Raw genomic sequence first — 71642 nt, 5'->3', positions numbered from 1 at the left:
AGCTTTTCATAAGTTAAAAGTATGGGCCCACACTTCTGAATGTCACCGCAGAGAAGTTATGAAGGTATCTCTAAAGTTTAAATACAATCTGTACTGGCTACATTAGTTCTGCAACTTTTATAAATGAATGATGGAAGACAGAATTACCTAACACAGGAACCTGAGCATCAAAAATTAAATCTCTACTTTAAAATGGTTTATATGCGTGATTGCCCCCATTTGCAACAAGGATAATGTCTGTAGTTTCTTTGGCTGAGGCCATCATCTCTAAATAAGCCCCAGACAAAATGGGAAACATTTCCACTGCTGAGAAATAACCAAGGAGTATAGTTTGGTTAGAATGCCAAACACTATGGAACAATTCTATACTTATAGAAAAAAACATTAACTTTCTAAAGAGATGATTGTGAATCCACAACTGTCATATTTAATTTTAATGCATTTTATAAGTACCACAGTATTGACAAATCTTCATAAATATCATTATTTTTGAAATAAAAATGTCAAAAAAGCACAGAAAATTTTATTATTCTCACTGGAACAGCTTAAAGTTTCTACTTTAAATTTAGATTTTTGTTTCCAATATTATGTATAGATCATTTTTATCAATCCTATTCTCAGGGAAGTGGAGATAGTATCAGGATAGAGAATAGGCAATAAGGCTGAATTCTTTCTTCCCTGCCCAAATACCTCCAAAAGACCTTAAAAACTGTAGTTAATGAGAAATACCAGAATTCACCCACTCCACCCATGTCACCATTGCCTGTATAAAGCTGCAGTGTATTTTGTGTCTAACTTGGATAATAGCCACAAGGCTCCATCACACTGATTGATTTGGATTAGACTTCTATTTCCAGCTTCCTGACTTTCCAAATGCTGGGAACTGGAGAGAACAGACACCAACACTTCAGCTCCATAAATGGAGGATAAATGAATCAAGTGCTTCACCTCACTTGGCAATGGCCTACATCCACCTGAGGAGCAGCAAGGGCATTATTGACAAAGCACCTTCCTGAGAGATGCTGACTGCCACATGAGGTTTAAAGCCTTAACAAGCTGAGATGGAAAGTCCTTCGGCTCTTTGAACGTTTCAGATCCATCTCTTACAGAGAGTTCAACTGGAACTCCTTGGAGTCTCTGAGCAGGACTGAACATAAATTTGCATGCAGAAGACCTTAAACCATTTCAACGTCTTGGCCAGAAAAACCATGACATGCCTGGAAGCACCAGAGCAATGATTACAGAAGAAAAAAGATTTACGGCATTGTTGTCTAATATAGGTTTTCCAGATATGTGCTTGGAGTCTTTTGTTTGGTGGTTAACAACCATGCCAATTGTCTGGTCAAAACCTGGAAAAAGATAAAAACTTCATTTTACAAAGCCAACTGAGATGAAGAGACACTTAATAACCAAGTATGTACAGGTTCCTAAATTTATTTTACTATAACAGTGTTAAATCTCTGTAAGAAGACATCACCAGACTAAGCTAAATTACAGTTAGTTTAATTTGGTACCTTCAAAGAATGGGGTATAAATGCAGTATTTTACATTAGAAGTTACTTCTTTTGAGAAGTTACGCTTCTGGCAAGTCTTCTCTCTTTATGTAGTTTCACAGCAAAGAAAGGAATGAAACAAGTTAAGTTAGAAGAGGAAAAAGCTGCTCCATCACTCAAAAGCAAAGGATGCTGTTTTAAACAAAAACAACTTATTAGCAACAGGTTTTCTGGCAAGAAGACATGTTTGTTTAAAAAAAAAATACGGAAACACCATTATTACTTAATCTGATAGAAAACAAGCTCCTCACAAAGGCTAAATTTATAAATTCTATTTACACAGCAATTTTATACTACCAGCAGCTAGAGTTTTTTCTGTAGTACTTAGGTAATTTCTTGCTCTGCCTTTGTATTATCAATACTTTAATATTACTTCATTAGGTATTACTGTACAGACACCATTATCCTATGTTTTGTCCAGCTGCACCACTCTGTATGCTGATAAAATCACACCAATCTAGAATGCTTGATCTTAACTCACACTGTAGTGAAGTGTAACTGGGTACATGCACATGCAAGCTTTTAAGGTTGGAACATTCCAAATGAAATCAGTATATTTTATATTAATTTTTTTTCTTCTTAGATTTTACTTTCAACACTCACAACCTCTAAATTTCAAAGAAAGCTGCTACTTTATTAAAAAAAAATCTGCATCTCAGACAAAACTTAAAAAATCCCCCACTACAAACCTCCCTGGCAGGGATATAGTTGGTAATACTGTTTTGAAACATACATTTAAACCTGGCCCTAAATAATGCAAAACAGCTACGGAAAAATCAAACTTCAAAGTCTAATAGCTTAGCTCTCAACACTTGCTATGTTTTAAAGAGTAGTACTTTCTTTGAGGAAAACTGGAATTATTTTTTTCTAAATATATGCCTCAATTGTATATAAAGTGTATATTCCAATCATGAACAAGTAGGTAAAGTAACAGTCCTTTTGTTAGCTCTGTTATTTACAGAATAGGTACAGACTGATAACATGGGCAAATTTGAATCTTATTCTTCACAGCTATTCAAAGTTTTAATTAATAACTGTGCAGGCAGGAGTGGATTTTCTTTTAGAAACAGTGGGTATCACAGGCTATTAGATACACCACATCTAGGAATATCACCAATGGAAAAAACATTAACAAAAAGGATTAGCAGCATACTGTTTAAAAAAAAGAAACAATTCTTTATTCCCACTGCCATATTTATTGTTTTTCAAGATGCTGCAGAAACTAGAGTATTCCTTCTGAGTCCACACTGAAAAGGGAACAAAAAAGTGGGCTAAAGGAGAGACACAAATGAGCAGCTCAGTTCTGCCTGTATCACATCACATATATATCACAGCATGTACATGCACAACATGGTATACATATTCCAGCAATGCTTTTGAATTTGCAAAAGAAACTGTGTAACTTGCACGCTGTCCCTGCTGCAGCTAAAAAGGTAAGTTGCTGAGCATGGAAAGAATACACGAAATGAAGAAGAAATAGATGCTGATAAATGCAGGCATGCATTAGCTGGGTTCACTCCATTCTCTTAATGCATCTGCCTCTTTAGGAGCTGGCAACATTGTCTGAGTGCTTAAGTGTTTCTTGCTCAGGACAGAAATATCTAAAAATGTATCAAATAGTTAAACACTCCGTTGTATTTTGAACTTTAATGGAATTACAAAGAATAGAGCTGTATATAAATAAAAAATGCTGTATAGCCAAATCCAGAGCATCAACAAGAGTTGGTAGATTTCACTGTAAAGGCAGACCTAAAGGATTTGTGTCTCTGAGGCAGTTCATCTGCACATTCACACCTTGACTTCCAATTAATAAGTATACCAACAATGAAACCTGGAAACTTAAGTTCTCTCTGTAAACAAGCTGGTAAACACAACAGTGTCACATATGGTTTCTAAATAATTTTGAAACATAGGATAAGTTTACAGCTTAGCCTAAAGGTTGTCTGTAGTGTTTATTCACAGGCAATGAGTAAACATTGCAATAATTAAGAACCAGCCACTCAACATATTTTTTAAAAATGCGTATTTTCTTTTTATTTAAAGTCACAGCTAGTTTGTGATAAGCTTAACTTATAGGAAACAGTGCTCTGTATTACAGAGCTTCTACAGGAAGCAGAGAAAAAAACAGAAGGTAAACTATTGTTCACTTTTTCTTACTTAATTCTTACATTTAAGCCTATTGCCAAGACTTCAAAATTAGGAATGGAGCTTCTGCAGTGACAACTTAATCCAACTAAATGGATACTATTAAATTGACATTCTTTCTTATAAAATGTTACTATAATTAGACATATAGAAAAGGAGAGGGCAGCAATTGCTTCTCCCAAGGTAAGTTGTTGGGTATCTGTGCCTCTTTCCGTCATCAACGTGACAAGAAGCTTCAATGAACAAATCAAAATGTGGAAAAGGGCCAACCACCCTTACTCCTTTCCATTTCTATGTCCATTTGCTCCCTTTGTCCTTTATGCTGCTATTTTTTTAATCTTGTCATTCAAAAATCATATCCCCCAGCCCTTCTTGAAGGTCAAGTCAAATTTTAGGTTACACTGGGAGAAAGAAAAAAAAAAAAAAAAAAAAAAGAAGACTCTTACCACTGTATTGCATCGTAGCTCCCAAATACGAATCAACAATTGATCCCAGTAGGCCAGCTGCTGCACCAAACACTATGATGGGCCATTGTGGAGCAGATATTTCCAGATCACTCACAAAAAGGAGTTGAGTTATAAAGTAGGCTATACCTACTGTCATGCCTCCAAGCAAACTTGAGATCAGGCCCACTAAAGTAACTGCTCCATTAGTACCTAAACCAAATAAAGTATAGCTGATTTACAAACTGGTTTTTAAAGACTTGTGATAATTTAAACATTTTACATGAAATCCAAACTGCCCATAGTGAACTTCTCCCCTTACATCTACTGCAGCTTTTTACAATTCCCATTATGCTGTTGAGCAGCTTAGCCTGCACGATTACTGCCTGTTACTACTCCTTTCCCGTCTCTAGGGCTAGTCCTTTAGAAATATTCACCAGCATTAAATTAAATAAAACTAAACAACACACACCTCTCAATGTCACCTGGTATTTGCTTGCTCTAGGAGGTGGTGGGGTAACACAAGAAGAGATTTGCTCAAGAAAAACAAACCTTGAGATGTGCACATTAAAGCAATGCCCTCTTTCAGAAGTAGTATACTACAACATGTTTTACCAGCACATTTAAAAAGAAAAGAACTAAATCCATAAACAGAGATGTTTGAGAGCTCATTGAATAAAAATCTGAAGAGTGCATATAAAGAAAAAAAATTCCCATACATTTCACTTCTATCCAACAAAATCTGTGCCTCTGATCAATTTGTCAGCAAGACTCTAAAAAGGTATATTGCTTTACAGCAGCAATGACACCCACATGGAGACAACATTTGACAGACAGAAAGTTCACTTTATTCACCCTTGGTAGGATATTAAAGGAAATGAGTGATTTGGTTATGAAGTGAATTTTCTGTACTATCTCTGTTGAATATATATGTATATTACTGATTGAAATAATGCCTGAAAAATATCAGTTGATAACTTGCATTATTCATATTAGGAGTATAAACTCTTTTACTATTGTCAGAGATTAGAAGTGACAGCATTCAGAATGATTTTAGCTCCGTGGTTGCTATGCTCATGCATCTCCATCAATAAGATCGGAAGAAATACAGTTGACTATATTCCATTTCAGAGAATGCATTCCTAGTAACCTTTTCAAATCCCAGATTTCTAATATTTATTTTTCTATGTCTTTCTTGGAACTTTACAAGTTGGATGTATAATTCAAAACAGATTAACAAAATATTAAGAACATGTAGAAGAGGTAACACCTTACCTACTGGAACCTGTTCCCAGGTTGTTATCAATCTTGGTTTGCTTTTACTCATAACACTACCAATCTCTGAAGCCCATGTATCACCAGCAGAGCATGCCAAAGCTCCCAAAAGGGATAAGCACATCCATGATGCTGTGTATTCCTTTGAAAAGTCAATAGGAATTTCACCTGGTCCATTTTCTATCATATATAAGAGAGCCAGCTCAGTAGGAACACCACCATTACAGAATACCTGAACCCAATTCCTCTGGCCACCTAAAGTACAGAAACTGAATTTTAGTAATTTCAGGCAACAGCATGAGACAAAACCAAAATAACGCTTATCTAAAGTTAAATTTAAAAATACAAACATTAAAAACAGAAACTTTATGGAAATTTATTTAACAGAACAGAAGCAAAAGCAAAGTGGCTTGCTAATATTCACAGGGATAGGGTCAAAGGGAGTCTCAAGAGCGTTCCCTATTCTAGATGTTATATCTCATCTGACTCTTTGAAAGGAACAAGAAACATGCAGTATTTATTCTCTACAAGGGATCTAAAAGAATTAAAGTATTTTGGCTTACCTTCTTTGTATTCTGAATCTATTTGTTTCTTTATATCTTTTTTCCACTTGGTAAGTTTTGAAGAAGTTACAAAAAATACAAACAAAGAAGAGAAGAAACTATAATTTGCGACTGTAAGGATAAATCCAACCACCAGTCCTGTGAAGAAAAAAAGAAGCATATAAAGTTCCTTCATGTAACAAAGGTTGTTTTGCAAAGCAATTAAGTACTTCAAATTTTCTGAATATGAAGAGTATCTTCCTGATAAACCTAAGACAATCATACAATAAGGGATTCTGTTGAAAATTAGTAATTTTATTCTAACTGCTGAAGCATCTTATTTTTAAGACCTTTTGCCACAAATCAGTTATACTATGCAAAAATAAAAGAGAAGCAATAAAACCCCCAGAATCCAAAGAAAATATTATTGCAATTCAAGTACTCTGCCTGAAGAATATTATTACTTTTATAAGGAGCAAATATATATCTGTGGCTGTGCCTCTATCAGCAAGTTTATCATCAGTTTAGATATTGAATCCCACATCCAAGGTCTCCAAGATAACCTGTAAAACCCCTCTCCAAATCTTAGCAGATGCCATTTCTCTATTCTTTTCTTTGTTAGTTTCTGATTTTTATTACACCTCTTTATTTCTGTAATTTTTTAAAGAATTTGATCTCCTTGATGCAATTCACTTTTATGTTCCCTTTCACAGGGGAGGCCTAATTTCACTCCTCACCATGAGATTACAGTTCTAAAGGACTGAAAGAAAAATGGTTGCATTTAAGAGCAAATGCCAGTATAAATCGGCTGGCAGAGCTGTTAAGAGGTCGCAACATAAAAGTCAGAAAGATTTTTGTCAGTGTAGAAAATGCTTCCCTTAACTCTCACAGACAGAAGATTTGCAAAATGGGTGACAAGGGAAGGAAGGATTTGAGGCCCTGTTTTACTCCACTGAACATCAATTCAGGCAATGTCACAAGACAAGGGTGAATCACCTCACCCTGAAACGTTGCATCAGATTTCAATAAACGCTATTGTACACTACGCTGGGCTTTTCATCATGTGGTGTAGAAAAACTTTTCAGACACAGTCATTTGTTCTTATTGAAGTACAGATTTAATTTTCTTATTTTTGCCAGGCCAAAAAATGCCTAGAACTGCTTCTATTACAGAAAGGGGAAGCATACAGAAAAGAGAACTGATTTCCCTACAAGCAGGAAGGCTGCTGACATGATCAGTTTAGGGTCTTTCTTTACCACTACCTCTGCCGTTTCCTTGTTTCTCTGTGAATCCTTCTATAAGTTAAACCAAACCATGTGATTTAACTTCATACTGTACTGAAGTTTAAAAGAATCTTCAAGGTTTATATAACTATAATAGCATTAATCAAATCAATTATGAACAGTAGCACAGGGTTACTTGACTGTTTAAACAGGCGTGAGAAAAAAAAACCTGTATGAATCTGGGGTATGTATGCTTATATTTATATTTTATTACAATAGAACTATGTGAGGTCTTAAACTGCAAACAATAAAAAGGACCTTTAGTTTACCAAATGTTCAGCTTAAGTCTCAGAAAAAACATACCTCCCAATGCACCACTGTGATCCAGACTCTTCTTCTTAAACCCCTGTGTAGCAATAATTAGTGGAACCAAGACTGAAAAAAGCCAGCGCCATGGAGAAATGGGTCGTAAAGTACCTGATAAATCAAATAACAGGGATGGGTTACACATGATCCTCATAAAGCCTTTATGTCTTCATGTCTGAAAAGTCATTATTTCCTGATATGTACTTAAATTTTGATCTTAATAGAGATTCAAACTTTTTATTCTTCAGAAGAAAGATATTCATATGGACCGAAGGACAATATATCTGAAATTATCTACTCAATTTTTCCATTCAGCTATCAAAAGAAAATATATTTCATGAACTGAAATTAATTACCAAAAAATAGCAAAATGTGACAAGAAATAAATATGGTGATATTTTCCATTCTGAAAGGGATTTATGAAGCTCAAAAACTAACATCTGAATTTACTGTGACAAAATTCCACTACCAAAAAAAGGCAAGCAAGACAGTCTGCTAGGTGAAAGTAGTGTGACCACTTTATGAAACACCAGCCCTGTCAGTTCTTCTGAAAGATGATGTAAGGCCCTTAATGTAAGGCTCTTTAAAATATACTTTGAGCTGATTATTTTCTCAGCAAGATTTGAAGTGACAGTTTCAGTTTGAAACACACACAAACTTCTAAAAGCTAAAGCAAATAGTTAATGTAGGTTTTGAAAAAAAAAATCTTGAGAATCTATTATATCTCCTATACAAATACAAGACATTACAAATCTTGCACTCAAGTAAGTCTCAATCTTGTAAAAGAAAGATTTCACAGAGGCACAGAGGCTTCTCTTGCTGGAAAGATAAACATGATGGTTTTCAGCAAGAACTTTTGTGTCACCAGTACCCCAACCTCTGAACAAACACTGGCTCCCTGGTGCAAAGCAGGACACAAGCAAAACACACATTGCAATGTTAAAGATTCACAAGAAAAAATTCTCTTCTGTGTACTGAAAAGCCCCAAAGCCATAGTAGGTGAGCAAGGGGGGTCCTGCAGCCCAGGCTGAGTCAGAAATTCAAAAGATGAACACCAGCTGTGTACTAAGAGCCCTCCAGTGCTGTAGCCTGGTATTGCTTGTCACAAACCAAGGCAGCTCTTGGTGATGCAAATTTGAGTGTAAGTAGTACTGTAACACAAAGGGGTTCCTTTTCTTTGGCTAACAAACAGAATTTTCATTTCTTCAAGGTCATTTTTAAACAAAACCTTTAGGATTTGCTTGTAGGAGAGAAAAGTATTTGTATTAAATTACTACTAAGACCAAGCTAGGATCTATAATAAAACAATGAATATGCTCTTCAACATTTTGGCTTCACTAACATCTGGCCCACTGTTTGGAGCTTAAGAAATATTATAAACACTACATTAATAAAAGTATGTTTGCAGTATTTTTATATTTATATTACAGACTGTGAATTTTAGCACTTTTAAAGCCCATTAACTACTGTATGTTCCATTCACCTTCTTGAAAAGCCAAGGTCTTTCCAGTCTCAGGCAAATGAATGACAGAAGTTTTATGTCCTTCTTGTTCCATAACCATTCCCTACAGAAAGGACGATTTGTCCACAGTTTTTTCCTTTCTATCAGGCCCTGTCCTGATTTAGCTGGTAGCAGGTCTCTCCATGCTATACTGTAAATTTCCACTCACTTATAAGAACAAGGACTAGAATATACTAATTGTCAGAAAAGTTATAGCTTTGGAGAACAGACACAAATGAATGAAGTTGCATGTTTAAATTTCACTTGGGTAGTGACAAATGACACAAATGAAAGCTGGTTGTGCAGCCTGCTTCTGCATACCTTCTAGAAATCTGGCATCTCACTGCGAGCCAAACCAGAAGAACACAGACAACGTACTTAATTTCATTTATTTAATGCTGTACCAGAAGTAACCCATCCTAAATTTAATGCTGTTTAATTAAGTAACCCATTCTAAATCACTGAAAACACTGAGCAAAGACATGCAACTGCCTCTACGAAAGTCAGCTTATACTGGTGGGGTATTTATTGTCGTTTCTTCTGGACCCAGGGTGTTACTAGGCAGTTGAAGATGCTCATACTCTATCTCTACACACTTTCAGCAACACTGCAATGACACTGGAGCTCTTCCAGCATCAAACCAGCTGGCGTCTGAATGGTAAGTCTTTACCTGTCTCAGAAACACAGTTGAATTTTTCTAGGCATAAACTGATACTGCAGGCAGTATCAGCTGCTTTGCACACTGCTGTAAGAATGGCCCTAGAGCCAAAAAGAGAGATTACAGAGAGGACTTGTGTCCCTGCAACTGCACACAACTAAGCCACAACCAGCCTGAGCAGAACGCTGAGCTGACAATACACACCTCAGCCAGCCACTCCATCCATACATCCCTGTCTCCTCATAGCATTTCCCGTTTCTCTGTTCCTCGACTAAAGAAGTCTTCCTGCATGACCTGTTCTGCACGTTGCAGATGTTGCTGATTCCTAAAACAGTTTTGAAAGCTGGCACACTCTTCCCACGCTGCCAGGTACTTTCCGTGATGCAGAAAGACGTGTCAGCTCAGCTCTTCCTTTCACTTCTTAATTTTTATTTGCTTTCTTTTGGAGAAAGACATCACAAAGGACACCAACATTTTAAATTGTACACGATCCTTGGGCAGAGCTGCAAGTAAGCGGCTGTCAGCATCTTCTAAAGCACCATCACCTACTGTGAGAGCTGAGTTACCAGCTCTACTGACGAAGGAAGGAAGGGGCTGCGCACACCCCTCCTCCCATTTTTGTCCCCTGCCCAGAGGCCGGAGGGGAGGGTTCGCCCGTGGCCGTGCCATGTCAGCCTCTCCCCGGCCTTTGGACTCACCGTAGTACGTACTTGCAGTCATCGACACGATCCAGAACGCCAGCGAAATACAAATGAGCAAATTCAGGATGACCATATTCGCCATCATCTTGAGGTATTCTCTGAAGAAATCCTCCTGGTAATAGGACATGGGAATCAAGAAGGACAACACCTGATGGGAAAACACAAGGCGCAGGGCATCAGCGACACGGCCACCACCTCCTTCTTCTTTTCTTTCTCCTCCCGCCCGGCCGGAGCCGCGGCCGGGCCCGGCCCGCACAGCCCCCGGGGCGCTGCCGGGAGGCACCGAGGCGCTCATGGAGAGGCTGCTGCGGCCACCTCGGCCGGCCCACCCCGGGCTGCGCTGCGCGGCGCCGGGCGGCCGGACGCGCTCGCAGCGCCCGGCCCCGTCACCGACCTGCTCCCTGGGGCCGCGGGCGCCGCCGCCATCCCGCCCCGCGGCCTCCCCGCGCATGCTCCGCCGGCAGCCGCGCGGGCCCGCCCGCGCCTGCGCCGCAGCGAGGGGGCGCTGCAGCTGCGGCTGTGGCTGGGCCCGCGCCATGTGGAGCTCCCGCTGCCCTCGGGCGGGGATGGGGTCGCGCCCCTCCGACAGACGCTGCCAGTGGAGATCCAGTTTGCGAAATAAAACCAGGCACGACACGCCTGTGAAAGGCATGAAGTCTGTGGATAATTAGTGAGACCAATGAGTACCTGGATGAGGTTTGAAACTTGTTGGAGCACTTCGAAGTTCATTAACAGCAGAAGAAAGAGACTTGAAACGTTTCCTAAAGTTGACTTGGGATGAAAACATGCCAAACCTGCCTGGTGGCTTTTCTTGGGGCACGTCAGAATGCCTCCCAAAACACTCGAGTTGAAAACAAGCTGACATTAGCTACGGGACAGACTGCACAGCTCCCACTTCCACACATCACAGCTTTGTCAACAAAGCACAGTAAGAGGTGAAACTTCACAACTTCCCAAAAACCCATTGTTTTGAGGCAGCAACCTCAAAATAAATGATAAATAAATGAAATAAATAAGACCTCAGGCATCCCAGGAGATAATGTTGAAGAAGCATTTAAGCATTTAGCACTTGATCAGTGGAACATAGACCAAAACCTTCAAGTGGTACAAATGAGTGCCCTCATGAACATCAATAAATAACATCAGGTTCTTCTTTCCTATGGACTTGTAGCAGCAGCAGCACAACAGAATATTTATTTAAATATTCAGCAAGAGGCAGAGTAATACAAAAAAGGACAGGAAAATATCTTTGATACACAAGAGAAGCAGTTTTAAAGCTAGAAAATTCAAGTGAGCAATCTTGATTTAGGAGATGATAATTTCCTTACTGAATTTGGGAATAATTCTGGCATGTGGAACCCATTTATTTTTGAGGCATGTTCTCTTATTTTCCATTCAGTATCTGGAGTAGCTTTCTATCAAGGTGTGAACACAGTCCATGTGTTCTTTTTCTCTCAGAAAAAGAACATGATTCATTTCTCTCATAAACTTGGATATATTTTCATGTTGTTGTGAAGGAAATAGTTATGACTCAGAGCTGCTTCTTCAAATGTTGTCTAAACTAAGAAACTTACTCCTTAAAGATTTACCTGATTTTAGCTGAAGAAATAGGCCTATTCCAGAGGCTAAGTTAATACTTGGGTGTTTACAATGTATTTTCTCCAGGCAACTAGAGACAAAACTTGGATCAGGTGCCTTAGACAAGGCTTTATCTTATTTTCTGCTATATTTATTGGTAACAAGTACTGGTAACACCCATAATTATCTCAAGTAGAGATACCTAAAACAGTAATACTAATGTAGGAGTACTGATTTTGATATATCTAGTCTTCTCTCTTACCTCCCAAATTTTCATTAAACATCCAGGTCTGAGGTCTGAATTTGAGATCTAACAATCAGACACGCAGCAGCTGGGCTGCTTTGTAAGAACAGGACACCTTTTTAGAATAGCACTGATATGACATTGCTTAGGCTCTTCTGCAAAAATCTAACTAGTTGAGATTTTCAACCAGAACAAGATCAACTCTACTTAAACTGGTGGCTGAACAAGCAGCTGCTTGTTCTGGTACAATGAACTCCCATAAACGTACTCATTCAAATACATCCTTAACTGTAATAAGTTGTTTTATTTAATTTATTGCTTACTTTTTGTTTTCTAAACTCTAACAGACTGATACTGGAATTTCTGGTGGAGAAACAAATGTTCCTGAAGGAATCCTAGAGCCCTGGCTGTTATGTGTGGTTCTGTAAAACTGTGGGATTGTGATTAATGGTAACACACAGGCTGGTGTGAAGAGGGGGCAGGTTTGAGGAGCTCTAAAGGACTCTTCAGCTTCCTTCAAAAATCCCATCCCCATGTGAAGTAGCACTTGGCACTGATTTAGGGACATACCAGACTATTGTGCTGGTTTATCTACAGACCTTGTCTCTTGGCTTAAAGCACAAAGTGCTGCTGCTGCTGGAGTTTACCTGAGCAAGAACACCAAAAGGGACCACAGCTCTCCACTCCTGGTGTGAGAAAGGTGGTTCTGGTCAGGAAATGTCTAACAACCAGTGCATGAATAATGTTGGCTTTGACTCCTTTTTCAGCTCTGAGTCTTTTGTTAAATGTGGCTTCAAACATCTTTCTTCCAGTGTTTCTGATTGCCAACAAATTTTCCTGCAGTAGCTTGGTACACATTAAATGTTGCAAGTAGATTAGAAAACAAGGAAGAAAGGCACGCAACTTTCTACATTTGGAAGCTGAAAGAAGTAGCTACAGTTTTGAAAGTAATGTCTACAACAGCTCTGTAATTGCCCCATATATTGTGTTTAAAATATTCTTTTCTAGATGTTGCCCTTTTTTCACTAGGTCCTGTAATAATGGTAATAATAATAATAACAACAACAACAACAAAAACACTTTTAATTAGTAAAAGCTGGGTTTTTAAAAAATTTAAATTGCCATCTAGATGCTTACAATATTGTGAATACAGAATGAATGTATTTAAAAAGCCATCCTGAAACAGTCAGAAAATATTTAATATTTTCTGTATTATATTTAATACATGCAATACATTAATTTCATAGTCAGTTTTTACTTATAACCTTCCCCCCATTCCTTATTCACACCTAATAGTAGTGATAAGCTTGACAATTAAAAAAAAACCCAAGAAACAGTTGTTTACAACAAATAAATCTGAAAGCTTTTCCTCACACTTTCCCATCCAAATTCATATGAGGAATAAGAAAAATTTGAAAAGTTTGAATTTAAAAAATTGGAATTATAAGCTACCCAATATTTAGAAGAAGAGTTTCTTCTTACCTTTTGCCTAAATGTATAGGATGCCAAGCACTGCCAGTGCAATCTCTAGGAGAAAAAAAAAAAAGAAAAAAGTAAGATTTAATAAGAGGCAGGAATGTGAGATTATTAAAAGCAATGCAACAGAAAGATAAGAAGATGTTACTGTACACAGCATGCTAATAAGTCTTTTACACTCATTCTTTTCCTAGGAATTTAGTAGATTTGCCATAATACAGCATAACATTTCTAAACTTCTATGGCAATTTTAGAAGTAGATTTCGGACTTATTTTTTTGTATCTCGGAGATAGAACTTTCCAGTTGTCTTCACTGCTTAAAACATTATTCACACTTATGCTTGATAGAGTGCATTATGAATAATATAGCTTGAAAGTTAAATACTAATTTAAACATCTTTTATTCTCCTTTGTTAATCTTGTTTTCTTAATAGAACAACAACAAATAATCTTGTTTTCTCAATTGTTTCTTCTTTGATTGAAGACAAAATACTGTTCAATACATGAAATTAAAAATCTGTAAAAATTGTTAAGATTGTATTAAGTATAGCTGTTCACAAGGGCCTTGAATAATATTCACACTCTTAGAAAAGACAACATAGTAAGATTGTAAAATTTTATGCTGATAGTGTATTTAGATAGTTACAGAAAACAGAAGGGGAAAAGTTATACTGCAAATAAATATTCTTCTTAAGTAGAGCATTCATAATTAGTAGCCACCTGTGAAAATACCAACCAAATTGCAAACAGTCATTTTCACACTGAAGGAGTTGCTGTACAGATGAATTCCTAACATTTTTGAGGCACTTAAAAATGTCAGGGCTTAAGACTATAGCAAAACTATTCATACCAGGATTTGGATTGTGGACTACAAAGCAGCAAATGAAGAATAAATATCGAAATCGCTTACCAAAAAAGAACAGAACCTAGAATGAAGCTTTAAGTATTAAATGTATTAAATATGTGTGGATAGGCTTTTGCATTGTGTTAAATGAATGTATCCAAGGACAATGACACCAATTAAAATTATTCCTAGTAGCCTAATTGTCCTTTTTCCGGTCACTTATTACAAATGAGCCAGCTTTTTACTATGTGTTTATGCTGTGTTTTTCTACTTTATCAAGTAGATAAAGGCAAGAGCCAACATATTGAAAGTAGCATATTTTCAAGATTGTGATATCTCTAGTATATTTGCATTCTACAGAGAATGAAGTTAAAGAATTAAACTAGAGTGCAAAAATATGTTAATGGAAAAAAAAAGGGTTCAGCAGTGGGTAAATTCAGTAATGGGGAAGGGTAACAGTAAGCAAGGCAGGTAAAGATCTAAAAGAACTGTGCACAAGGAATGACCGTCTTCAGTCACAGACTTGCCAAGATGGTAAAGAGGCTTTAAAGTTGCCAGGGGAGGAGAGCCTCCTTTCATCCCACTCCCACTGGTTTGATGCCAGTGCCCCCACAAGAGATGCCCAGAACCTGGAGGAGGATCATAGTGATGCCTAAAGATTTTTAGCTTCTTTATGTATTTGTAGCTTTGTAGGTTTTAATATGTAACTGTATGGTTTCTAGCACTTTCTTACACTTTAGAACAGTAGTTACCCTTTCTCACACATTATGTCACCTTCTTGAAATGCAATTTGTTCTTATTTTCAAGGGAAAGGATTTCCAACAAGGACATAACAAGATGCAGGGCTAAGAACCCCTTGGAGTGACTCTAGTGGGGCAGGTCCAAGGGTGGGTTACCAGGACAACCAGTCTCCCATTGGATGTACTAGCTAGATATACAAATTAGTTAAACTTCTAAAAAAGTCTAAAAAAATTTGATGCTGCATGTGCACATAACCTTTCATTGAAAGACTGCTCTTTATGCTATCCATTCTAATATTGTTTGGAAAGTTTTTCTTCTGATTTTAGACAGCAATATGTTAGCAGGAGAGCACCTGAAGAGCAGCACAAAGGAATTCCAGCCACTCCAGCCAGTGAGTTGGTTTAATTGGGGGTCCCAACTTAAATGGCTCTATGAAAACACACACAGCATGGGGAATAAACAGCAAGGAGTTAGAGATGCACATGGCTGCAGGGCCACACTCTTACTGGAACCATGGAGACATGGTGGGATGGTGTTAGAATGAAGTCATACTAGAACGATGCATCTCTTCAGCAACAGATAGGAGCACCCTCATATTCACAAGCCCTCACCTTCCCAAGGGACTTCAACCATAACCATATCTATTGGAAGGACAACACAGCAGGCCATAAGCATTATAGGAGGTTCCTGAAGTGTGTTGATGATAACTTCCTTCTCCAAGTGACACAGAAGCCAACAAGGAGAGGTTCTTTCTCCGTTCTCAGCCTGTTGTCTCTGCCCGGTTAGGCGTACAATGGCCTTGGGACAGCCCGCCCTCCAAAGGATGAGTGCACTCTTCAGATTTTTTGGTCTTCAATATTGTTTATTAATTCTTATCTACAAAGTTGTCTCCCAGCCTGACAGAGGTCTGCCCAGCAAGACAGCCATGGGCACACTGACCTCCCACTGGGCGGTCATCTATTTTTATACTAAAAACTACGTATAAGATATTTACCTTTACCTTCCAATACCTTTTACCCTTATTAACAAGTGCAGATTTAATGTGAACCGATCCCAAAGTGCCAACATCACCATCAAAGATGGATGACAGGAAGAAGAGGAGAAGGACAAGACACGCCCTAATTCCTCCATCTTGTCTCCTAAAACCCCCCCTGTACCAAAATCCCAAAACCTGTGTTTTCACCCTGTGAATAATCAATTCCTTCACCACTTATCCCCAAATGATCCTCTTGTCCTCATACAGGTGGCACATCCCCTGCAGGGTCAAAATCCAACCACCAAGCACTTCTGGCAACATTCCAGGATTTCCGAGCCCCCCAGGGGTTATCTCGGCAACTCTGGACATCAGGAGTGATGTGCTGAGTTCCCACAGTTCTTTGCTGGGCCTCGTCTCGCCAACAAGGAGGGGCTGCAGCAGCACGTGATGCTCAAGGGCAGCTTTGGCTGTGAGTCACCATGGAATAGTGGCTTTCAAGATACTTAGGGCAGTGATGAAGGTGCAGAGCAAGCTCACTGCCCTGGTCTTCAAGAGAGGAAGCTGGTCTCCAAGGGTTGGTTTGGTAGAGTACCACTGACTGGCATCAGAGCTGCATCTCTGCTGTATGGTGTTAGTCATGTTATTGTCTGTGCAGAATTACAGCTATGCAGAGAACAGGACTGGCTGGATTTCAGATTGAGATAACTTCTAAATTATTCAGAATCATTATGTTATATACATTTTTATCCTGTGAAAACTCATGTCTTCCACATCTGTCACAGCAAGTAGGTGTAACTTGTCATACATAATGATTCAAATCAGCAGTTTTACTTGTTTAGGCAGACTGAGAAGCAGTGATGGACCTATGCACATATATATTTTTCCCACACTGGTCATAGTTAGATTTTAGGGTCTTGTTGGGGTTTAAACCCAGTTGGCAACTAAGAACCCCACAGTCACTCACTTACCTCCTCCCCACCCTGGTGGAATGGGGAGGAGAGTCAAAAGCAAAACCTGTAAATTGAGATAAGAACAGTTGAATAATTGAAATAAAAGAAAAAAATAATAATGACAGTAAAAAAGAAAACCAAGTGATGAACAAAGCAATTGCTCACCATCTGCTGACTGATGCCAGACACCATCCCTGGACCCCTGTTAGCCCCTCTTACAGGTAACTCCATCAGTTTATGTAACAGGGCAGGATGGTCTGCAGTGTGGAATATCCCTTTTGCCAGTTCACATAAGCTGCTCAAGCTATGCTCCCTCACAGTTGTTTTGGGTTTTCTTGATGTAATTGGTTTTTTTTGTTTGTTTGTTTGTTTGTGTTTTGTTTTTGTTTGGGTGGAGGGTTTTAGTTGTGGGTTTTTTGTCTGTTTATTTTTTTTTTTGTTTTGGTTTTGGGTTATTTTTTGTTTGTGTTTTTTTAGGCTTGTGTACCATCTCACTGTCAGAGCAAGAGATCAAGAAAGTCCTTGGATAAACACAGCTTAGCAACAACCAAAACACCAGGGTGTTATCAACATTATTCTCATACCGAATCCAAAACACAGCAAAGCACCACCACCAAGAAGAAATTAACTCTATCCCAGCCTAAACCAGGGCAGATCTTTGGCTCAAGAACTCTGTCATATGTACGTTTAGGTTCTTTAGCAGACAATTCTAGTAAATACTGCTAAAGATTTAAGATTACTAATTTTCATTGTGCTTAAAATAATTTGTAAGAGATACTGGGAGGTGAGGGGATCAACCAAAGCTACATCTATACATGGAACAAAATCTTAACAAAAAAATATTACCTCCAGATTGTTAGTGACCAGGCCTGGATACTGACAAGCTTGCCAAATATGTAAAAAATTTTTTTGTGTCTTCTTGTTATCAAGATTGAATGTAATGAGCTCAAAAAGAGATGTCTGAATGCAGACATGATAGTTTTATCAATGACTTGGAAATCACTAAGCGTGTAGATGACCAATGCCTACTAGTCTTGGCTTGCCAGAACTAAACAGAACAAAGATGGAAATTTGATTTACTATTTTTAACTGACTATTCCAACCAGCAGACTAATGGATTTCCTAGGGGATGTCTGTATTACAAGAGTTTTGTTTGTATTCTGTACTGACTTTAGAAGCTCTCCAACAAAAAAACCCAAACAAACAAAAAATGCATAACAAACAAAAATAAGCAAACAAACAAAACAAAACAATCAGATACAACTGGCATGTTTTGATACTACCTCAGCAGCACTTAGCAAAAGGAAAAAAATAATTGTAATATTCCTAAACATTTCCTAATAAAGAAACCACATGAACATGCTATCAAGTCCAACTATTTGTGAATTTATATTTATATTTTATTGTGAATTTTTACTTATAGTTCAAAGCGTAGACCACACTGAGCCAGGTGAGCCACTGGAAGATGAAGAGCAATGGAAATGTGTGGCTCATTTCAAAAATAATCTCCTTAATGGGATGGTAAATTACCCTTTCTTTGAACAATGGCTCAAGTACCCAGATGCTGTGTCTATGTGAATAGTTTCTGTCTGAGACTTTCCAAGCAGTTGCTCAAAATGTCATTATCTGTATCTGAAATAAAAGGGCACTAAACCACACAATGGCTGTCTGAAGGGCAAACTCTGGCACTGTAATCAATAGGTGATAGTGTTTCATCTGTTGGGTCTCCAGTCAGGACATACTTTCTATCTTCCCCACTGCCTTTTCCTAACATTGTTTTCAGTTGCTCTAGGCCATAGTGAGTCCAGCTCTCTGCCTTTTCCATGTGAAGAGAGTGGGATGCTTTTGTAACAAAACAGACTTCCTGCATTCTGGAGTGGCTGTGTGATGCTGCAAGGCCATGCAAGTCAGGGAAGATGTGGTGATACAATGAGAAGACTGACCCAAAAACTCAAGGGAGATTATATCAACACCATCAAATGGATGAAACCATATAATGAATACTGATGGGGGAAATACAGTAACATCACTTCATCCACAACTGAATGTAGTCCTCATTTATATCTATTTCAGTTGATTAATACTAGAGGCACAGCAGATGTTACTGCATATGTACTTAATTCAGTTCTGACTAGGGAAGTATAAAAAAATATTTGCTATACCTCTTTTCTGCAGTTATATTTCTTAGTTTACATTTATAATCCATTATATGCAATCTACTAAGGCATGTAAATGCCTCTTAAATCACTTTCAACTTTATTTAATCTTTTTATGTTACTAAAAGCATGGAATAGTTGAAAGTGAAGTATCAAAATTAATATGAATACTAAAACTGAATAAAGGCACTATTAGTGTCTTTATTACTATAAGGTGTTATATACAGATGAGAGGCACAAGCATCAGCTATGAAGACACAGCTTAAATACTGAGGATATTGTGTCTCTCTGAATCAGCAACAAGTGCTTTATGTTTCTATAGCAGTTAATCATAAGAAGTTAAAAATCTTCACAAATTTTTGAAATTTTGAAGTTTAAGGAAGGGAAGTAATATCGGTCAATGCCTTGTTCCAGATCACATGAAAAACTTAACAACAACCTAAAACCAGATGATCTGCCATTTTTTTATACACAGTGAAACATTTTATTGAAGATTTTATTAAATGTTTGTAAAAATTGCCTTCAGTCCTAAGCAGAATCTCTGGATCCTATAATAAGATAAATTATAAAATAATTTTTCTATTGTTACTCATTTAACAACTATAAGGAAAATTCATGAGGGAAATATTCAGCTGTGGATTGAATGCAAATTCAAATCCACAGCATAATGGGACCTTCCTCATTTATTACAATGTAGAAATCTTGTACTGATTTGGTCTTGTACCAAAAAAGACCCTACACTTTAGTAGTAGCCTATTAAAAACTACTATGGACAGCAGTGGAGTATTATGTTTTTGAAGAGAATTATTTTTCTTACTTACACTGCAGCAATTATGATGAAGTTTTATATTATAAAACTCATAATTCTTAGATTTACTGCAGATTGTAAATTTGTATTTGTAAGGTTGTATCCGAAAAATTATATATTGTGTCTTACCTGGGCAAATGTTCAGTTTTTTGTAAAACCAGATAATTATTACTTCCTTAGAGAGACAAATATTGGAGGATAATGCACTTGCCAAGTGCACTACAGATTTAGCTGTATTTTGCAGATAGACAAAAGCAGCAAGTACTCTGTGATCAATAAACTGGATTTTGGGAAATCTACTTTGTAATAAAGAATGAGCTTTTTATCTTTGAATATTTATTAAAAAAATAAGTCATGTAAATACAATATTTTGACTTTGGCAGTAGAGAATTTTGGTCCTGGTTCACGGAGGGCAAATACCCACACATCCAACTTCAAACACTGCTATGGAACTGAAGACTTTTTCAGTTCAGAAACTGGAAAATTTAGTATGAAACATGAAAATATCCTGGAAAACTAAAACTACAGAATAAGGAAGAATAAGTTTTACTGAAAAGAGGTGGCTCTAACAACACATGTTCAAAAGTTAAGCAGAAATATCCCTTACCGTTTTCTCTTCAGTCCAGATTCAGCAGACTGGTGCAGAAAAAGTAATTCAAAGCTAACATGAGTTTAAGTCCTATGATAAAGAGTTGCAGATTCCCAATGTTTTCAGCAACTGAAGTTTCTCATCAGAAAGACTATTGCACTGCTTATTCTGCCTCTTTGCTGTGATAATTTATTCTGATTCTTTGAGTCAACAACAGTAAAGTGATGCCACAGGAAACCATTCCGTCCTGAAGCAGATTAAAAATGGAGAAGTCAAGACACTGACAAACAGGGCGGAGCCCAATCCACCCTTCTCATGCCAAAACAGTGCCAATTAAAGATTTATTTTCTTGTTCTCCTGACTTCAGAGATCCACCCAGTGTCAGAAATTGGTATTGAAGTCCCAGAACATCCTGTCACTGTACACAACACTCTAAGGTAGCACTGGTTTTAATCTCTGAAAACAAAGTTTTGACAAGCTGGGGGTGGGTGGGGGGATTTGTGGGAGTGTGTGTGTGGAAGTATCTTCTTCATCTGTGAAAGGAATCTGCATTTATGCATTATTTATGCCTTTCTCATAACAAACATAAACAAAACTTGGTGCTCTGCTTTTCAAGATACTAAACTCTTCAGTTCTGTGAACTCTAGAACATCACTATAACAACAGGAGGTTATCTCCCAGCTGCCAAGTCTTGCAAGTCATTTATTTTTTCTTGATGACATGGACATTTGATAATATAGATGCAGAAATGAGAATGACTAGGATTCAAACAAAATCTTCTCAGAAGAAATCTCAATAAATAAATAAAAAGTGAACATTTTAAACATTCATTATTATTTTAGTAGAATGGCTCATGACTTTTTCAAAATATATTTTGCAGACTTTTGGCTTGAGACTTTACCAGCCTGCTTTTATGTTAATTATTTGAGACTTCCACCTGTAAATATGTCCAACTATCTGGAATTCATCTTATATGTTTAATTTCTCTTATGTCAGACACTGATTTAGGTGTCAGCCTTAGGTACACTGGAGCTGGTTTTTTTTCCCCTTCCCCTAAAGATTCAAACCCAAAAGAACATTTGTCAAAGACTGTGAAAACAAGAAACTCAAGAACTCTTCCAGAGTCAGAACAGAGAGATTCTGAATTTGTTATTCTTCTTTCCTGAAAACTGATCTTACAGTTTTACTAGAAAAGGCTCACATGCAAATATAGCTAGTAATGAAAAATTTTCTGTACAATAGTCAGGCCACTAATAGCTGCTGGCTGACAGAAGGTACTGAAACTTTTACAGAAATGGCTCATGACATGATGTTCAAGAATTGCCTTAGGACATTTGCATATATACAGTCAATTTGAGCCTATGGATGTCACTCTCCTCCTACTAATTAACAGAAGGAGATTCCTGCAATGTATCACCCCTCTGAAGTCTGTTACCTCAGGGGAACTGAAACAACCAGCAAATAAACTTTTCTTTCTGCATTAACTAAGCGAGAAGACTTTGATTATATATTTATACTGCTAAATGAAAAAAATAAAATACCAGCTGCATGCAGCTGAAACACTGACCTCTCAGTAATTGACACTGCTTAACTGTACAGCTACTCTGCAGATGTATTTGGACTGCTCTGAGGAGATGATTCCAGGAAGTCCCTAGAGAGTGGGCTAGTCCTAAGCACCAGCTGCTCTTGAAGGATTGAATCTGCGTCCACCTATTTAGCAAAACAAAGTCAAATATCAACCCTCTGTGCCTTTGTGACTACCGTCCCTTTCAACTTGTTTCCTTGCCAAGTTAAGCTTCCTGAATTTTCCTGAAAATAGTGTAAAGGAAAGTTGTTTTGAACTGGAAAAAACATTTAAAATTCTGTAATTTTCTTACATATTCATAGTTCAGATTACATTTAAAAATAACAGTGAAGTGCTTCAAGAAAAGCTGAGAAATTGTCTTGGCATTGAGGGTCATGCCACACCTCTTTATTTATCAGTTTAATTCTCTGGGCCTGCAGTCCCAACACTTCACAGCTACCAACTGAGAAGTAATATGCATACTCCTTTTTTGTAATATCACTTTTATTAGCCATTCATCTTTTAAAGTCTGGCTCCTTTGTTGGAATGTTTAATAGTATAAATAATCAGGCAACCTGGTGGCACAGTCCAATGGGATGTCTTTTTCAGCTGGTATGAAAAGACATTGAATGGAAAAAAACTAAATAAAATCTAAACAAAAGAAATTATGAAAAGTCATTGCAGCTGGTTTTTAATTTAAAAAAACTCCCACCCTGATACTCTCGTTCTAGGATATCCCCTAACTGTTGCTTTTCCCCATCCTGTTGCAGCCCTTTTATAAAGGGAGAACTCTGCATATTTCCAACTAGCACAGACACATTTTCCAACAAAAACTCCTGCCAACAGCCAGGACTCTTGCTGTTCTGTCCTTAATCCTGTAGCATTACATCGTGGCCCTGCCTGTGGAGATTGCCATGACTTCCCTGCTGCCATAGAACTCCCTTAGCATCCTTCCATGACATCAGAGATTTTCTCCTACAGAAGCCAGACATGATCCCTCTTATAGATGGCTCCCTGTGGCTCCACAGGCCATCCATGGAGTCATAGAATGGTCTGTGTTGGAAGCGACCTTAAAGACCATCTATTTCCAACCAACCTACCATGGGCAGAGACACTTTCCACTCAATCAGGTTGCCCAGAGCCCCCTCCAACCTGGCCTTGAACACTTCCAGGGATAGGGCATCCATGAATTCCCTGGGCAACCTGTTCCAGTGCCTCTCCACCCTCACACTAAAATATCTCTTCCTAGTATTGCTTCTAAACCTACCCTCTTCTAGTTTTAAAGCCATCTCCCCTTTTCCTATCATTACACACCCTTTAAAAAGTCCCTCTCCAGCTCTCTTGTCAGCCCCTTTAGGTACTGGAAGGTGGTAAAAGGTCTCCCTGTACCTTCTCTTCTCCAGGCTGAACTGACACAACTCTCTCAGCCTTTCTTCATAGGAGAAAGCCCTCTGATGCAGCTCCAGGATGTGATGTCTGTACTTCTACCAAAGGAGTGGAAGCTTATTATTGCTCTCCAGTACAAACTGCAGGACTTGCTGTCCTGATTAGCACTTCTGTACTTGCACAAGAGCCATGGGCTTTCCTTAGCCATGTGTTACACCAATTCCTGATATACCTTTGGGGCTATGCACAGTTGTGGATAGCTTTGAAAGCAACTCAGCTTCTTAACATCCCTTTGCACTCCAATGCAAGTACCTTGCTGCTATGTTGAAGCTCTTCTGCAAGCATTAGTACTGCCTGCTCTTAGCAATAGTAAAATACTACACTCATGTTTTTCCTTATGACGATTCCAAACAAGAAATGGCCTTAATTGATCAATCAGCAACGACAGTGGGTCTTTCTGGCTGGCACACTCCTGTAAATGCTCTCATCAGCCTTTCCACACAGCAGTCACCATTTGCTTCTCTTTCAGAACTGTTTTTGCAGGACTCAGCCCTAGAAGATGAAAACATTGCCTGACTGTGCCAGGTGTGCCAGTTACACTTTGAGTCCTTATGGCTGTCCCCAGATGACCACCTTGTTGCACCTCAGCTCCTCCTCACCTTGCTGGTGTGACTCACCTGATGGCTCACCCTGGCAAGGGGGTGTGATTGCATCAGTACAAGCTTGGTTTGCCCTAAATTTTCTGTAAGAGCACAGCAGTACTGCAGCACTTGTCCAATTTGTTTGGTCCATAACATCAGATGAAGGGTCAAAGCCAAAGATGCAGCACACCTAGACACATGGGTTTCCTTTGTAAATTTGCAAGTGGATTTTATGCAGATGTCCAAACAACACAACCACAAATACACTTATTTAATCATAAACTTTTTCTCAGGATGGGTAGAGGTCTGTCCATGTAGAAATGCTGATGCTACTATTGTCACTAAGAAACTTTTCAGACAATGCACCATTTTGGAATACTCACTGTACCACATAGTGACCAGGAGACTCATTTCACAGGACCTGTTGTCCAGAGGACCTGTCAAGCCCTAGGAACCCAAGGGCATCTAGACTTTGAAGGGGCTGAAAGGAAGAAATCTGTTTAAGAATTATACTGGCCAAACTTTGTGAATAACCAGCCTAAAAGGCACAAATGCTTTCTCTTTGGCCATAATATACATCAAGATCACTATGAACAAAAACACACACATGGGAACTTGCAACAGGTAAGCCCATAAGGTTGCTGCAGAGCTCACCTAATGCACCACATACATCCAAGCTACAGGTGAGCTCTAATAGTGGCAAGACTATTCACTCACAGGTTGAAAAAAAAAATCCTTCCAGAACTTGCCTCTGAATGTACCACCATTGTGGACCCCAGACCTGAGTCTACACAAAAGTGACACACACAGGACTCAATATCAACAGCATCAGATCCATACACACACTCTGCCCCCAAACAGTTGAAAATTTTTGTATCTTTACATAACCTATTAAAATATCTTTCTTCAGTTGGCCTACCATTATGCTAAAGACTTAAATATTTCAAAATGCTGGGTGTGTTTCAATATCCCTCTTCACTCTAGTGAAGGTGTCATCATGCTTCCCATGGCATGTAATTTGTCAGTAAAACAACCAATCTGGAAAACCCTGAAGGCAGAAATTCCTTGTCCAAGGCCACAGATGGGAACTGATCCAAGTAGATCCAATAGAGATATGCATGAAGCTCCAACTCCTACCCATCACCTGGGATTAGCTGCACCTGGGAACACTTGTTATTTGAAAGCAAATGCATCATGGCAAGTGGGATAGCGCAATTCTCAAAATTGCAGGACATTATAGGATATTGTTTCTATATGTTTCTACAGTATTTTTAACAAAAAGAAAGGTATCATAGCTTCCATACATAGATGACAATGCTACATTATAATTTCAGAAAAAAAATCCCAGGAAATTATTGTGAAGTTTATTTCTTCACTTCTTTCTCCCTCCATCATTCTCTGTGGAACCAAATCCATTGCAGTATTTACCTGCCAAATAGAAAAGTTACAATTGTTTATATTATTTTGAGTCATGCTAATTTGAGCTTTTAGTTTCAGAGTTTATGTTTTGAGGAATATCAGAAGTATTTAAAAATCACTGAGGAGAACACCAAAATAGTGGAAAGTGCTGCATGTAATCTATTATGTATGTACTTGCATATCTATCCAAGCATAAAAAATTACCACAGACACTTGATCTGTTAAATACCTCTAACTTGGCTGTAGCATCTGCATTCTACAAATAACACTATAAATAACTATGATCAACCCTGTCTGTACACAATTTGAAGAATTAAGGAACAACAAAGATGCCATCAAAGGGCAAAAAAACCAAAACATTACACACTCACGACAGTCTTTGGGGTTAATCATGGGTTAGGTGTCCAATACAAGTACAAACTCAACAGAAAAAGCCCAAAGTCTTCTTTGCCCTAAAGAGGACATGAGTTCTGTGGTTCAGTTTCTGACCTTGCTTGCACACTTCTCTTCAACATATTGCGCACTTGCAGGAGTCCTTGCTCAAAAGCTTGTGTAGGTCTCAAGTAGCAATGCAGGATCCTCAGTTGAAAACCTCTGAGGATACAGGAAAGGGTGCTGAGGTTCCTGAGAGGAAATTTCCATTCTTTTAGCAACATCTAGCAGGAGGGAGTTAACTGCTACTTGAGTGTGTTTCATCTGAAGTTATCTGCAGTGATTATTTTATGTTCCTAAAAATAAAATCTCTTGCAAAAGAAAAAAGCTTCTTGTGTGCAAGAGTTCTGTCTTTTGGGAAAATAGAACTCTTAGAATCAGCTCTTCCATCAGACTATTAATACCTGAGGTGAAAACCTAAAATTGCATTTTGACATCTTCCAGATTTTAAAAACATCTTTTTTAGTAACTGATAGGTATTGAATAATTGCAGTCATAAAAAGATTTTTCTCATCACCAAGTGCATGTCCGAGAACATAACAATAGGATTGATTTATATTTTACCATTAATTCACCATAAATACCAAAATAAAAATTACAGACTATTTTTTTTATTTTAAAAGCTTTTATGAATAGTCTTCTGTAAAATAGAAATATCTCATACTTTTACGTCATCCAAGGGAAGATTCCTTTAGGTATTTAATATAATTTGCTCAGATATATTTCTTGGTAAAATATTAATTAATTTTAAGCATGTCATGAGGTGAGCATTTAATTCTATCATTATGCAGCTCTGTGCTGCTATTTGAATGTGATTCTTTGTTCTTTTTTCAATCTTACAGTCTCCTCTAATTTTTACTTGTTTTTACTTTCATATATATTTTGAAGGCATTTTGTTCAAGACATTTTGAAGGCATTGTGTTCAGACTATGTTCAGTAAGAAATTACCTACACTTACTGCTTATTTTGAAGTTGGATGTTCCTAATTGGATAGAAACTTTCTTCTTTGGAAGATTTCACCAAACTTTCTGTTAAAAAAAAACAGAAACAAAAATAAAAATAATCCAGAAGAAATGAGTTAAGAAACAGAACAACAAAATTATGTCAAATTGTGCAACAGTGTCAAATTGTGGATTAACTGGACATTGTGTCAGCTGGCACAGGCAGAACACAGGAAAAACTACAAAACTGTGGAAGAAATGCTAAGAATATATTTATCTTTGTTACCTCACCAACTAGGGGATCTACCCTGAACCTATGATAGTAATTAACACTTGCAAAGCAAGAAGAGTAAAATTAATTTTAGCCTAAGCCAAATATTATAGTACCAAAAAATACTGAATGTCTTACATGTCTGAAATCTGACCAAGTTCTTGTAACTCAGACTGTGCTTCTGCAAAAACAAAATCCACTTTACTTTTTATCACTGAATTTAATTTATATGGTAAACATGTAACTAATTTCGTGCCTCAAACTTTGAAACAAGTTAAATTCTGTGCTCCTGTACTAAAATGTACTATCTTCTGTATTTTAAATTATTTGTCCTTTACTGAAAATATATTCACTATTTAATAATTTTTTTTTCTCCAGCAGCAATATAATCTGTTACACAGGCATGAAGTCAAATGCAGCTAAAATAAAATTTCTTTCTTTTTTCTCTTATGTTCACACATTTCAATGAAATCTCACAAAAAAATTCTTTATCTATTACTTATGTCATAAGCAAGGAAGTTTCTTCATGTTTTCTACTTGAATGGCAGCTCCCTTGCAGTTTTCAAATGTTTATGGCCTTTGTTCAAATGTGTAGGTAGCAAAACCATCAGAAAAACACATTCTTTTTACACGTGCCTTTTTATTCCCTTTACAGAAAAGAACTTAACACTATCAATTTCTCTATTTAATAACTGTGGTGAATCTGCTTGTTTCTGAAAATTTAAAATTACTCATGTGATAACCCTAGATGATAGCAAAAAGCTAGGAATATCAGATGACTGAAATGAAAGAAGGGACATTTGATACCACAGGATATACAAAACTGCTGGAAGATTCTCAGGGTATTCTTTTACAGATGATTAAGTACAGATGGTTAAGTTTTCTCTTAGACATTTATAATACAGATTATATAGCATTTTTTAATAAATTCAGCACGCATGTTGGATGAACAGTAAGCAAACATGCAATAAAAATCAATAGAGTGGGAATACCCGTCAGGGTAATTTCCCATAAAAGAGCTGATGTTTTGCCAGTATTTGACAGTTCTAGAAATGTTTTCCTTTTCTGTCTAAAAGATACTGATAGTAATTTCCTACTGGTTCATGAACACACTTAAAAATCAGGGTAACTGTTCAAATGCAGCTGGAATGAGATACGTGCAAAGCCCTGGGATGCCCAAGTAAGGACATGTGCTGGGAGGGAAATTTCTGCAGCTTACATGTAGTGATACTGAAACTGCTTTGTAACTACAGGGGGTTAGATTTCAGACATGGACATAGGCACCTAGCAATGTTTAAAAACCTGCTTGGCCTCCAGCTGCTACTTGAGAAAGTTTTCAGTATGTCCTATGTAATATTTGCATGTTTTTAGTCCTGTGGGATGTGTAAAATAATGCAAGCATGATTCCTAGAGACACCAACAATTTGAGTAGAAGTACTGACACAAAGAGCATACTAATGTAGAATGATGTATACATGGGCTGGGGAGGGGGGGGGAAACAGCAAGCCTTTAACTTGCTTCCCTGTAAATATCTTCAAAGAATGCATATTGTTTTAAACAGAAAAAAAAATTGAGAAATTTCGGATATGATATACATCTTCCATTACTCTATCCTGTTTTGTATGAAGTCACTGCAATGCTATCTATTTTGACTCAGTTTGTCCTGTTAGATCAAAAAAAAGAGGGTGAAAAGTGTTTTGAACAAAGAAAAGGAAGCTTGTTTGGCACAACATTTTGGATTTTACAAAGCATACGCTTTATCCACTCTCTCTATTCTTGCTGGATTTAAACAAAGTCCAGAAAGGAAGGCAAGGGGAAATAAATAGCAACACGATACTGAGTTTTATTTTGGTGCTTGTGATTTCATAGCACATTACTCACTAAAAAATACCCTACAAAACATCTTAATAATTCACTCTCAGGGAAAGCATGAAGAAGCAGCCATCCTTCTCCAAGTTTGAAAACCATGGCAAATCTGCAAAGACATTTAGCATGCATAATTCAAAGGAACCTCTCAGGTTTCTCAGTTTTCAAAGTCAGGCTTTGTGAGTTTTACAGGAGACACCAATCTGACTTAGAAAGTTTTACTTAAAATTAGTTTTTTTCTGCACAAGCAAGTCATTACTGCTCTCCAGTCAGCAGTCTTGGTAGGATGCTGTGTCCCTCAACAACCAACCAGGTAGCAACAGAATGCTACTTAGAGATACCAAAATAAAACAAATTATTTGTTTATGAAGTTTTACATTCTCTGATACTCACTTAGCACTTTTTCACTGAAGGCATTAGGACATTTCACTTACAGGCAATTACAGCTCTGGAAGGCTTTGCAGAAACCTCCTTCTTAAAGATTTTAACATTAGTTTAGCTACTAGGAGAGTTCTGGGGGTTAATGCTTGAACACTTGCTGCTTTCCCTTCTCTAGCAGCCTGTGCACGGTTGGGGAGAGCAGCAGGGCACAGGCCGCACCAACAGAGAAATGGCACCCAGCACCCAGGAGGCACAAGCTCCTGCAGCCTGGACGGCGCTAAAGGGAGCTGCCACTGATCATCCTGCGCCGGAGGGCAGGGCAGGACAGGACAGGGCAGGACAGGGCAGCCCGCCGCCATGCCACCGCTCCGTTCCCACGCAACGCCATGCCCTTCGATAAGATGGCGGCCTCCTCCTCCCCACCCGCTCCCCTACCAACATGGAGGGCCCCGCGCCCATTGGCGCTCGCCCTCCGCCGCCGCTGCGCGATTGGCTGAGGGGCCGGCGTCCCCCGGCCGTGCTTTGCACGGTCTCGCCCCGAGCGAAGAACTACATTACCCAGGATACCCCGCAATAGGGGCGTCGCCCGGAGCCGTTTCTTCTCTTGCGCATCTCGGCTCTGTCTCCTCCCAGGCAGGAGGGACGGGGCGTGGTCTCGCGAGAGTCCGCGCGGGCCAGCCGAGGGGCCGCAGGGCGCGCCGAGACCGTTGTCGTGGGCCCATGGCGGCCGCGGAGGCGGCGGCCGCGCCCGACCCCAGCGGGCTCTCCCCGAAGGAGGAAGGGGAGCTGGAGGATGGCGAGATCAGCGACGATGACAACAACGGCTTCGGGCCCTATGGCGGCGGCTCCGAGCATGCCGGCGGCCTCGGTAGCGGCGGTAGCAGCAGCAGCAGTAGCAGGCCGTACTCGAGGCGCCGGCCGCCCCCCGGGCTCCACGGAAGCGGCTCCATGTCCTCCCCCGGGCGGCCCTTCCCGCGCTCGCGGCACCAGCCTCCGCCCGACACGGGACACGTGCACGGCCACGGCGGCTACCGGCCTAAGGACTCGTTCCGCTCCCACCCGCCGGCGCCGCGGATGCCGCCGGGCTCGCACTCCGACACGGGCCCCCGGCTCTCCTTCTGGGAGCGCAGCCACAACGCCCTGGATCGGTTCCGCTTCCGAGGCCGGCCCTACCGGGGCGGTGGGCGCTGGGGCCGGAGCCGAGGCTGCAGCGATCGGCCGGGCAACCCTCCCGGGAGGCCGCCCGGAGGGGGAGGCGGCGCCGGGTTCAGCAGCAGCCAGGGCTGGAGGGAGCCCTCGCCTCGGAAATGTATCCTTGAGACGTGAGCGGGGCGGGGGGCCCGTGCTGCTGCGGTGGGCCTGGGTGTGGCCGTGCCGCGCTACGTGGCCGAAAGCCGTGGGAAGGGACGCGTTTCCCTCCGCGCTGGCAGCGGGATTCCCGCAGCGCTAACGGAGAGGGAAGCTCCAAAGCTAATCCTGGGGATTGGCCGGGGCAGCCGGCCCTGCTTAAGGAGAGGCTGCTGGGAAGTCGGATTACAGCCGTGGCCTAGCTGGCGGCTTGGCCGGTCCTTCGGGTGTAGGGAAAAAGGAAAAGCATAGCCTGAAAGGAAGGTTTTGTCGGTTGGATTCGGGCGGCTGCTTTTCTAGTCCTAAGTGCGAATATTGTGAAGTGGGGTCAGTCTTTGGTGCGGCAATTTTAATATGTATAATTAGTGTCACAATTGTAAAGATAGAACCCTAAGCTTGTTAATTTACCGTATTGGGCAATAAAGGATCTAGTGTTTTTTTCATTTTCACTTTCATCCCTTCAGAGGCTATTACACATAGGTTTATCTTTAGTCAGTTTTAGCTAAGCTGGAGTGGATCTGCACACACAAATTGTAGTTTGTGTGGGCATTCAGATAAAAGCCATACCCACCATTTCTGGTAGGATGTTCTCCACTGATTGCTCTTAAGAGTTTAGGTGATTCATTACAAGAATTCCGATATTTTGTGCTTTTCGGAGCAGAAATGGCAAAAGTGGTGGGAAAAGCTTGCCTAATTTTTCTTTTCTGCTAGAGGAAGTAAAGAACTGATGCTGAGTGTAGCTTGGGGCACCTCGGTTACTTGATGTGACTGCATTGTTGCCTTACTGAAAATGTAGATGAGTGTAAAAGCAGTGAGCAAGAGAGATAGTGGTTAAATCCTATTCTCCAGAATTTTACAGTGTTCTATTGTCCTTCATGTCAATAGTCAAAGGATGTGTTTTTGCTAGAACCAACTGCATGGGTTGATTTCTTGGGTCTCTTGAATCTTGTTTTAGATACAAGATTATTATTTATGTAATTAATATTTATTTGTTTAAATATAGATGGAATGTGTAAATTAGCCATAGAGATTATTTTATTTATGGCAAAATTATGGCATTATTGAAGGCTTCATTGGAGCCTTTCATTGAAGGGTTTTATCCTGACAGGCAAGTGAAGATATGATTTGCCTAAGGTTTCACAGTAAGACAATTCTAATGCTGAAAACAGATTTCAAGTCTCTTTGTAGTGTTGCTCTGACTACCTGGAGGTTGTTCCTTTCTGTATAAGGAGTTTAGCAGGACAAATGTGGAGATTGTCCAAAACAGAACTTGTAATGTTTCTTAGTGAGACTGATGCAGTCTCCTTCTCTCTTTTAATTAAAAGAGATTCCGAAATGAATAATTCCATTTTCAAATCAAAAGTAGAAAATGAAGATGTTGGAAGTGTTCTTGTTCTTGGCACTTAAGATTTAAACATCTGTTGAAACGTGGTAGATGGCGGATATTATGTTACTCTTGCTCTTTAGTAAGTGACCATTCAATTGTTTATGGATCATATAGTTAAGGAAGGTCCATGATTTTCCCTCAATATGAGTTACTTTCTGTTTTTTAAACTTCCTTGCCACCTAATACAGTCAATTTTAGAGAATTAATCAATACTAAGATACCTTCATGTTGGTAACATTAGTGGAGTACCACTGTAGTTCAGTGACTTCAGAGGAGACTTTCATATCAACTGGTACAAGGAGGCTTGTGGAAGTTCCCTCTGGAAAATGTTTCAAGTGTCTTGAGTCCTGATTTTGGCCTTCTTAGTAGCGGTACAGGGCAGTGTTTTGGGTGTAATGTGAGAATAATGTTGATAATACACTGAGAAGTTTGTTAGGCTGAGAAGTGCCTACACTGAGTCATGGACTTGCAGTGTCCCATGCTGTGCCGGTGAGGAGGTGCCCAAGAAGCTGGTAGTGTGCAAAACAGACCCAAACTTGGCCAAAGTGGTGTTGCATCCCACAGAATGCCATGTCCAGTGTATGGACTGTGGGGAGCTGGCTGAGAGCCCCTGGTTGCTGCCTGGGGCTGGGCTGGGCATCTCTCAGTGGGTAGTGAGCAATTGTGTTGTGTATCACTCTCCTTCCTTGGGCGTTATTCTACTCTTTTTGTTATCTCCATTTTCATTATTATTACTATTTTACTTGATTTTTATTGTTCTTTTATCAGTCCATGTTCCCTCAACCCACATTTCCCTTTTCCAAGTTCTTTCCCCATCCCACCATGGAAGGGAGGGAGGAGTGAGAGTGTGAGGTAATAAGTTGCTGAGGGGGGTAAACCATGACAGTCTGGTAAGACAGGGATTGTTTACTTGATTTATCCTTGGAACTTGTGCTTTGCACCATGTTTTATAGGAATATATATTTAAGTGGAATAAGGGACATTCTTTAAGATAGAGCACTTAAATAATTCCTGTTACTCTTTTTGGATGTTAGCTTTTAGGCTTTTCTCTTTCAATTCTTGGCAACTTTAATGTTAAGCTGTTATATAGTAATTCTCCAGGAGTTCTTGCATAGCGAATTGTGGAATTTGAGTCTGAAATACAGAACCATTATGGAACTTCCTGTTTCCATTGAATTCTGAACTCTTTGCAGTGTACATTTTTCTTCATTTCTAACTCCCAGTTTCTTCTTTTTGGTTCTTGGATGACGTTTCTCTTGAGTTGGTTGTAGCGCAGTTGTTTCAAAATGTACATGCTTGTCTGCCTTTCACAGCACTTAATGGAGTCTTGCGTTCTATGTGTAGAAGCACTAAAAAAATTTTTGTACATATCTGAACCACAGAATTTCTTGGTGGGAGCTTCTAGCAATTGTATTATCCTGAGCACAAAAAAAAATCTCAAAACTGTCTTGTTATCCATCTCCAGATGACTTTGGAAGCTATTTAAGTATTCCAATAGCAAATAGCAGTTAGACTTATTAGCTTCAAAATTCCTTGTGACTTACGAAATTACGAACGTAGCTGGCTCTTTGGAAGTAGATATGTGTTGGAAGGGAATTCAGCAGATATTCTTATTGCATAATTTGGTGTTTTACTGCATTCAGCTTTTAGCATTTTAAACATATTTATAGACTGTTTTGATTGCTTTTTGGATTTTATGTAGTTTATCTTTGCTGGTTTCTGCTTTTTGTGCTGACACTTGAGAAAGCACTGTAAAGCAGAACATTTCCTGCTATTACGGAAGTAGCTTTTGCAGGATACTTACAGAGATTCTTCATACTAATGTTAGAACTTAACGCATAGAAACATCCAAGTAGTCAGTGCTTGTTGAGAGCAGAAGACAAGTATGTTTTCCTTTGGATTCAGTATGTCTGCATTCAGAGGACACCTATTTTATCCTCTAGTTTTACTCTGCGTATTGTTTTAAGAGATGATGTTGTTCAAAAAGCGTTTTGTGTAACTGAGTGTGTGAGTCAGCTGTTATCACAGTGGGGTTGATACTGTGAGTCAAATGAGTAAAACCTGACTTGGTATCCTGAAAGATTTCCCCTTGAGCCTGATTATTTTACATGATCATTTTCGAGGGTCAGCTTAAGGTGAGAGGAGTTGATAGTGACAAAATAGTGGCGACTTTTGCTATGGATGGCGGTGCCTAAGAATATTTCCACTGTTTGCCTTGAACATTCATTGGTAAACTTTTCTGAGTAATTAGTAATTGTCAGTTGTCTTCAGCATTTCTGAATGTTTTGGTTTCAAGTCTTTGTTACTTTTTTTATTCCCTTCAGTTGTTCATTGATTCTTCTTTGCCTTACCTGATTTGCTGAACTGTATTTACTGCAGTGTGTAATTGTGCTATGGCCTGACTTAGTATTGGCTAGATGTGGCATTTTATGGAAGTCTAAAATGAGTAAGAAAGAATTTAACCTGTCTTTTTCAGAATGTGAGATGGCAAGTCAGTACTATGAATTCTGGAATTTTGACTTTCCATGATAGAGAACCATGTCAACATTATAGCTGTTGTTTCCAGGAGGGTGGTGTGAGTAAGAGATGAGACTTCTTAGCAATTCATGAGCTTCTTGTCATAAGTAGGATATTTGAAATTGTCAGTTTGAGAAAATGTTTGTCAGTATGTAATAATGGCTACAGCTTTTGCATGCTGGTTGTATTTATTCAGAATATTTTTCAAACTAGCGTTAAGGTAAAATATATGAGAATGGTCATAAGTTACATTTGTCTTAATTGGTCTTCAGTGGTAATATTGATACTGTTTTAAGATTATACAAGTTCTTGTCTTGAATTTCTTAACCCGTATTTCAGCTAAAACTTTTGGAAGGTCCCCATCTAGAAAGCAGAACCACTCTTCTAAAAATGAAAGCTCTGTGGAAGAAAGTTTTGAGGATCTGCTCTTGAAGTATAAGCAGATACAATTAGAACTTGAACACATTAATAAAGATGAAAGACTGGCTTTGAGCAACAGGGAAGAAAATGAAAAACAAGATGGTGAAAAAACAGTGGACACTGAGGACCAAAAAAGTGTAGAAAATGACAGTATTAAAACGGACTCTGTAAAAGAAGGACCTCCTGAGGAGAAAAATCCGGTTATGGGCTTTCAGGCATTTGAACTGAAACCTCTCAGACAAAAACTGCCTACTCCAGCTGAGAGGAGCAGATTGAAAAAAGGCAAAGAAGGAATGAAGCAGTCCTCGCAAAAATCTGAAGCAACAGAATCTGGCCAAGGTAAAGAAATACTTGTAAAGTTATTTTAGCTGTTGATGCCTTGTGAGGCTACCTAGAACAGAGGCTAGACAGTATTAAAGGAATAAAGTAGGTATTTATTAAAAAGGCCTTCAAAGGGTGCACTTTAGGCAGTACAAGAGCCTGGCTGTGGCTCCACCTAAGATGGACGCTTGGTCCCGAGTGTTAACAGTTTTATTTTTGGTCCATTTATGAATTGGGGTTAATTGTCCAATTACAGGTTCAGATTTTGAAGTCCCATCCTCGTAGATTGCTCTCCTCAATTTGCTGTTGCTCACACTTTTTGGGCCTGAAGCTGCAATGGTGTCCTTGGGTCTCAAGCTGGAAAAGGATTGTTTTGTCTAACTGAAATGTGAAGAGAACTTGATAACACTTCATATGAAGTTCACAGTTGCACACTAAGGCAGTACAGAATCTGAAAAATATGAAAGCTAAAACTTAAGGCATCAGTGTTACCTATTGTATTTATTAGGTGTTGGGGAAAACTTTTTAATTAAAATGTTAGAAGTTACAAGTGAAAGATTTAATGTACTTATCTCTTGTGTTTTTTAATTCATTGAATTACATAAACATGTTTTGAAGCATGCTTTTGCTTTGGATTTGTATTTTAAACAATGTGTTTGATTGATTAGCAAAAAGCATGAGGACAAGACTTGAAGGTTTTAATTGCTGCTCACAGCAGTAATCATTGACTGTCTACTGAAAGTTTTACTTCTGCTTTTGCCTTGTTTCTTTTCTGCAGAAGTAAAATGTGGGTTTTTTAGCTGAAAAGAGAACATTCAGAGACCCCTTTTTCTGCATTTCACCTTTTTGTGTTAGCTTAAGTGTAAGATGAGGATCATGGAGTATTCTGAGTTGGAGGGCAAGGATCGTCAAGTCTGACTCTTAAAAGTTGATGTCCCACACAGGGATCAAACCCACAACCTTGGTTGTTATTAACACCATAAGATATTTTCACAAGAATTACTTTGATCATTGTTGGTATTCATGAGTAGTCAAGAAATCATAGGCCAGAAATGGAAAGGATTTGTAGACAAAATGAAGCTCAAGAGTAGAATATGAATGCCTTGTCTAAGATAGTTCTGGGCTGCTGACTGAAAAGGGTAATTGCTGAGATGCCTTACCCCTGAGTTACTGAAAAACAAGTGATCATGTCCACCTGGCCTGTACTAAGAGCCCTTGAGCTGACTTCTGAGTCTGCAGCAAAATAAGGCAGCCGACATAAGCTTCCTACTCTGAAGGCAGCATGTCGTTCTAAGAAGTGATTGCTGTGGTTGAGGGTGGTGCCTGGGGCTATCACTTGTCATCTGGTGTTCACTAATTTGCCAGTGTGTGTAAACTGTCAATTTGAGTGGGAAGAGACAAAGTAGTTAATGGATTGAATAAGAATGCAGGTGAGTAATTGGCAGGAATATGGAATATGAAGAAAGGTAGGACTAGAGCACTAAAAGTCAGAATGATTTATGTATGACTTCAGAAACAAGACAGGTCTTGTAAAGAAAACAAAAGAGAAAACTGATAATTATTGGTCAAACCACCTCATTCTGGGTAGTTTCTCCCCCTTGTGTGTTTCCCATTAATAATAGGTTTTTTTTGGTGTTCTTTAAGAGGTCATACAGGTTTTATTGACACATTCTTTTATTACCCACATTTTGGTAATAAAAGAAAAACTAGTAGTCTGTGGATGAGTACATAGCCTGACAGGAGTAAAACAGCTGTGTAAAAAGCAAAATAGTCTCAAAAATCCAGTTTCCAAACTTAAAAAGCACTGAAGTTGATAATACAGTTGATATAATAGTGAGAAATAGATGCTGTAATATGCGTATTAAAAGCATTTAATTTTTTCATGATATTCAAATCTATGATATATGAATGATATGAAAGCAGACAGGTTATGTATGAGTGAATGTTTATGACAACAAGGCAGGCTTCCAAAGAAAAATTCAGCTAATTGGAGTTATTGCAGATTCATATGTTTTAAGTGAATATATGCTACATTAATCTCTTTACTGTCACAATACCTGCTACATGTGTTGGGAAATAAGCAAAATTTGGTTTTCACATTTTATGTTTTTTTAAATACTGTGCTAGGTGTTTCTGCAGGCTTGCAAAAGTTGAGGAAATTGTCTTAAAACTTACAAAAGTTTCAGTCTGTCATATTAATTCTCTGTGATTCTCTGAACCTTGTGGTTCAGGTGCTCTGACAGGCTTGACCGTATTCTCTACTTTACTTCCTGTGTTGTGCTTTAGTCTGTTGTGTCCGTGTTGTCCCCTTCTGGTTTGAAAGAGCATTTGTACTTGTATAGAATGTCCCTTCGTGTGCTTGCATAAAAAAACCTACTGTACTATCTGTCTTCCCGCTTTCATCCTGTGAAGTGGATAGTTAGGAACTTCACATAACTATACTAACTTCTTAAAAGTTTTTCTATAGTTCATATGGGTATTAGATATTACTCTTCTTTTTTTTTTTTGGAAGTGCATTTTTAAAAAATGCATGCTTGTGCAAAGAGGAAGACCACCTGCATTTTTTAAGTTTCATTTTTGTTTACGTATAAGATATTGCTGTACTTTAAACAGTGCCTTTCTGAATGTAATTTTTATGAAATGCTAGGAAAGGTTAAAGCTGTACAGAATTGGAATTTATTTTTCACCAGTTTGAGTAATGGGAAGGAATCTTCCTTTGAAGAAAGAAAATTTAGAGAAGCTTGGAGTTCTTTTGCTGTATTGCTCTTCCTCTGAAGTTTTTCCTTTGTCTGATGCTTATAAGCATGGATGGTTATATAAAAATGCATAACTTTTTTCAGCCAATTATATTACTGACTATTTGCTATAATAAATTATGTAATACTGCAATATGTACAGCATTTTGTATACATGTATACATAATATAATGTATATATATATGTATATATATACATATTATATATATATAATATAGTATGTCAATATATGTGTTTATATGTACATTATGAAAATTGGATATATTTTGTGACGTCTAAGAAATTAATATTTTAGCACCTAAATATTTATGGAAAAACAGTGCTGTACTATTCATTTCCACTATTCATTCCACAATATCTTTTTTCTGTTTGCCTTTGCTGGGAAATGGAGTAAGTGTGTTCTTACTGCAGCTTTGGGCCTTCATATTTAATTCTGCAAAAGAATGACCAGTTACTCAAAATAGCTGCCAGGGAAATATGAGATGCTCAGGACAGCAGCTAATATGAGATGGGGTATAAAACACATGACAAGAAGTCTTCTTTTCCCCTTGTTTGCAAATTTGTTTTTCTGTTTCTTGACAAAGTACATGTGAACCTTAAGATAGATTTACTAAGAAATGACAAGTCTTGCCTTAGGCTTATGGAGTCATGATTTTATCAGACATGCCAAATTTATATGAATGTTTGTTCATGTGATCTTGCATGTACCACTGCTATTGTTTTATACTGTGTATCAGTGATACTGATAAAATATGGTTGTATGTAGATTAAAATTCATGTATCATTTTAATGTAGCTCTGTCTGAGGAGAAAGAGCTTGTTCAAAAATATGGTATTTTTCTCTTGGAAGGTACAGAAGACAAAGAGCAAACATCAGTGCGAAAGCTTAGCAGTTCAGATGTTGCATCCGAAAAGGTAAGAAAATATTCCTCCATAGATGAGGCATGATTGCATTATTGTACTTGATAGCTTTTTCCAAATGGCAGTCCAGAAGCATTCCAGTAATAGGAACTGTCAGTTTTTAATAAATTACACTATTTTGAGCTTTCTTTTAGTAAAAATATTGGGGAAAGATTTCAAAAGACCTTGCAAAGAAAAAGTTGCTGAATTATGTTTCTTGACTTTTTGTCTTGTCCTTTCTTCTGTTTTCTTCTCAAGAAACTGCTTGATGATGAGGAGGAGATGTCTGAATTGCAACTTAGGCTTCTTGCACTTCAGTCTGCTAGTAAAAAATGGCAGCAAAAAGAACAACAGGTGATGAAGGAGAGCAAGGAAAAATTAACAAAAACGAAAAGTGTAACACAGAAAATCAAAACCAGTACAAAAGCACATTCAACAAAAAAACCTAGTACTACAGGTAATAAGTTTGATGTTACTGAAATGGCTGTCAATGGCATAGCCTAAAAAAAAAAAGCAAATGTGAGCAATGAGCCTTTAGTCGTTCTAAACTCTCACATTTACTCAAAGCTCTTGAAGAATTTAGGATTAGGTGGAACCAATTAGGTAAGATGGTGTTAATCACAAACTTCTTTATTTAAAGGCAAGCAAACTTTGAGGAAGCAACAGACAAAGACCTCAAAGAAGATACAGCAGCAAAAGGAACTAGACAGGCGGCAGAAGGAGGAAGACCAGAGGAAACAAGAAGAAGAGGAGGAGAGAAGAAAGAGAGAAGAAGAAATAAGAAAAATTAGGGACCTCTCAAATCAAGAAGAGCAGTACAATCGATTTATGAAGCTAGTTGGAGGAAAGAGGAGATCAAGAAGCAGGGTAAGAAATTTCTTATGTGATGTTCTGGTGTTACATTTAGGATTCATGAATGATTTGTCTTGCTTCACCTGGTTTTGTGTCACCATCCTTTCTGAATCCCCCTGTTCTTCTCCCTGCTTCCCCCACCCCTAGAATAATCAAAATATAGCAATGAAAGAAAAGCTCAATGTACTGCAGTGTTTACAGTCCATGCTGGAGAAGCATTCCTCTTGGATTTGGAAAATCAGTTTTTCTATGAGTTGTACCTTTGCAAGTCAATGATAAAGCATTTTTTTCCAAAGACATTTTGAATATAGTGATCAAAGAGCAGCCTGTAATTTAACAATAACCAATTAGTGAAACTTTTAGACTTTTTCTGTGTATACAACTTCAGTGAGTTGCTTATTTCAAAATGTCAATGTTGTTTTGTAGTATTTTTTCAATGTAGTATTTAATCTATTTTGTTGAGACATAAGATACGCTGAGACAAAAGATAATTAGTTTTACTTTATGTTGTGTCAAATTGATGAAGTGATAGAGTTAGTGCAGTGGTCATCACGCTGTCATCGTGGCCGTTCTTGTTCTCTCCTATTGAGCAAAAGGCACTTGAGTAACTAATGCCTGTCTCTAAAACATTGGTACATTACAGAAAAAAATTACTGTTACTATAGCATTCTTTCGTTCAGCCTGGAAGCAATACAGCCACTGGAGCTGCTGCGTGCTTCAAGTGCTTGGAGCCACTAATGCTGTGAGAAGAAACAGCATCTAAGGGAATTGAGGCTCCCTGTTTGAGGTCATGTTGTAAAAGAGTCATAGTTATATTAATACTGAGTGGAAAATGGAGACTAAAGATGTTTGACTGCAAACAGTTGATATTCTAGAAGCTACCAAAATGTCTTCTGTATGCCTGTGAAAGATACAAGTTAAGGAGTCTGAGAAGTCGTACGCATGTTTTCAGTCCTGAGTGTTGATTGGTATCCATGCAGTGTTAGGAGATCTTAAAACAATCTGATTTATGATTGCCTCTGGGTTTTTCTCAGTGTGGCATGTGGCTCCTTCTGGTACAATAAAAAGATTCTTCACCTGAGAGTTGTTTCTGGCAAGGGTAGTTCAAGCATTCTTGCTAGCCATCATGGCAGACTACCAGAAGTAATAAAGCATTTAATTCACTTGCAATCTTCAGAAATATATAACCGTGTCCATTTACCAGATATATAATAACCTAAAAGGTATTTAAAAATTTTTTCTATGTATCATAACACCCCCCACCCCATCATCCTGGAAGAGATAGAGTTTTAAAACTGCCTGTGGATTTGTCTAGTTGCTACTTGCAGCGGATTTGATTAAAAAGTAATATTCAGTTTCTTTTTCTTGTACAAGATAAGTAAATTGTATTTATAAATCAATTAGAAGAAAAAATTCTAAGGACTTTCTTTCAGAATTCATTTCTTAGTAGTTTACTCTGAAATAATGATGTAAGACCAGGTAAATAAAATACATTTTTGTGTGTTTAGTCATCAGATACAGACTTGAGATGGTCTTTGGATAAGCAATCTACAGAGAGTGCAGGAGGCATATATCAGTATGATAATTACGATGAAGTTGCTATGGATACAGACAGTGAAACTAACTCACCAGGTAAGACTTACAGTTTTCTTATATGGTGGTTGGTAAAAATAGGTAAAATGTAGGAAATAAGTCGCTGTTCTAGAAAGAAAGTGTTTTAAGCTGTCTGCATTATAGAACTAACATTTTAAGGTGAGCTCATTGTGTTAACACTGACTCTTTCCATCTCTGCTGTAGTGGGATTTTGAAGGTCTTCAGTGTATATTTTTCTCATGGCAGTACTGTAGGTTTATGCTTGTATCTTCCCAATCAGCTGTGCAGGGTGTTGACTGGACAGACAGCAGCTTTGCAGAAAAAGGGCCTGGGGATCCCAGTGGACACTGAGTGACAAATGGGTTGGCAGTATGGCTTTGGGTGACAGGCAAGCCATAGCTTGGGTTGTGACACTGCGACTGTTGTGGGTCACTGTCTGGAGGGGCCTGTGAATCACTGATGAGATTGCCAGTTTTCTGGTTTCACAGTAGGAGAGAGTGACATTCTACAATGAGCCTAGCAAAAGACCTTTTTGACTAAGGAAAACTATTTCAGGCTTGTTTTTGATAAAGTTCATCAAGACACTGGAGCACTTGGCTTACAGAAAGAGACTGAGAAAGCTGCATTTGTGTTGAGAAGGCTAAGGAAGGATTTTGCTCTTGTCTTCAACTACTTAGTGGGTAGTTGCAGACAGGACAGAGCCAAACTCATCTGTCAAATGGCAGCAGAAGGACAGGTAGCAACACTTAAATTGCAACAAAACAAATTCTGCTTAGAGAGAAGATAGTCAAACACTACTAGCACAGGCTTAAATGTTTCGCAATCTCCGTGGTCAAATATACCTGGAACTTGACAACCTGATTTTGGGGGCAGCCCTGCTTTGGGCACTTGTGCTGGGTCATACACCTTCCAGAAGTCTCTTCCAGCCTAAATGATTAGTTGACTCTTGAGTCTGAGGTGCATTTAAGGTAGTTGGGTTTCTGTGTTCCATGTTACGGAGAGTTGAGAAAACTTCATTAAGCACAGTACTTGATTGGATACTTTTTTCTCTTGCTTTTCATCTTAAGCATAAAGCATGACTTGTTGTTTAATAAATACCTGTCAGTTATCTTACATTCAGTATTTTAATTACAGCTTCTTCCCCAGTTCAACCTCCTTTCTTTGAGTGTCCAATAGGAGGATATTATCCACCTCCAGTACCACCAATTTCCTTGCCGCTACCTCCTCCAATTCCGGTAAGTAACCTTGATAATTCTCATTTTGTATCCAATTTCTAATGCTAAAGCTAGGATTAAATTTAGATTCTGGTTTGGGTACTATACTCTGTTTAATGATTCTCTTGAACTATCTCTTAGACTTGTGGTTGCTTTTTAAAAAGTCTTTATTTCAACTGACCCTTGGCTGATGCAATTGAAATTCACTTCATTGCTAGAGCTGTGCTTTTTCATACAAAAACAAAAATTTGTCTGAAGCACATAAGAAAAAAGAATGAATTGGAACTATTAGCACAAGGCAACTTTGCCCCTTATCTCTAGGCCACGTAGGTAGGTAGATAGGCTTGATCTCTGACTTGTTACCTAGAGGACGGAAAAGCCAAGACATACAGCTCATCAGTCATTCCAACTTACATTCCAACTAGACTCTGTTTTCTGTTTTCTCACCTGAGAGTCCACATGAAGTTCAATTAGTGCAGAGTTTTTTTCATTGCCCTTTTTTTTCAGTGAATGATTGTTACTCTTGTCAGAAAAGCGATAGAAAGGTACCATTTCTTCTCATGACAGCTTCTGAACTTTCGACTAAGGGAAATTGTAATTGTGTTAGCTAAGACACTTCCATAAAACTGTTTAAAGAGTGCTGGTCAACTATATTTCTCTGGCTAAATGACCTCTGGTTCAGAGTCTCTCTTACATTTAGTTTGTATTTCTCCACAGCTTCCGCTATCTAAATCTAAGTTTATTGCTTCCATTAACCTCTGTGAGAAATAACTTACTGTTCAATCACAGCCTTTGACAGGGATGTAAATGTAGTTTGAATGTTAATTAAAAGGACACAGTTTAAATTATTTGTAAATCGTGGAATGATCTCAGTCTCAACCTCTGCTAAGTAATCATAAAGTAGTAATTTCCACATTTCAAACCTTTGTTTTATTTTCTTTTCTCAGCCCGTACCATCTTTGAGCCATCTTTACATGGAGGGTATTCCTTGTGTTTCTCTTGAGCCACCTCCACCTCTTCCCCCTCTTCCCCCTGAAGAGCCGGAGCAGCCACCAAAACCTCCCTTTGCTGATGAGGAAGAGGAGGAGGAGATGCTCTTAAGAGAAGAGTTACTCAAGTCTCTAGCCAACAAGCGTGCTTTCAGAGCTGAGGTACTCTATTGTTTTTTGAATGTAAGCCTCTAGATGGCAGTCCTGACCAAAATTTCAGTGTGACCTGCTGTAAGTGAGGCTTATCAGGGGTATTACGCTGCATTTCTAGAGGCTTAACAATCAACAAGAACCATTCTGGAATTGTAAATTGCACCTTTTTGTTATTTCTGAAGGAATTATAAAACTTCAAGGTACTGAAAATGGATTAAGTCAAAGGAATGGGGGTTTTCTGCCAGAAAATGTTTATTACTTTTGAACTTTTCATTTAGAAAGTAAGACAAGTAACTTTGTTTCAGCCTCTTAGGAAAAGATGTTGGAAGAGGTTCACTAGTTTTTGTTGTTATTTTGAGGGTTTCTCTTGGAGTGAGAAGCTAAGCTTGTGGTTTTGGAAAAAATGTATTAGTTTTGACCTTTCTTAAAGGGTCTTTGGCAGTTGACCTGTGAATAACTGGCCTACTCTTGTGTGCCTTTTTGATATTACTGCAGAATTGCAACATTTGTCTAGTACATTTCAGTAGTCTGGCTAAATCACATTTTCATGTTCCAAGACATGTATGAAACAGTCACATTTATACTGATGCTTTTAAAAGCAGCTATGTATAATGTGCATTTTTAAGACCATATTTTGTTCTCTTTTTTAGGAAACATCAAGTAACAGCGGTCCACCTTCCCCTCCTGTTCCAGACAACTTGCAGCCTGTGCCAAGAAGTAATCTGTCTGCTGTCAGTATTAATACTGTGTCTCAGCCACGGGTGCAAAGTACAAAGTTTGTTAGAGTACCGAGGCTTCCACGAGCAGTGATCACAGTAAGGAAATACTGGTGCTTCCTACTAATAAGGCTATGAGTTGAAACTGAGCTCAGTTTAAGTGAAGAGCAGACTTAGATTTTCTAGGGATACAGCAGAGAAGTGTGAAGCTTCAGTTAAGCATTTGAATTATTAGTCACCTTGACAATCCATATGCTCTTCTAGAAAGATTTTGAGGCAAGAATTTATAACTAAAGAGAGCGTCAAGATATGCCATCATACAGTGAACTGAGAGATTGTAAATCTAGTTCAATTATTTTCTTATCCAGACTAGCACAGGCACCACTGCCAAAAGAGAGGCAGTCTTGCTTTTCCTCCTGCACTTGGCCAGTTGGTGTCTTTCTTCCTTTAAAGGGGGTCTGGAGCATCAGTCCCATTGCTGAACATACTTAACATGCTAAATTGGTTAGAAAACTAACTTCTGTGGGGAAAAAGTAATTTTCCTTCTAGGAGTTGTTGAATTTTTTCAGTGAATAGTGTGTACATCAGTTAACATGTCTGTGAGTGTGGCTGGAAGAGAGTGTTTGTGAGGAGTGTTTATGCACCAACATGAACTGGAACTTCACCTGCCTATCCTGTTGTGGTGAGAAATTGATGCAACTGGAGTATGTTCAGCAGTAGTAGATAAAACCCATATCTTGAGAATTGCCCAGAGTATCAAAAAGAACTGGTTGTGGAAATTTGAGTATTTTTCATTTTAAAAAATGGTGGCTTTTTAATGGGGTTAATGCTTTAAAAGACACCTAGAGTTTTGACAAGGTTCTGTTCTGAGATGAAGGGTAATGTGTAGCTGTAGGTGTCCAGATCTACAGTGGGAGATCAGAAGAGCAGTCCTGGAAATGTGAAAAAAGTTACTTTTTTCTAAGCTGTAACTCCAGAGCATTTGAGGTTAATCTTGGTTGCCTGCTAGTTTCTGCATTTTCCTTTGTGCTGGAATTGGCAGTCACCTGATCTTCATTGAGCTTTTTAAATTTGTGTTGGCAAAAGGTGGTTAATCATGATTTCATCTATTCATTACGTTCTGTTGGTGTTCTCCAATTAAACTGCCTGAGCAGCTCACTGCAAGACCAGCTTAGTACAGCTGTGGGACAGGAGACATCTCAACTGTGTAGCAGAAAGATGAGGGAGTTTTGGCCTGTCTGCCACACCAATTCTAATGCAGATTTGATTGGCTGTTACCTCTCAGTTACTTAAAAAAATTCCTTGCAAATGACAGATGATAATTTTAATTGCAATTAAATGAATTAATCAAGTATAGTAGTTAGATGTTGGAGATCTGTATTCTCTGACCATGGACCAATAAATGTGCTGCAGATGCTTGGGAGTAGGTTGAAAATGTTGGAGTAACTTTCATGTTACAATATCAAGACTATGTGTAATATTATGGTCTTGTGGAGATGTACAAATACTTATTTTTTTCTTACAATGTGGGATTGATGTGTGTGGTAACAAAAGGAGTTAACCTTCTTTTTCTCTTCTTGTAAGTATGTCTTCTGTTATACCTGTGTCTCTAACTTTGTTTTCCTACTGTAAAACTTTTTGCATTCTCACCCCAGCTTCCAAAACACAAGTCCGTTGTCGTTACATTAAATGACTCAGATGACAGTGAGTCTGATGGAGAGCCCTCTAACTCAACTAGCAGTGTGTTTGGAGGACTAGAATCTATGATAAAAGAAGCAAGGAGAAATGTTGAGGTAAATGCTGTCAAAATTTTTAAAACTTTAATTATTTTTCTTTGTATATGGAATTTAAACTTTAGAATTCAGTCAAGAAATACTGAATTGCATCAGAAGGGAATAAGAGTCCCATCTGGAGAACTACATTGTAATTTGGACTGCACAAGCTAATAAAATTTTTTTTGTTGAAGATGCCATCCTGAGGATAGAACTTGGAATATATTTTGGTTTGATTTTTTTCAATTAAAATTCAATGTATTGTTAGGCAAAAACATAGTGGCTTGAAAGATCTTACTAGCCTTGAACAACTGTGTTAGTGCTGAAATAATTCCTCTTATAAATACTATTTGATAGCTGTATTTTAATCTAGTATGACTGGTACTGACTTGAGTCTAATTGTAACAGGCATCAAAAATCAAAGCCCCTCCAAAATCAGAAAAAGAGAATGATCCAATGAGAACTCCAGAGGCTCTGCCAGAAGATAAGAAAATAGAATACAGACTTCTGAAAGAAGAGATTGCCAGGTAATCTTAGTTTAATTGTTAATGTAAAATGTGTTTTATTTGTAGCCCTTTACTAACTAGTCAACTTTTGTAACCTGAAGGAAGATCTGAGTTTAAAAACCTTGCCATCACCTTCTGGTTTTTCCCCCATGCAGTTTTTTGGTAAGACTACATAGAGGTCTAAAGAAAATCCTGGGATTTGAACTGACTTAGAGTACTGATGGCAGTCGTGGAAAGTACTTTTTCTTTTGACTTGAAATCTTGTCCTGCTACTATTTTCAAAAATTTAAAAACTCATGGGTGTACACGTGAAAATTATTATTGAGGCTGCTGAACAGCTTTGTTTCTGACATTTGTTTCAGTCGTGAGAAACAGCGCTTAATTAAGTCTGATCCAGTGAAGAACAATTCGTCCCCTGCAAATTCTGATGGTGAAGTTGATGGAATTGGGAGAATAGCAGTAGTGACCAAACAAGTCACAGAAGCAGAAGCAAAGCTGAAGAAAAACAGGTATGCATTTTACTGTCCTAAGTCCTACCTTTTGCTTAACAGGATGAAGAGAAAATATTTTCAAATGTGTAACATTTAAAGAATGATTTTTCCTGTTGTCTTGGAACTATTCAGCCTTTAATTCTATTGCTGTGCAAAAGGAATTGTGTTGTATTGCCAGTGAGGTGTTTGATAACTTTTATGTATGATTTGTCATACTAAGCGTTTTCAGCTGTATTTATGTTCAGTGACAAGATTATGATTTGTGCCAGCTAATATGGCTTTTCTCTTCTGGCATGCCTCTTCCGTGTTTCTCACCTTAATTTCAAATTACAAAGTAATTGGAAGTAGATGTGCTTTGCATCCTCTTCTCGGCTTCTTTTTCCACTTGATTATTTCTGTAGGGTCTTGTGAATTAACTAGGTTGCGATCAGTCATCAACTGAAGAATAATCTTCCATCCTCTCTTTATCCACACCCATCTAAGTGTTTATCTTCCCTTGATGCATAACTTTTTGTTACTTATCTACTCTGTTGCTGTGCCATAATATTATGGCTTGTAATCTGGAAGTGTGTGTGTGTCCCCTAAGATGGAGGTAGGTTGTTACTTAACAGAAAGCAAGAATGTGTGTTTTGGTTGTCATTCTATTAAAAACAGTCTTAGAGCATTTGCTTACCTTCCCCTGTCCTTGTAACTAGAATGTTTTTTTCTGCATTATACTTAGATGCTGAACTTGGGATGCTGAAATGTGCTGTATATATTGACAGTATTTACTGTCTTCTGAATATTAGGACTGTTTGGAGAGGCTTAATTTGTAGTCTTTTTGTGAGTTAGGAGAGCTATGTTCTTAAATAACTGGGGTTTTGGAGGAGCAGCAATTGCCCTAAGTAGTTTACCTTTGGAAAAAAATGTGTACATTCCTTTTTTATTTCAGAATGCTGTTGATAAAGGATGAGTCTGTCTTGAAAAATTTATTGCAACAACAGGCCAAGAAGAGAGAGAACGTTCGAATTGCTGAAAATAAAATTAGCAAACTGGCTGAACAGCTACAAGCAACAGAGAAGATCTTGAATGCTAACAAGGCATTTCTCAAGAGGCTTCAGGAACATGTAATTGGCACTCTGAAATGCTTGTTTCCTAGAGTTGGAAATCTTAAAATGGGATGCTTGATTTTTGGTGGCAGTAGACTTTTCTTTGAATTACTTACTAATTCCCACCTAGTTATATTACATCTCATTAATTCCATGTCATTATATTTTATTATGTGATTGTATCTGTAAATTTGCATCTTGCTGTAGTATTTAGTTTTTATTTTTATTTTTTCAGATACATAAAGTTCAACAACGAGTTACAGTAAAAAAAGCTCTGGCATTAAAATACGGAGAAGAACTTGCTCGAGCAAAAGCAGTAGCAAGTAAGGAAATTGGGAAACGAAAGCTAGAGCACGATCATCTTGGTGTAAGTCAGCATGCTTTTAAACCAAACTACTTGGAAAAGATTATCAATTTTGGTTAGGAAAGTTCAAGTGGCATTTCAGGAAAACATTTCAGAAACAATGCAGGGAATATTCGTATTGGTTTTGTTCATTTTTGAGAATTCAAAAAAAAGGCATTAATGATTTAAGGAAGAAAACTCTTCAAAGCCTGCATTTCAATGTTAGGGGAGTGGCATTCATAGCTAAGTAATAAGAGGAGCTATGTGGCTGTGAAAAAAGAAAATTCTGTTGGTAGACATCAACGATTGTGTTAAACTATCAAGCTAAGTTGCTGCAGAGTGGATCTGATACTGTTTTGAAAAACAAAATATACAAAAGCAAGACTAAAATATTTTTCTAAATTTTAGTCCTCCTACTCCCAACATCACTGTATGTACTTGTTTTATAGCTCAACTTTTAATTTGGGCCAGAACTTCTGTTGTAGCCTTCCCTCCCTGTACATGATAGAGGGTAATTTTTATCGCAAAACATGCAGATCTGCCACTTGAGTTGTGGCAAACCTTTGTTTTTTTTCTGCTGGTTGTTGAAATCTTCAGGCAAGAGTTTAAAATACATTTTTATAAACTCTGAGTTAAGTATTTTGGCTATGTTTTTCCTTCCTGTCAATAGATCAGTAGATGAGAAAATTGAAATAGAGATTTTTTTTTTTTCTTTTTAGCCAAGCAAAATGTTGAAATTGGATACCTCCCCTGCATCAAGTCCAAAAAAGCCTTCAGCAGAATTGATTGCACTAGAGAAAAAACGACTGCAGCAGCTAGAATATGAATATGCTCTAAAGATTCAGAAGTTGAAGGAGGCCCGTGCACTTCAAACCAAGGAACAATCAAATACCACGCCTCAAGTAGAAGAGGAATCTGAATTTGCATTACCTCAGCCATCACTTCATGATCTTACACAGGACAAATTGACTTTGGATAGTGAAGAAAACTACTTTGATGATGAAGTTTTGTCTAATTCAAACAGAGAACGAAGGAGATCTTTCAGAGAATCGAATTCTTTTACAAAGCCAAATCTTAAGCACATGGACACTCCAAAACAAGAAACTATAAACAAACTTTCTAAAAAGGCTTCCGAGGAGCCTGAGCTGTTCCTTGGATTGAATATTGATGAACTGAAAAAACTCTATGCTAAAGCTGACAGCTTGAAAGAGCTGCTAATGAAAAGTACTGCCTGTATTGTGCCTAAGGAAGATCTCTTGTGTGGTCAGGTAAATGTTTTACAATTAAACATGAAGCTTGTTACTATTGCAGCTGCTGTATATCTGTTTATCTGTTTCCTAGGAAATTTCAGTGGACGTGGATGTTTTTACATCACAAAGTAAACAAGCTGAACTGAAACCATTTCCGTTTGGACCATATCGTAGTCCTCTTCTGCTGTTTAAATCCTACAGGTATGAAGACTGTAGCAGCTTTTTGACTCACACTTGTGTTCTTGTTCATATGGTCTTCAGTGCTCTTCCTTGATACCCAGATGTGTACAGAAAGACAAGTCCTAGTGAGAAACTTGACTATCCCTAAACAATATTGCCTGGTTTAGGAAATATAATTATTTTATTCACTTTTTTTTTCTGCTATGCACATGTCCCTTGGTTTTGTGCAATATGCTGCTTTTATGTTGTATTGTACATTGTTTGATACAACTAAACTGAAAACATGGCTGAGCGTTTGAAAACAGGATTTTTATATCTAGTATGAAACAATGTATATCCAAGAAGCGTATTTCAGTTATGCAGTCTTTGAACTTGGCTGAGATTTACATAATCTGAGTCAAAATTGGCTCAGTCATCTATTTTTGGATTTCTCCTCAGTGGAAAGAGGCATAATCACAGTGATTCATCTTGACTTGACAGTAATAGCTGCAAGTGTAATCAGTTTGGCACATCTGTCTTTGGACTAAAGAGAACTTTGTTCCTACATGTCAAATTGTAGACAACAACAGTTGAATTTAAACTGGAGAAGTTGTATCCTACTATGTGCTCCAGCTTTTTTATTGCTATGGACTTAAGCAGTAGAAGATGGAGAAAACCATCTTTACATGAGTATTCATTTTAACTTGTAGGTTATGATGTCAATTCCTGAAGGAGCTAGAAATCCCAAAATTGATGTAGTCAAACTTCAGCTAAAGATTTAAAAGAAGTGTTAGTCTGCTAGACTAAGACTGGTTTTGTTTGTTTATGTGTTCTGAGGCTGAAATGTTTTCTTTCCTACTGTTTCTTCAAGTTTAGTCTTTAACAGTTACCTTTACACTTCTATTTGATGTTGGTCTTAATGCTGATTAAAGCATGAGATTTTCTATAAACTACTGAAATACACTTTCAGTAGTTTGCTTTCAATAGTGGGTTTTTACTCCACTCCTGTTTTCATATTAATGAAGTTCTGCACCTAAAGGAGATGAGAATGCTAGAGGAAAACTTAATTAGGTTGAGAAGTATTCCATTGTTCCCTTCCTCTTGCCCTTGTTTTTGCCTTGTTCTTAGCCTGTAGGTGCTTTTGGTTAGTAGCAGGGATTTGGAAATAATGAGATTTAATACTGGGAGTGATTTTAATTCCTTTTTTTAGAAAACGGATGTCTTGCCTTGTGTACTTTTTGCCCCTAATTTGCTGTTTCATTTTAGGTTTAGTCCTTATTTCCGTACCAAGGAGAAGCTGTACCTCAGTTCAATAACGTATAGCAATATGATTGAGCCAAAACAGTGTTTCTGCCGCTTTGATTTAACAGGCACGTGTAATGATGATGACTGTCAGTGGTAAGTTCTTTATTTTCGTGACTTAAACGAAACCTCTCTTCTAGATGTCTGACTTTGAGTCTGAAATAAGTACTGTTTTCTTTTCTTTGAAAGATCTGGATATGTGATCCTATGCACAGGTTATTTTTAATACTCTATTACAGATACTTAGTTGGAAGAAAAACCCCTTTCAACTAAGCCATGAAGAAGGAGGAGGCTTTTTAGATGTGAATTTAGAAAAATAGTACGGCCTGATAGAGAATATCTAACGTTTTTCTAGTAATTCAAATGGATTCTAGTTATATACAACTTCAACATAACTTCCACTCATAGAAGCTCACATAGTGGTTGAAACTGTTAAGCACCCTTGATTTGAAAAGTGTATACCAAATCAATGATTAAGTGAAAACCAATAATATTGTAGTGTAATTCTAGTTTCTGGGAAAAGTACTAGCTAAGTTTGTTTCTTTAAAGGCTGGTGTTAAAATGTATTAAAAATAACTTGTTTACCAATCTTGTGCAGTATATTTAAAAGTGGATATGAATTGGCTCGGAATGTACTCAGTATGGAAACCTAACTACTGGTAAAACTGGACTGAGCTTTATTCTGGATCAGCTTTTAGCTGCTGTCATCAGACCATTGTTAGACTCTTTAAGATATAAAGTGATATCTCATTCTTATAATTACTTTATTTGAACTGGAAAGTTCTAAATACCATGCTGTAGGCTTAAGTTTAGAAAAAGCCTAGAAAGAGAAGTTTAGAAAAGTTAAATGTAGAAATACATTTAACCAACTTGCATTTAACCAACTTTCAAAGCAAACAGTACTTTTTCTGTGGATATTGTTTTCTTTATGCCTCACCCAAGTGTGTACTAAAACTTTTCTAATATTTTGTTGCTATGATAAATGTATTAATTGCTTATTTATTTGTTTTAGGCAGCACATGAAAGATTGCACTCTTAGCCGTAAGCAGCTCTTTCAGGATATTCTGTCCTACAATTTAGAACTGATTGGCTGTTCAGAAAAAAGCACTGATGAGGAAATCAGCACTGCCACAGGTTATTGAGTCTTTTGTTCTCTTTTGTTCTCTTTTGTATCTAAAAATTATTTTCTGAAGGGAATGAGTTCCATTGAAAGCTCTAGGTGCAAGAACTTTGATGTGAAGCAATATATAAGATAGAGCTATATGAAGTTTCTTTGGTTGTCCGTTTCAGTCCTTTATAGTGGGTAGTTACCTTGGTGTCTTACAGAAAGAAAAGAATCACTGGTCTGAGGAACATTTCATTAAAAACAAGTATTGCTGTTATTCAGGGTGTTGGGGAGCAGTGAACATGGAATCTTTACCTCTCTCCTTCCTCAGTTCTTTCTGTAACTACTGGACAGACCTGTTTCAGTGGAGCTGGAATTTTATAACAATGCCTTTGCCATATAGGCAAGTGGCCATACAGAACTTGCTTATTTTTCATTTTTTTGTTCTAGTATGTTAAATTATCATGCCTCTTATAGCAGTCATATTTCATAAATTTAGAATGGATTGTGTTAAATTGCTGTTAAGTTACGTAATTGTTTAATCTATATGCTTACCTAAGCTGCACATATTCTTGTTTCAGAAAAATATGTTGAAAAGCTTTTCGGTATAAACAGAGATCGTATGTCAGTGGATCAGATGGCTGTTCTTCTGGCCAGCAACGTCAACGAGAGTAAAAGTCACAGTAAGTATCTTGGTAGATTAAATAAAATATATATAAATGAGTAAAAACTATATGAGTATACCTTGATGGTTTTGTAAACCAAAAATATATTTTAATATAATTTATTTATCTCAGTATTATAAATTCTGATTATGGTAACAAAGTCTACAGAGTTTAAGACAATAATACAATAGTTTTGGAGTTCCATTTGTAGAATTTGTTTATGCACTTAAGCACAATAAATTTCAAGTAAGTAGTATTGAAATTTATGCACTTCTTTCTGTTGAACTCACAGAATCTTTTTATCTAAAATCCTTATTAGGAAAAATATTTTACTCTTGAATACAGAAATTGAAAGAATTTTTACTACTTTGTTTACAGCCCCTCCACATACAACTTGGAAAGAGAAAAGGAAATGGAGACCTAAGTACTGGAGAAAACCTCTGTTAGATAGTAGCAGCAGTGAAGAGGAACAGTTTGTTGGACCTATTAAATATGGTAATCTGGATGTGTGGCACCCTTTAAATGAATACTAGAGGAAAAAACCCACCCACCTCTTTCTAACACTTGATTTTTAAAGGGTTTTTTGAGAAAACCAGGGCTTTATTTAATAGCTTTCTTTACTTTCTACTTCCTGTATGCAGACTTTATTTTGCGTAAATTTTTGGGTAAAGTTTTGACCTACACTTGTAACTCTATTAGATTTTTTCTTTAATGTGACTGGAAGTTAGGGTGGAATGCCTAATTATCTGTTCTTAAAAGGAGCATAAGGAACTGTTTCCCTAGAATGTTTCAGCCTTGCCCATATACCATTAGGATTTTTAAAAAGTTTTATTTTGCTTCAACAGCCCTGCTTGCTCCTTTCCCCCTCCCCCTGAACTTTAAATAATAAAACATCAGTGTTCAGTTACCTTACATTTGTACAGAATTTGTATTTGGTGTGAGGTCAGGAGTTAAAATAAGCTGTAGTTAAGCAGCATTTGAGACTTGGAAGCTGCTAGAGCATCAGTAACCTGATAGCATTTCACATGTGACTCTTGCAGGTAGGAGCTTTAGGATTTGTTAGCAAATCTCTAAAAAGGATTTTTTGAGACTCACAGTGGAGATAATTTTTTCTTTGTCAAATACGTCTAGTTCATAATGCTGCCTAATGAGCTGCCTTAGTTGGTGTCTGTTGATCAAGGCAAACTTTACAGCTAATTCTTTCATTCTTTCACTTTTGGAATATAACCAGTTCTCTACAAGCAATACAGTTTGAAGAATGCTGAGCTAATGCTATTTACTTGTGATTGATGGGAGTACTTGAAATATGTAAATGCCGCCTCTTGTGAGAGTTACTGGTCACTACTGTTTTAAAAAGGAAATTTTCTTTTTAAAAAATTTGTCTATTATTTACAGCCCATCCCTCAGAACATAAAAAAAGAGTTCCAGTGCTTGATACTGTGGTGACTCCAGATGATGTCCGGTATTTTACAAGTGAGACTGATGACATTTCCAACTTGGAAGCAAGTGTCCAAGAAAACCCCTGTGATGTACAGCTTTGGATTAAACTTGCATATAAATACTTGAATCAAAATGAAGGGTATGTCTGTTACATATGAGACCTTGCTACATTTGCCCTTGCTGCTATGATCAAGTTTCCTATTTGATATTAAAGAACTTTCTTCAACAATGCCACAAATAATGCATTACTTTAAGCAGGTTAAAAAATAGATTATATTTAGTGCAATATATGAGTAATAAATTACACTGATGGTTTATCTTTGGGTAGGTTCTTTTTCAGAATGGAAGTTGATGGAAAGTAGTGTGGGAGAAGTAATTGTTCATGTTTGAAAAGTGCTCTGTGTAAGATGACAGTGGAATGTTGTACTTCCAGCAGTAAAAGTGGGCCAATGAACTCAAATCATTCTCCCCTACAGACTGAATGGTTGCAATAATTTTTGAAATTACTTTCATCAGCCATCTTTCTTAAAAGGACAGTTTTGATAGTTGGTTTTATCCCTGTAGAAATCATCCACTTGAGCACTTGGTTTCTTATTTTGTGATATTTTTTTAAAATTTCAGTTTTCTGAGTTTCAATTGCTTCTCTTCCTTAAAATTATGCTGCAGAGTACCAAGTTTCTGTTGGCAATCAGATCACTTGAATAGGAAGTCTGTCATGATGGTTTCATCCATTATGATGATTGACTTCAGTTTTAATAGTGAGGTACAGCTGAGCAACTGTAGCAGGAAGCAAGGGGGAAATGGAGAGGAGCAGCTCTACTTTAAAAGCCTTGTTTAAACTGTGGATAGTGGGAAATTAGGAAACAAATCAGTTTAACTGTATCAGTAGGTGCCTGAACAATAGAAGGGGTAGAACTGGGAAGGCCAGTAATCAAAGTATTGCTGGCAATACAAAGTATTGCTGGCATGAGAAGAGCATGCCTTCTGAACATAAGTGTAGTTGGGAAACAGTCAAGAGAAGGAAGGAAACCCTAGTGGAAGATAGGTGCATCCTTTTCTTAAAACAGCCACCTCTCCCATTCCTACTTCTTCAGTACTCTGAAGAAATTTGACTGCTCTAGTAAGTGAAAGTAGCGGGATTGGGAAATCTTCAGATTTATGCATGATTAGCTGTGTTAGGTTTTTTTTGAGACTTGTGCATTTCTTCTCATACATATCCATGCAAAATAATTTCTAAAGATGTTTTCAGAATAAGTGGGATCTCAGAAACATTCTGTGGTTTTATGGAAGATGTATTTATGAATTAAAGCTTGTCTCTGTGGCTTGCAGTATGGTCAATTATTTCAGCTAATTTCATATTACTTGGTGGGTATCATCTCATGATTTTTTTTATTTCAAAAAATAAAATTTCAGGTTTTTTCATGTCTTAGAGACAAAACCTGTATGATATGCTGAAATAAAGGCTTATATATAATTACTGTAGAAAGTAAATTAAATATTTAACGAAAATGTAACTTACATTAATACACCTCTGAAGTATCTACTTAAGTTCCATTTTCATATTTGATACAGTGGAAGTCATAATACCAGCACAACTGATGTGAGTCCTTTTTTCAATATTTAATTTTTACAGCTCCTCATCTGAGTGTTTAGATTCTACTTTAAATGTTTTGGCTCGAGCCCTGGAGAGCAACAAAGAAAATCCTGAAATTTGGTGTCATTACCTCAGACTTTTCTCAAAAAGAGGAACCAAGGAGGAGATACAGGAAATGTGTGAAACAGCAGTGGAATATGCTCCCTCTTATCAAATTTGGTGGACAGTAAGTAAAAATTCCAAATAATATATTAAATGTTCCTGTAAGTGTGTGTATTCTACTCTGTAAAAGTCAGTGTGCGTGACAGGAAAGTGTCAAATGAAAAGTACTATTTTTGAAACATCAAAAGTTGAAAATGAAACTATTCAGGTTCTTGCCGGTTATTTTTAGAAATCATCAGTTTTCCTCAGGTAGTAAAAATTATTTAAAATCAATGTGTTAAATTGATTGCAAAACATGGGTGTTCTTGTACTGTTAAAAGCGGTATCTTTAGAGGTTTAACATGAAAATTTGGTGTGATAAGATAGCAAAAGGCATTATTTGAAGTTTGTGATCTTTAAACCTTAACGTAGAAGCTTTACTTGCATTTTGATTGTTGTTACTATTATTTCTCTCTAGTTTTTGAATTTGGAGAATTCCTTCGATGGAAAAGACTATGTATGTGGGAGGATGCTACAGTTCTTAATGGAAGTGACAGGAGGAGGAGAAAACCCAAATCTTGTGTCCTTTCAGTTGCTGGAGACACTCCTCTACAGGGTTCATTTAAGCCTCTTTACAGGAAGACATCAGAATGCTCTTGTTCTGCTGCAGGTGACTTCCAAATTACCACCCCAGGAGTGTTTTCATAGCTTCACCTTTTTAGTTTGTGTGACTGTGGTAGTTTGAACTTTAGTGGAATTGTGCCTTCCCTTAGGAGAATTTCTTCAGCAAGTAGAGGCTTCTGCTTTGAGCTATGATGCCATTGTAAAAGCTGCATGTAGCTTTGAGGGTTTTATTGCCTACTTTTTTTTTTTGTTTGTGTACCTAATAGCTTAGACTACTAGGTCTCAAAATAATTCCCAGGGAGATACTTTATTTTTTGGTTTCTTGTAAACCATAGATCAGGTTTTTGCTATGAAAGGTCTGAGAGTATTGCCTCAGGTATTCAAAATTGCTACAGAAATTATCAAACCAGTAGTTCTTGGGAAAGAACATAGTAGCTGTCTAACAGTATTGCCCTAGACTGTTAAATTTATTTCTCCTGTCAACCCTGAAGTCAATGAGTTATCTCAGGCCAGAACTATGACTGTAGAAGTAATTTAGGTGACTGTTAACTCTTGTGTTGATGATAAAAGTGGTGGCTGAGGGTGAGAAATGGACATCACCCTCTCCCAGAGTGGGAGCTCTGTCCTTTCAGTAGCAGGTTGTTTCATTCCTGCCAGTAGGTGCCTCTTGTTGCTTGCTGCAGCCTGTCACTGCCCTCAGAGTTTGAGAACGTCAGGCTTTTGTCTGGCTCCAGCTGGAATGAGAAAGCACAGTGCTGTGCTGACTTTCCCCAAATGTGCTGAGAAATGTAACTCTGAATGCATAAAAAGAGCAGGACTCTGGAGAAAAAACTGTTTGTGTCAAATCAACATGGAAATCCAGGGAGAATTAGACTGGTTGGTTACCCTCACCTTTCTTCAAAGCATCATCACAAAGTCATACTTTTTTTTCCCAAATGAATCTGAAATGTGTAGTTCAAAAGAATGGCTTGGCAAGAGATTATTTAATTGTATTTCAGAGAGAATAATTTTGGAGTAACTGCTACTTCAGAGTAAATAGCCGTGTGTATTGGAAAACATGAAAGCAATTTTTTTCAAGTATTTTGTGGACTTATTTTTCAAGTATTAAGTGAAATGCTTTTGAAACACCAGTTTTCACCAACTTCAGGACATGTGTTCTGCTGAATTTTGCATAAATTTGCAAGTATATTCATTCTCTTGAAAAATGTATTCTTTGATCATACTGTGTTTGTGCAGAAAAATGTTGGCACATTGGTAGTCATGAGGTTCTGTTGTGTTTTAGAAAGAAATTGTGTTTAGACTTTATTTAATTGCATGCCCTAATTATTTTATTTAGTATCTGCTAGATTAACTGGACTATTCTATCTTTGCATATAACTAGTAGAAAAATTAAGTAGTATCCTTGTTCTCAGTGAGGTTTCCAAAACATTTTTTAAAACGTGTCTAGAGATGGTGGACTTCAATAGGTGTAACTTAGTAGTTTTATAACAAGAATTTAATAAATAAAAACCCCAAGCCAAACAGACAACCCCAAATGCACAAGACCTAGTGAGATATAGCAAGTTGAATCCAAATTGTAGATGGGTTGTATGTAGAGCTACTGTATTACTTCTTATGGAACTGGAAGTAATACAAGAATAAAGCAGGAAAATAGAAAGAACACATGTTGGGAGATGTGTGTTTTCAAAGTGTCTCTTCACTTTTTGCAATAGCAATCTTCTGTGGTTTTTCTTGAACCTTTTACTACAAACTATGCATAAGGTGAATAACCACACATTCACATAAGCTGAATATGATTCTGATTTACATAACAAATTAGTTCCTGTCTACTCTCTGGAAAAGTTTTGAGAATATTAAAACCTATTCTTCCTGTTTTCTTTTTCTGTTCTTAAATCTTAGACTCTTTGACTGAAATGTGATGTATTTCTTCCACCCTTTACAGAATGCTTTAAAATCAGCAAATGACAAGATGATATCAGAACACCTTACTGCAAGTGACCGTTGCTTGGCTTGGCTGGCTTATATACATCTAATTGAGTTTGGTGTTCTCCCAGTCAAGTTCTATGACCCAGCTAATGTCAGTCCTTCAAGGATTGTGCACAAAGAGCCATTTTTAATACCATGGCAGACAGTTCAAGATGTGAAGACTGATCCTGATACACTTCTAGCTATGTTTGAAGGTAAGATTAAGGTGATAAATACTTAATGTGTTCTTCACATGTTGTAATTCAAGAAGTATTATTCAACTTCAGAATTTCAAGTCAGTGTTGATGACTATGTTAAGCCAGTGAATTAATCCAGTGAATATTGCATTTTGATTTACCCAGAATAGTGAGGAAAATCCATGTTCTTGGATGCTTAACCAACACTCTTGAGTTTTCATCTGAGGTTTCAGTTCAGCTTTATCTTGGTAGAATATGATAGTTCAGAGAAAAAGACCAGTCACTGGCTTGTGATTGTATGACATTGCTAGTTTTCTTGGGCTTATGCAAGCATAAAACCAAACTTCAGCTGTCATTCTTTCTTACCCTTTTTCCCCTCAGGTAGGATATGTGTATTGGGAAGTTACTTTCCTGGAATATTAGTGTATTTCCTTGAAAGAGACAGAACAATGCAATTGTTTATCTTAATTCACAGTTCAGGTAAATTGAATATTTTTTTTAAATGAAAAATGAAGATAGAAGAAATAAAATTCTTAGCTTATGGTAGTGCTGCCAGAGGTAGACTACATAGTAGCAGACAAATACTGTTATATAGTATTTCTAAATGTTGGTGTTGAGTGGTTAGCCAGCAGCAGTATGAAGTTGCCACTGAGAAAATATTTATGCTGCTGTTGGCAATGCAGTGTTGAAATACTCAAGGATTAATGGAGTAGCCCAGCTGTGTGAGTGAAGGCAGTCTAGCTGTGGGTAATAGGGTTTTATTATGCTGAGGAGAAAAAGAATATCCTTGCATTAGCTTTTGCCTCAATAGCTTTCAGCAGCTATGCTGAAAACAATAGCTTTCAGCAGCTATGCTGGAAATCCTGGAATGTGATTTTAAATCTAGGGATATACTTCTGTCTGTAACATTGCTTTAGTGTTTCATTGGTAGGATGGTTCCTATTTTTAAAAGGAGTAAGAGATGAAACTGAAAGCTTTGTCTTTGCACTGTGGTGATAAGTAATGAGAGAAGATGACAATCTATTTCTAAGAATTTGCAAAAAAAGCACTCTCAGAAATATCATTTCACACGTACGTATTTTCCTTATGTTCAAGGAGACATTTTATTATGTTAAGGCTTCACATAACTTTGACACTGTTTCAGGTGTAAAGGCTTTGTTTTTTACTTTTGTTTTGTAGATGCAGTCAAAACATGTACTGATGAAAGTCTTGAGGCTGACAAAAGAATAGCTACCTGCTTTCCTCTCTATAGGAACATGATAGCTTTGCTGAAACTTCTTGAAAGGTAAGCTGTTAGTTGTTTCAAGACATTCTTAACTGGAGTAACTGGAGTACTTGACTTTTTTTTTTTTGGTTAAACTTGACCTTTTACTTTTCTTTAAGGTGGGAGTCTGCTGCAGAACTTTGTAGGTCTTTATTGGAGCTCTGCCCTAACAACTGTCAGCTCTTGGAGAGTTTGGCCACCTTGTATTTGCAGATGAAGCAGAGCGAAAATGCCCAAAGGGTGTGGATTGGAGCTTTTGAGAAGAATCCTCAGAATGCAGAAATTTTTTATCGGTTGTGTAAATTTCTTGTTTCACAGGTAATACTCCACTTCAAAACTTACTTGCTGGTCTGCTAGCTCTGCAAAGTTTGGGCTTAGTGTGTTGTTTAAAAATCTTACAAAATTGATTCAGCTTAGTGATATTTTTGTAATGTCTAGTACACCTTCCTATAAATAGGAAAAGTATAATTAGCAATACAAGTGACATGATAAAAGATAATCTTAGCAATTACATAAAACCATAGATTTATAATTGATGTTGTTCTAACTCAGTGTTAGTAATATCCTTAAGAAAGAAAACAGAAAGTAAAAGCACACCCTGTAATATTTTTTCAGCTTCTTTCTACTGCTGACTGCCCCATTTAAACTTCATTTGTGAGAAAATGATGACAATGGAGCATTGCAGAGATAGGCACACCACTTGTAATTCATTTTGCTTATATTAGTCTCAGCATATTCAGGTTGATGTTTGCTTATATTAGTCTCACCATATTCAGGTTGATGTTTGATTTTTTTTTCGTTAAAAAACAACAACAACAACAACAAAACAGGAAAGGTCAAGCAGTATTCTTCCACTGTTGCAAGATTTCGTGGCAGCTTTCTTTGAGAATACATGCCAAGAGCATGGTCCCATGGATCTCTTAAGGTATGTTTAGAATAATATTTTAATTTAAATTTTGAAAATATTGGCATTTTCTTGAATTGCATGATTATCTAGAACTTTTAAATTCGTGTTTTTTAGCATGGCATGTTTTGCCAGAACTTCAGTGAATAGTGATTTGGGTATAAGGTTTACACTTGTTATTGCGCAGACACTAATTTGTAGAGCCATGAATATCTAAAAATTAAATGGTAAAAATGTTGAGTGTCTGGATTTGGGTAATGAAAATCAATCATCTATATACCAAAGTTGGTTTTGGTTTTTTTCCCCCCTAAAGCTAGGTGCCTAAAATTACATATCTAAAATAACACTGTTTAGGCACTTGAAGAAGACCTTCATCAAGAGGTCCAGCATGTTATTAATTAGATTATTGTTGAGAAGATACAGGTTTCATATGTAGCCTGATGATTTCCCCCTGGAAATTTAGCACCTAGTTGAAAGACAGAAGTTTTGAAATCTGCCAAGTTTCCTATGATGCCTGTGAAGATCTTCAAAGCAAAAGCTTTCCATGCTCAAGCTTATTCAGATGAGCTTTTGAAATGTTCTTATCTCTAAGTTAGGTGTTAGATTTTATTCTTGCTTGCATTTGTTTACGTACTTGATGCATTTTATGAAGGAAGAGGAGAGTCTGTCATATAAGGCAACATTTAACTTCCTATATAATGAAAGAGTGAATGCCTTCTTTATTAATTACTTCTATATTTCTGTGAAATACTTTCTGTACAGATTTTATCTGGGTAGAATTAAACTGAAATCTAGGAGAAGTGCATTTTTTTCGTATTTTTCATGAACTGGACTTTGTAACTGAGTGTTAAACACACATAGGATTCTTCCATGTAGAAGGCTATTCTTGTTTACTACTATTTTTTTCTCTTGTAGATATCTCTTGAATTTTCCAATGCCAATTGAATTTACATCACCTCTCTATAAAGAACATCTTACAGATGATGTTGTTAACCAGCAAATCCCGTATCTGTGGCAGATCTACTGGTGAGATTTTCCTAGGAATTTCTGAGAGAGAGCTATTGTGTCTGAGTGAAATGGCATTTTCAAAAGCAGAGTATTCATTACTTGCCTGAGGGTGTATCACTTTGGATTCTCTGAATAAATGATTGGCCAGTCCTTAGAGAACATACTGGCCTGCTGCACAATGGAGATAATTTTATGAAACTGAGTTGCATGTCAGCTTAAATTTTCCACTTGAGAAATCTTTCAGAAATTCTGACCTACAGGAATGGTAATAGGTGTGTTAATCTCAAAATGTTTTTTTGTTTGTTTTACTTTTGGTTTAGGTTGCTGCTACTAGTAGTGTTTTTCTTTCTCTTGGCTTTCAGTTGTCTCCCTTTTATTTTACAATAGTTTTACTTTATTTAAGTTTCCATTCTGTTTAGTCCAGATCTCCCCAGCTCCTTGACTCATTGTTTTAGCTGTTCATGGAGAAGCTCCACAGCCATGTAATGCAGGAGGGTGACTTATTCCTCCACAAGAGGTTGTAAAGGTTATAATGGAGCATGTCTTTGTCATGTATACACAATCTTTTTTCTTTTGTTGTTTTTTCTATTTCTTCCATCATTCCTTTTGATAGCAGCAGTATACAGGATTGCCAGAGACCACATTATTAGCTGTCTGTAACTTACACCAGTTACTTAAGTGTGGTTACTGAGGTGCTAGCTTACACTGTTTAAGAAGTTTACCATTTCATGGTCTGGGTTTGTCAGTCTTCACAAGTAGCTATTTGGCCTTTCAGATAAGTAAAAGGGCAAGGATGATATTGTTTCACATAATGAGTGAAAATCCACAGTACTTCTTCAACACTATTGCTCATTGTTTTTAATTGGTGGACAACTTACAGGTAAAATGTATAGTTTTCAAGAAAATTTGATCAAAACCTTATTTAAAGATTATCTTTATGGGATTTTTTTGCACTATTACTGTCAACTTAAATACTTCTTAATTTTGATTTTTAGCAAAATATCTCTTGACAAGCTCAGTTTTGGGTTTGCCACTCATGCAATAGAAGCATTGTTACTAAGACACTTTGGGTCACTATTTAGTCATAAGGTATGCTGACTTAAGCTCAGATTCTCCTGTATTTTAGCACCCTCTTCTAGGAGGGAGTACCTAAATTACTTTCAGAGCTAATAATTGAGTATTTCTCATTTTGAGTTTTGCTGCAGTAAGTATCTAAGTACCTGGGCCCGTGTTACCTATATTACCTTTCTTTACGTATGGAGGACCAAAAACATAAAAGTTGAATTTTACCAATTGAAAATAGATTGAAATCTGCAAAGCCTTAAAGGTCTTGTAACAGTGTTTTACTTGGAAAGACTATTTGTGTGCATGCATGTTGCACACTAATGCATACACATACTATTTTAGAAAGGGTAGCAAATAGGTGATTTAGTTAATAATTCCTGGGGAAAGCAGGAGTAGAATCACCCACAGATTCTGTAACTTTAGTCAAGAGGGCTTGGTAGCAAGTTCAGCCCTATTTACACTTTATATATTTCTGTGTACTCCTTTATGAGGTTGTTAGATTTTCCCCCTCACTACTTATTGCAAGCCTTATTTTTTTTTTTCATTCTTATGTTACACTTTGGAATATGAAGTTTTTACTGTGTCTTGATCTAAGAATGTGTCAGCTCCTGTCTTTGATTAGGTCTTGTGTGTTGGTCTAACTGTATGTTTCTTTGAGAAACTGTTAAAGAAAATTTAGGGGGGGTTTTTTGACCTTTCTTGTCAGTTTTTTTTTCCCTCTGACGCAATCAGTGTATTTCTACCCCAGATCCTGGTAATGTTTGTTTCAAAATACTAACTTTGTTGCCAGAGACTGATACTATTTCTCAAGTGGCTTTAATTGGACTTCAAAATGTATTGTTCTGGAGCTCTCGAAATGGAAATCAAGACTTATCTCCCTATTCTGCAGCAATTACAGCATTCCTATTAGTATTAGTAAAGGGTACTTTACAGGAGTAGAAGACAGTTTGTAATACTTATTTTTAAGGGTTGTATTTCAAACTTCATGGTATTCCTTGTTACCTGCTTTTGAGACTTAACCATTCTAATAAATTGACTGATAAATGAGTCCATGATACATTTAAGCTAAAAACACTGGGGTTTTTTTGTTGCATCTGAGAATGCGAAATTCTTAATTGTCATTGTTACACACAACAGTTTTTATCTTTTATTATAAACAGTTTGTGTCAGTCTCTTCATGCAAGTGTTGGTGAAGCACTGGATGCTTATGAAGCAGCTCTGGGGGCAGTGATGCAGCAGGAAACTGTCCAGAACATTTGGTTGGAGTAAGTTCTTAAGGGAAGAAAGTTAATTAATCTCAGCCATTAAATGAACACTACCAGAACCATCTTTTTTCTTTTTTTTTCTTCCAGTTACCTTGTTTTTCTCAATAGCAAAGTTGTTGAATCCAGCAACAAAGTTCAAGAATTCAAGCTTTTTACTGATCTAGTGAACAGATGTCTGGTGACAGTCCCCACACAGTATCCAATTCCATTTAGTACTGCTGATTATTGGACCAATTATGAGTTTCATAATAAGGTAAAAATGTGTCTGTGGGCAGTTTTAGTTAAACAAAGTGGCTGATGACCTGTTAGCAGGTACCTGTAATCTATTTGTTCAAGTCCAGCACCAGTATATGAAGACTTAAGAGCTAGCAAAAGAAGGAAGTGTCTGAGTGTAGTAGTGTTTTGAGCAGAAGAGAATCTAGCAGTCACCTTTTCAAATAAAGGTCCTGTAATGTAAAGAGAAACTTCATGACATGGTAATGAAAAATTATCTTTTTCTGGAGAAAAGAGAAAATTGGTGAGGGGAGGAAGATATGGTTATGCAAGAGGGTCTGCAGATGGAAAGAGTTTTGATCATAGAAGTTATAATGGTTGAGAAATAGAAGAAATTAAGTAGGAGGGAGAAGTCGAGCACTTATACAGACAGAATAAAGCTCACAGAAATCTTGGATCCCTTTTTGCTAGCAAGCAGTGCATTTATCTTTATGTATTAAATGCAGGCTAGAAAGACTAAAATAGGTGGCGCTAGCAACTTGACACTAAAGTATATATATCAATTATTCAAATTGATTTATGTATTCTTGAGGGATAAGGTTTGAAGGTGGCAACTCATTGTAGTCATAGTGTTCATAGTTTGTCATACCATTATTCTTAGCAGAATAAGACTATAAAGTGGATTAATGTTTATAATTCAAATTCTACAGGTAATTCTTTTTTATTTGAGCTGCATTCCAAAATCTCAGCATTCCAAAACCTTGGAACGGTTTTGTTCTACCATGCCTACTAATCCTGGACTTGCACTGAGGTATGTAGAAATACTTTCAGTTAAGGCAGGTGATTAACAACTGTTGTTTTTTGTGCAAGATATGCATGATTTGCTTTCTACTACAGAAGTAAAACTATTCCTCTATCATTGCATGTTGCTTGAGGCATATTGTGCCTTCTGACGTCACCTCAATCTTAGATTTGACAATGTTCTGTTCTATCTACAGATAGGTTATAATTATACAGAAATTAACTCTGCATTGTAGATGATGACTTCAAATGGTCAAAATTTAAAGTGGGTAGAGAAACATCATATATATATTAAAATATTTTTGTTACTTGATGATCTATTACAAGTATAGTTCCAGAACAGATAAAAAATGGATATACCAGTCTATAACAGTGCTTGCTTAAGGCATAATTTGGCATTTATTTAGCAGTGATAAATCATAATTTAAAGGAAATCTGATGGGAAACAACCAGTTAATGTAAGCATTGCACTGGCTCTTGAACAGTGTTTCAAAATGTGCTCTGCCAGGATCAGAGTCCATATTTTACTGTGTTCAGGTGCACTGAACACATGAATATTTTAGTAATATTGAGAAGTCCCAAAACACTGTTCATCATCAAGAGTGACCCCTAAGGAACTCAAAGCAAGGCTCACGTGTGGTTGTGGGCAGGGGGAGAGTGTGACACGCCTGTCTTTGGCACATGAAGTTGAAGGGCTTCATTTTAAACCAAGTTGCGATTCTGTCTAGATGGAACTTGCAGCTCCCTTAGACAGTGTTGACACTGCATGAAATGGGTGAGCAGAACTGACTGAATATTATCCCTAGCCCCATTACTATAAAGCTAATTTGTCTCTTTTCAAATGTGTTGTTACCTTGTGCATGCTAAAAGTGAATCCACTTGTAATATGCTGAGATCATGTTTTCTCTCTGATTTCGCACTTTTTAGTTATTCTCTTAAAGTGTATCTTAAATTGTTTTGTTCTGAGGAAAATATCAAATATGTATATGGTGGCTTGGGCTTTTTCCTACTTGCAACTCTTGACTCAGATTAGGTGTAATGTATTTTGTGTAATGTGTTTCTATCTTTGGATAGCTTTTCTATTCCAAGTGATTAGAGCACTGGTCCTTTCTCATGAATGCCTTTTACAGACTGCTTCTGCGATACTGGGAGGAGAGCAATGTTCAGATTCTGAAACTACAAGCCAAGATGTTTACATATAATATCCCAACTTGCCTGGCCATCTGGAAAATGTAATGCAACAGTCATACATCTGTTTTCATAGCTATTGCTTTTATTTGTAAGGTTTACTTCACAAAGGTAAATCTGAAATGTCCTCCTAATTGGGCTTGTACTTGAAGCTTCTCTTCATAAGCTTATTTTGAGAGTAACTTCGTTACAGCAGACAGAGGTACTGTCACTTCTTTAAAATGAGAAATGAAATTTCCCTCTTGGGGAAACTTAACTGAATGGATATTATGCAGATAAATATGAATTATGTGTTTAAAAGTTGCCTTTTAAAATTCAACTATTGACTTCTGTCTCCCCCTCTCTACCCCTCCCCTTTATATATCACAATAGCTGTATTCTCCATTATCCAGTGATGCTGAACTGATCTTTTTCTTCAGTGTTTGTTCATAATGGGGAACCACTGAAATGTCTTGCTCATGTAAGGTTGTTTTTAAAAAATGGCTATTTTTCTATTTTCACAATAGATTAATCTCATTGGAAGTTAGTTTCTTCTCAAGGAATTAGTAATTCCATTCCACAGTCAGTATTCTGCCATTAATGGCATTTAAAATAATTCAAGAATAAATGTTTTTATATATTTCTTTTCCTCAGAGCCATTGCTGCCGAATGCTTTCTAATGGGACAAAGAGAAGTAAGTCAACACAGTGTACTAAAATGAGTAATTACGAAATTCTGTAAAACTTCTCATTCCTTGGCTTTATCCAAAACAATGATAATCTTGTAAATCCAAGGTTTCTAGTTAGTTGAAATACTCTTGTTTATAGGCACCAAAACATGTGCCTCAGGTGCGAGAAATGTTTTTGACACTTGAGGTAGAATGGATTATATAATGAGTGCATGCTCTTTCTGTGTATCTTTCCCATACTGGGAAGGCTATATTCTTCTCCCTTTTTTTTTTTTTTGCTTTTTACCTGGAGGAGATTGTTATATTTTAAGTTCTAGCAGAGGGGGAAGCAAGACTCTTGCTGGAAGATGATAGTGACTGTCTTTACAAGTGCACAAGAGAGCTGGAGAGAAACTTTTTGCAAGGGCATGTCATACTAGGGTGAGAGGGAATAGCTTCAAACAGAGAGATGGATTGAGTAGATTAGGAAAACCAGCTTTATTTTGAAGTGGTGAGACACGAACAGGTTGCCCAGAGAAATTGTAGATTGCTTCCAGGGATGAAGTTTCTAGGCCAGACTGGGTGGGGTTTTGAGCAACCTGGTCTAGTTCAGTGGAAGATGTCTCTACCCATGGCAGGGGGTTTGTTATCTAGATGATCTGTAAGATCCCTTCCAACCCGAACCATTCTTTGATTCTATGAAGTAGTTGGAAGGGTGGGGTCTGGCAAACTAGTGTATGAAAAGTTTCCATAGTTCCTGACCACACACAAGAGTCCAGTTCCTTTTTTCCAAAATAATAGGATTACTTACTAGTACTTAGAGTAGGGAAATATCTCTCTGTGTAGAAACACCAAAGAGGTTTTTTGGCACAGCAACTGCATCACTTTTCAAATAGAATTATCTTCCTCGTATTGTTGCTGACACCTTCAAAATACTCTTCCATCTGTGTATTTGGGGGTGGGGGCTGTCATGAGGCCCTTGATTTGTGATTCATCTCTTGCTTGTGGTATTTGAGCTACTTCTCTGCTGTATTTGGTTTTGTGTCATCTTAATAGTGGCTGACTCTTAGCATCCTTCTTTTTTGTCAGTGGTCTTCTGAATCAATATTAAAGCTTTAACTGATCCATAAAGGGTAGCATGGCTGTTGTCAGACTCACATATGAAATGTTTTCTTTCCTTTTCTATGGTCTCCTAGAATGTTTAAGAACATCCCCTAAGCAGAATTACTTTATTTGTTAGATCAAATAGCTCAAAGTCAGGAGATATCAAAGGCTGAATTGCCTATTCAACCTTAATTCTGTCTCTGTTGATGGTTTGGTGTAATCTGTAATTAATCACAGATCCCTGCTTCAGTCATTGTATTAGATGGACTACATCTTAGAACACTGCCTGTAGTAAGGCTGGTGACTGAAAAGAGCTCTGATTTGTTTGGTTAGAAAAATATATGTCAAATGCATAAAAAGAGGGCCCTTAAAGAAAATGAGCCAATTAAAATGAAGGCATATGTGAAACACTGTAGCTGGATTACACCCAGAAGAAATCTTAGTTTTCTTCTGCAACCACCTCACTAATTATACTGTATATGGTAAAATCACTTTAGTCACACACAGTGCAGTTGGGTTTTTGTGGGGGTCTTTGGTCTGGGATATAGTGAGCACTTAAAACTGTTTATACAAATCAATGATTGTTCCAGATAACTGGGTATTCTAGTAAGCAAGTAGGATATTGGTTTAAAATTGAATTGTGATTCAGATTCTGGATTTCCTGTTCCTGGAGAACCTGTCATTTATTTCCTTCAGAGGTCATGTAAAGGTTTGTTAAAAGAATATGAAAGTGGGTACAAGTATTTAAAATGCCAACAAATACCTCCCCTAGTGACTCTGATTGAAGTTGGGACTTAAGTTACCAGTAGTTGAAGGACACTTGAGTAAGTACTAGTATTAAATATTTTGGTCCTCTGTTTTGAACCGTAAAATGGTAAAACCAATTTTTTTTTGAGAGTTGCAAAGACTCATACTGATTGTTGAAGCATAGATAGATGCTGAAGGAAAAAAATCCCATGAAGCAGTCATTTTCATTTCAGGATTGTGATGATATGGAGTAAACAAGACTTGAGACTACATATTGAGTGGTGAAAGAAATATTCAGTAAGCTGCTTCCTTCCCTGAATGTGTTCCATCCTGTGCAATGAATGAGGCAAGAATCTTGTGAAGAAAAATAGCAAGTCCTCATGTAACTAATCATATTCATACAAGGGTCAGAATTAAGGTCAGATATAAACTTGCCTTTGCTTTTAGTACCAGTTTAATGCTTCACTTCAAAATTATTTAAAAAGTTATTGCAAGAGATTTTTGTGTTTCAAATAATTCATTTTGCATGCATGAAATTGTGCTGACTTTTAATACTTGCCTTTGTTTTACAGGTCCATCATTTATATCAGAGAGCCCTTCAGAAGTTACCTCTATGTGCAACACTGTGGAAAGATGTAATGTTTTCTCCTTATGATTAAGTTTGAGGTTTCATATAAATTCTCTGCATATCCCATATCCATAGATGTGGTGATGCTCAGGCTCTGGCTAAATCTTATATCTGCTTCCCCATCTCTTTCAGCAACTCTTGTTTGAAGCATCAGGAGGAGGTAAAACTGATAACCTGAGAAAACTAGTTTCCAAGTGCCAAGAGGTTGGAGTCAGCCTAGATGAGCTTTTAAATTTAAACACTTACAGAACAGAAAACAAGAATCTCTGAACACTGGGTATGGTCAGCCATAAGTCCTATAAAATGCCAAAATCAGTTGAATGATTCTTCAGGCTGATCCATGCCCTAGCATCTGTGTAAGGCAGATGAGTATTGCTGAGCATATCAAGTCTCCAGTCTGCTTTCCTTGAACCTGGAAACAATTAACATGACCTTCCTCTGGAAACATGAACTCCCTGTCTGGCCTTGCTTCTGGGCCCTGCCAGATTCTCATAACATCATCTACGTAAGTATAGTTAATCAAAATGACAGACTTTATTTTTTTATGTTTTCTTTTTATTTACTATTTTCTTTGTTTTGCTGTTCCTGATTCACTTGACACTCTCACTGATGCCTGAGAGATCTGTGTTTGGGATTAATTTACTGGGCTGTGTTTACAGTAAAAAGCAACTAGTCCATTTTGGGTTTTTTTCCTTTTTTAAACCTTTTTTGAGACTTTTTCATTACAGGATTTAAAACAAAAGCAGCCGCTCTTAAGGAAAGTGTAACTGCCGTGGCCACAAGTATGCTTCTTGCACTTGAAGGCTCTAAGAGGGTTGCTTACTGCCCTTTTCTGCATTGGACTCATGGCAGAGACTATTAAACTTGAAGATTAAAGAAACTTTTGCAAATGCCAGTGCATCAGAACCTAAGAGTGGTCAATTATGTGCAATTTTTTGTAAAGAAATTTTAATTTATAATAAAGTTTAACAGTTTAAAGAAAAAGAATATTTATCTGTTTTGTTTTGGTACTACCTTACACTATTACAGGTGTTTTTACAGAGATTTTCAATATAAGCCGATCTTGAAAAAGAAAAAAATCTTTAGTCTTTTGTCATTTTGATCAAGAAATAAGCAAATGTGGTTGAGCTGCCTATTGTGGATATAGAATAACTGTCCCCTTGGGGGTTTTTCATCCCCTTGCCTCAGGTACATGGCTGTTTGTCCCATAACAGCTATTCCTATCAACAGTATCACTTCAGTAAAGGAAAATGCATTTTATATTGTCTTTTTTGCCCTTAATGAAAGGAGGCCCACTTTCTGAAGTTGATACATGTACACTGTAGAGAGAGAT

At 37.4% G+C, this 71642-nt stretch overlaps 2 protein-coding genes across 5 annotated transcripts in view; one reads left to right on the top strand and one right to left on the bottom strand.

Annotated features, from left to right (window-relative positions):
* TMEM19 (transmembrane protein 19) overlaps nt 1-26331 on the bottom strand; it is a 26705-nt gene extending 374 nt beyond the window's left edge. Inside the window, exons 1-8 of one of the 3 annotated variants that reach the window (XM_064701947.1) lie at nt 26269-26331; nt 13712-13756; nt 10405-10555; nt 7545-7658; nt 5980-6117; nt 5417-5671; nt 4145-4354; nt 1-1349 (exon numbers count right to left, since the gene is read on the bottom strand). The exon at nt 1-1349 is cut by the window's left edge and continues 374 nt beyond it. In XM_064701947.1, the coding sequence (XP_064558017.1) occupies nt 1186-1349; nt 4145-4354; nt 5417-5671; nt 5980-6117; nt 7545-7658; nt 10405-10534 (1011 nt within the window). In that variant the 5' untranslated portion in view covers nt 10535-10555; nt 13712-13756; nt 26269-26331 and the 3' untranslated portion in view covers nt 1-1185. Of the gene's footprint in view, nt 1350-4144; nt 4355-5416; nt 5672-5979; nt 6118-7544; nt 7659-10404; nt 10780-10801; nt 10874-13711; nt 13757-26268 lie in introns of those variants that run through there. The other 2 variants (XM_064701946.1, XM_064701945.1) reach the window with 2 other exon arrangements.
* A 3992-nt stretch (nt 26332-30323) lies between these two features.
* Nucleotides 30324-71285, top strand: ZFC3H1 (zinc finger C3H1-type containing). 2 transcript variants are annotated; one of them, XM_064701944.1, is made up of 35 exons: nt 30324-30979; nt 35261-35680; nt 39274-39332; nt 39576-39774; nt 39958-40184; nt 41678-41801; nt 42897-42997; nt 43924-44127; nt 44769-44933; nt 46490-46627; nt 47015-47133; nt 47475-47621; nt 48535-48709; nt 48927-49058; nt 49754-50302; nt 50376-50485; nt 51710-51841; nt 52758-52879; nt 53432-53533; nt 53894-54010; nt 54911-55094; nt 56589-56775; nt 57169-57360; nt 59257-59494; nt 60656-60761; nt 60860-61058; nt 61571-61665; nt 62560-62670; nt 64878-64982; nt 65070-65235; nt 65906-66006; nt 67127-67228; nt 67818-67857; nt 70254-70316; nt 70442-71285. In XM_064701944.1, the coding sequence occupies exons 1-35, from the start codon at nt 30391-30393 to the stop codon at nt 70577-70579; spliced, it is 5958 nt and encodes a 1985-aa protein (XP_064558014.1). In that variant the 5' UTR covers nt 30324-30390; the 3' UTR covers nt 70580-71285. The 2 variants fall into 2 exon arrangements, with proteins under 2 accessions (XP_064558014.1, XP_064558013.1); XM_064701943.1 differs by having other exon boundaries at nt 39268-39332.
* The last annotated feature ends 357 nt before the right edge of the window (nt 71286-71642 follow it).

This window comes from Zonotrichia leucophrys, chromosome 1A (assembly GCF_028769735.1).
Source record: "Zonotrichia leucophrys gambelii isolate GWCS_2022_RI chromosome 1A, RI_Zleu_2.0, whole genome shotgun sequence".
NCBI classification, from domain to species: domain Eukaryota; kingdom Metazoa; phylum Chordata; class Aves; order Passeriformes; family Passerellidae; genus Zonotrichia; species Zonotrichia leucophrys.
The sequence above is the reverse complement of the archived record's forward strand: the minus strand, read 5'-3'. Positions and strand labels throughout refer to the sequence as shown.

What these genes read in the sequence shown, in the direction of transcription:
- ZFC3H1 (XM_064701943.1), top strand. Translation starts at nt 30,391, where the DNA reads ATGGCGGCCGCGGAGGCGGCGGCCGCGCCCGACCCCAGCGGGCTCTCC. An exon ending in GGAAATCAGCACTGCCACAG is followed by an intron (nt 52,880 to 53,431) that starts GTTATTGAGTCT and finishes TTCTTGTTTCAG; the next exon opens with AAAAATATGTTGAAAAGCTT. An exon ending in GTAAATTTCTTGTTTCACAG is followed by an intron (nt 61,059 to 61,570) that starts GTAATACTCCAC and finishes ACAACAAAACAG; the next exon opens with GAAAGGTCAAGCAGTATTCT.